Here is a 72089-nt window from a genome sequence, read left to right as displayed (position 1 = left end):
ACAGTTCACCTGCCCACTCCATCCCACATAAGATCTAGCAGAGAAATCAAACTTCAATCTTCTTCATAAGGTATATAAAAGCAGCTTTATTGACAAATATTTGTGCATAATCAACACAGATTCATCTTTGTGAAGAAAGGTAAGAAAAGAAAGAGTACTACTTGGTATCTGAAGAGCTACAGCATCTTCAACCAGAGAGGCTCTTTCCACACATTCTTCATGGAAGACAGGCAGGGAGGAAGAGAGAAAGGTGTGAGAGCAGATGAGATCCCAGAGAACAAAAGAAAACTATGTGATGCAGACCGAAAGTAGGTATGAACAAACACATAAACAAATAGGGAGTTAGCATCAACATACTGTGCCTAAACTCCTAGAAAATGACATGAAATCTAACTACTGGGAATATAAGCATGCAGAGGTTGTTAACTCTAACACTCCCCCCCCCCAGCTTCTTGCTCTCAGTGGTGCCCACTGCTATTTTCCCCATTTCTCAAACTTCTTTCCTTATGTCACCTTTCACTGTCAAAATGTGTATGGTCCTTACTTCTTCCACTCCTCCACTTGTTACACTCAGTCTCCTGTCTACATTATCCCTTCGTTCAACACAAATTGCTCCCTTGCTTCAGGTACTTCACCTCTCATAGGACTTTATCACACGGGGACCTATGTGTTTCTATCCCGAAAATGGTTAAAGTGTTGGCATCCCGGAAAAGCAAGCCAATTCACTAATGCTTATCACACACAGTGCACAACAAGGGGTTAAAAGCACATTACTTGGGAAAGAAACTGGGTCAACAGCGAATTTGGGTTTGAGATGGATGAGGACAAATCCCCATTGCTAGCTTAGAAATAATTTTTTTGTGCATGCTCCAAACTGTCATTTTCACAAGTGTATACACACACATGCTCCAGAGACGGAAGGGAAACGGGGAGGAAAATCCTCTTTGCCCCAGAAGCTGTTTCAGAGGAAGGAAGGCTGAGGGTTCTCTCTGCAAACTCCCCTAAAACCACACACAAACACACAGAGAGAGAGACTAGAGAGAAAGAGGAGGTGGCTGGTCCATAAACCTGCCTGATTCCAGCAATGGCTGAAACTCCCAGATGCCCTCCTTTTCCATGACATGGTCTTTATTTCTCCCTCCTGTACAGGAGGAATTCCAAAACGTCCTCTCTCTCTTCCTTCTCTCACCAGCTGTTCCCTGCTGCAGGAGGAAGAAGACCAGCCACATAAGGGAAAGAGGTGTGTGTGTGTTGTGTGTGTACCCCTTTGAGGACAAGGCTTTCTCACTTTCCTTGGCACAGCAAGGAACCCTAGGAAATGTGGAAACAGGGAGGATCGGGGACTTGGTTTTCTGACGGTTGCTATTACGTGAAGAAGTAAATTTGCAAAAGAAATAAAAATGCAAATATGGTAGTTTTGTGAAAATGCTTATTTCCTGTTTCACCTCACTTTCTGTTTGGAGTCCGACCAGTTTGTGCGCAGCGTCATCTCAAAAGCAACAGCAAAATTGTCCCTAATGCTCTGGATGACCCTGCATTGTGACCAGTTTAACCTTCCAATTTTTCCCGTGTGAAAAAGTCCATAATTTTTCTTCTACTTCCTACCTCGCCTGAGAATTCTAAATACCCCTCCTTAAAACTGCAAATCCCAGAATGCAACAGGAGGCAGCTAAGGCAGTTAAAGTGGAATAGTAACACTATAAGAGTATAGTGTGATAAACACCAGCGCTGATTCAACATTTCAATGTTTTTTAAAAACCTTGAGGTTTCAGAGCTCCGGAATTGCATGAAAACCTGAGGGGGAAAAATTAAAATGGCAAGGGGGAAAAAGTGGGAGGAGGGCACCATGTGACTGCCAATTGTGCAAATGCCCTGGGAATGGCTTTCTGCACCCAGGGCATCACACAATTGGCAGCTCATTCAGGGGTTTCCCCTGTGAATGAGAAGGAACGACTGGGAGATGGGACAGGGATGGGAAGGAAGTGGTGCCGGGTGATCACCGTCACAGATGCCGCTTTACTTCCAGTGAAATTGTGGTTTAAAAGCCACGTGTGATAAAACCCTATGACTCTTGAGCATGGTTTTTCAAACAATTATCGATCCACCTGACAGTATGCCCTTTATTCCACATATAATCAGTCTCATAATCAAAACATTATGGGGGATCCTATCAAATATTTCCTTCCTTGTCTGACCATGCACCATAACAGTGCACTCATCCATTGCTGCTACTACTCTTCTGCTCACATCATTCAGTCTCCTTTCTCTGCTGATTCTTCTCTCAACACGGGCCACTGCAGATCCCCCATCTTTTCTTACACTCTACCACCCACACTGATTGATCCCCATCTCTCATTTTTCTTCCCTCACCTCCTACTACCACAGAGCACCTGCCCTTTGCTTCTTGTACTCTGCTACTCTCTCTCACACATATACATACTTCCATCCTTACCCCCACTTGTACCTGCGCAGTATGACTATCCCTTGTTTTTTTTTCTTATGGCCTGTTGGCTGAAATAAAGATTATTATTATTGTTGTTGTTGTTGTTGTTGTTGTTGTTTTCAATTCTTAGCTCACACCATTCATCTCCCATCTCTCTGACAATTTCTCTCACTTTGCACCCTCACTGAGCTTTTTTGAAAATTCTCCTTATTTACTTCTTGCATGTTGTGATTCACACAACTCACTTTCAGGAGATTATCAGATAGGGAAAAAAAGCTGGGAATACCAGGCATACTGCATAATTACATGATTGCACTGAAGATTTTCAGACACATGGCGCTCATCCAGGACTTATCCCATGAAGTTCCAGGAATGCTCTTGCAACTAAACCATTCCCAGGACTTCCCTATGAATGGTTTGATGCTGAAGCATTCATGGATCTTCACAGGATAAGTCCTGGATGAACATGATGTTGTCTGAAAATCTTCAGAGTGATCATGCGATTATGCTGGAAGTATGCCTTTTACTCTCAGCTCCCCCCCCCCCCCCAAATCTGATCATCTCCTCAATCTAATTCCTCTCTGACCTTCACTCCACTTGCTCTCAGGGCTCCTCTGCTTCCTCTTTCCCATCACCATCGAAATGCAAAGGGACCTTGAAGAGCTGGAAGAAACCACAGGGGTCATCCAGTCCAACACCCTTCTGGCATGCAAGAAGTCACAATCAAAGCACTCCCAACAGATGGCCATCCAGACTCTGTTCAAAAACCTCCAAAGAATGAGACTCCACCACACTCCGAGGCAGCATATCCCACTGTCAAACAGCTCTTAGCTTTGGGAAGTTCTTCAAGACATTTCCAACTTGTTCAGAGGGAGTTTGCCAATGCTTTTCTCTAAGGCAGAGAGAGTGCAACTTGCCCAAGGTCACCCAGTGGGCTTCCAGGGCTGAGCAGAGATTCAATACCTGGTCTTTTGGAGCCCTAGCCCAGTACCCAAACCACTATACCATGTTGGCTTGCTAAATAAAAATTGGTATTTTCCAGGTATTTTCTAATCCTCTAGCAAACGGGAGAATTTTAGACCATAGCTGTCTATTTTGCTAGCATACTGGCACACTGAGGTTTTAAAAAGAACTCACCAGGTATATTCCATCAAGATCAAGATCAAGCAATTTCTTAATTATTTAATCAGGTGAAAACGGGTGTAAAAAAACCATCCATTCTCCAAGGTCTCCATATTTTCTGGAAGCACAGCTTTTACCACAGTTTAGCATTTCTGACTAGTTTCCTGTTTCTGCCTTATTTAAAGACACTTTTATTCTTGGTCTTAAAATTTTAGCAATGTGCTAAAAGGGATTTTATGTTCTCTTTTGTTTTCCTAATTTGGGCAAGACCTCTGTTTTTGAAATGAAGCCATCCTTTCCCTTTATTAGCTTCCCCAGCTACTTTTTAACTACACTGGCATCCTCTCTGGCTTGTTCATGCTGTTCCTAATCTATGATATATATTATCGGTAAGATTCCCTTACTGTGGCTTTAAATAATCTCCAGGTATCCTAACATTTTACCATCTTGATCTTTTTTCAATTTTTAATATCCTTTTAACAAACCCTCTCATTTCTATAAGGCTTCCTCTTTCTGAAATTTCGAGATATTTTTCCACTTACAAATACAAATACTCTACATACTGTTTTCAATTGGTTTGAGAAGAAACCAATCTGGCCTATGACTCTGGGGTCCTCCTCTGAACAAATCATGCCAAGAAAACCCAATGACAGGTTCATCTTAGGGTCGTCGTTGGAACTTTATCATACAGGAAAAATTGGGAGTTTTAACAGTGATTATCCGATGAAAATTGCATGTTCGTGACTAAGATTTTCACATGATGTCACGATTAAAGAGCCATTATCCCAGGAATAACCAGGCAATAAACAGCAACAAATCATTCATGGGATTTACTATGAATGATTTGTTGCTGTTTATTGCCTGCTTAGTCCCTGGTTATTCCCAGGATGATGACTCTTTAATCGCAATGTGTGTGAAAATATTAATTGTGATTGTGCAATTTTCACGGGATAATAACCGTTTAAACCCCTGATTTTCCCCTGAATTTCCCTGTGTAATAAAGTTCTAAGTCTGAATGACTTGAAGGTATGCAACAGCAACAAGCCATTATATGCTTTGTCTTGGGTGACAAGGCATTTGCTACTCCACTACAGGCAACAAAATTGCTTGGACTAGCCCTGATTCTTGCATATCAAAGTAACCCCTTCCTTATAGGAGACGAGGCACAGCATTAGTCTGCTACACTTACTGACTAAACCTTTTGTAAAATGTATTTAAATTAAAACGAGCTCTTCCTGTGCTTCTAATGGAAGTATTACATGCAGAAATTAAGTGAAGGAAGCTGTTTCTGGCATAAGGAAAAAAGTAATGGAAGAAAAACTTTGCCTGTTCATTTTCTGAACCGGTGCTGTTAAATGCCACAGGAACAAGTCTTACAAAACCGGCCAACCCTAATAAGGAAGGGACAGGTTTGTTTTCAAAACATATGCAAAAGCCCTAAGAGTGAGTGGCTGAAACAACATGGGATTGCTGACCTATGTAAACAAAGCCTGTTGATTCAGAATAAGGCTAAATCAACAGCTTCTGAAGCTTTCCTGTAGAGTTTCAGCCTTTGGATAAATATTCCATGGAGAAGATGTTGAGCACTTGGCATATTTTAAAATGTTTTGTTCAGCTACAGCCAAAATTAGCACCAAAGTTAAATCCTGTTGATTTCAATGGGAACTTTGAGCAAGACGATTTTTTCCCCGAATTGGCATGAACTGGACATTTCATTCAGGTGATGATACAGCTAGTTTGTTTAATGTACAAAATCTGATGGTGGACTCACCCAAGTTTCTGCTACTTTCATCCAGCAGAACAGGGAGGAGATGATCTGCAACCAGATGATCTCGGTGAAGGACCAGCCCAGGTTAGGTGGGCGGGGGGGTGTGTGGCCTTGATACATAGGAACACCTTGTCTTTCACTAGGAACCACATCCGACAGACTTCCTATATCGAGTGTATTTACCTACCCTTAAGGCTAGGGACAGTCTAGGGATTCTGTTAGTGTATCGGCCACCCCGTGCACTGGCGGACTCCCTTAACGAGCTGACACAGCTGGTCGCGGAGTTGATGTTGGAGACACCCAGGCTACTTGTCCTGGGCGACTTTAACATCTCCCTCACGGCCAGCTATGTTCCTTACGGTGCGGCTCGGGAATTCATGGATACCATGGCGGCCATGGGCCTGTCCCAGCTGATATTGGGTCCAACGCATTGCGCGGGTAATACGCTCGATTTGGTCTTTTGTTCGGATGCGGAAAATCCGTGGGCGGAAATAACTAGTATTTCCCCCCTGTCATGGACGGATCATTTCCTTGTGGAGGCAAAAATCAAGGTCTCTACCCAGATCCCCCCCGGGGGTGGTGGACCTATTAGAATGGTCCACCCTCGAAGGCTGATGGAACCCAAAAGGTTCCAGTAAGCCCTAGAGGGGTACATGGTTGGAAGTGACAGCGACTCTGTTGATGCCCTGACTGGTACCTGGAATACCGGTCTCTCTAGGGCTATACACAGTATCGCTCCCAAGCGCCCTCTCAGACCTGCTTCCAAACGTAAGCCTTGGTATACGGAAGATCTCTGGGCGAGGAAGCGGGTTCTGCGACGACTAGAGCATCGCTGGCGGAAACACCAGCGCTTATCCGACAAGACTCTCCTGGACCACCTTTTGGAGGACTACGGAGAGGCGATACGAGCAGCTAAGAACTCGTTCTATGGTGCTCGTGTCGCGTCCGCGGAGTCGCGTCCAGCAGAGTTGTTCAGGGTGGTCAGGGAGCTAACCCAGCTCCCTCCCGCCCCGAACCAGATCCTGGAACCTTCCAAGGCCTGCTGTGACCAATTTAACAACTTCTTCACGGATAAAACCTCTCGGATAAGCGAAGGTCTTAACGCCGGCCTTAGAGCAGAACCTAGGTTAGAGGCATCCAGAGCCTCCATGGACTCTATTAAACTGGATCAGTTTGAGTTGGTAAGTACCGATGATGTGGACAAGATCCTCGGAAGTGTTCGGAAAACAACCTGCTCTCTCGATCCCTGTCCCTCATGGCTAGCGGCCCAGGGGGGACCGGCGGTAACTTTATTGTTACGCCGGATTATTAACACATCTTTGAGGGAAGGGCAATTTCCAACTGATTTAAAATTGGCCATTGTAAAACCTTTATTAAAAAAGCCCTCCCTCGACCCCCTGGTACATAATAATTACCGGCCAGTCTCGCTGCTGCCATTTTTGGGGAAGGTGATCGAGAGGGCGGTTGCAATCCAGCTTCAGTCGGTCTTGGATGAAACGGATTATCTGGACCCATTTCAAACTGGCTTTCGGGCGGGTTACGGGGTTGAGACGGCCATGGTCACCTTGGTCGATGATCTCCGTCTGGGCATCGACAGGGGAAGCGTGTCCCTGTTGGTGCTCTTGGACATCTCAGCGGCTTTCGATACCATAGACCATGGTATCCTTCTGGAGCGCCTGGCAGAGGTGGGAATCGGGGGCACTGCGCTCCAGTGGTTCCGGTCCTACCTCTCTGGGAGGTTCCAGATGGTGCAGCTGGGAGACGTGTGCTCCGATAAGAGGGCCATCATAACTGGGGTCCCTCAAGGAGCCATTCTGTCTCCCATGCTATTTAACATTTACATGAAACCGCTGGGAGAGATCATCCGGAGACATGGGGCGCGGGGTTATCAGTACGCTGATGACACCCAAATAGTCTTCTCTATGTCTCCGACTGATGCAGTGACTGAGGATGGCGTCTCTCCTCTCGTGGCCTGTCTGGAGTCAGTAATGGGCTGGATGAGGGAAAACCGACTCAGACTGAATCTAGAGAAAACGGAGGTACTTGTGATAGGTTCCCCTGGTCCAGGAATGGCGGTGGTTCCACCTGTCCTGAACGGGATCACGCTTCCTGTGAGGGACTCCGTGCGCAGTCTGGGAGTGCTTCTTGACTCATCGCTTCACCTTACATCTCAGGTGAATGCGACGGTCAAGAGCACTTGTTATCAGCTTCGGCTTATTCGCCAGCTGCGCCCATACCTGGCCCAGAGGGATCTTGAAACAGTGGTACACGCTCTGGTAACCTCTAGATTGGATTTCTGCAATGCGCTCTACATGGGGCAATCCTTATACCATACTCGGAAGCTACAGCTGGTCCAGAATATGGCAGCCAGGTTGGTCACTGGTACTTCCAGGGCCAGCCACATTACACCTGTGCTTAAAAACTTGCACTGGCTTCCAAAATAGGTTTTTGGTGTTGTGAAGGGCTATTGGGGGTGGAAGAGAATGAGGAGATAGAAGGTTCCATTTCAGCTTATGGAAGCAAACAGAATCCAGTGGAGATATAACATTAATTCTAGCCTTGCATTCGTAGTGAACTGAAACATTCATCTGCAGCTGGATTCTGTAATGAGCAGCCATGTTACAGTTTCCATTTCAATACCAGATTTGGTTTCAAATGTTTATTTATTTAACGTATTTACATGCTGCTTTTCTTCAAAACTGGCCCCAAGGCAGCTCACAAAAATGCTTGAAAACAAAAGCAATACAGTACAGTTTTAAAATAACAATTAAAACACCATGTTAATATAACAAATATAAGTAAATAAACCTGTAAAATCTTATTTTTTAAATGCTAAGTTAAAAATAGAAAATCATTAAAATTAAAAATTAAAGAAATTAAAGTGTTTTCAGTTCATGAAGTCTATTAAAACTTTATAATTGGCTATTTGTTTTTAGGCTCATCTCCTCTTATTGTCCAAAAGATAAAAATACTAATTTATTATATTCATACTTTGCCTTTCTTCAGTAATGGATCTCAGGACAATATACTTCACATTCTCAGGCAGAGTCCCATCCAAGAATGAACTAAACCTATGCTTGTTTAGGTTACTTATCTTCAGCCCACACATACTAAATGACAACTTTCCTTTTATAATTAAAGTCTTTTAATGAAGATATTTTAACTTCCTTTCTTTAATTTGTTTTATTTATATACCGCTATTCCAAAGATCATAGCGGTGAACAGCAAGTAAGCTAATTAGCAAGTAAGCTAATTTGCCCCCAACAGTCTGGGTACTCATTTTAGCGACCTCGGAAGGATGCAAGCCTGAGTCGAGCTTGGGCCCTTTTGCTGGTCTTGAACTCGCAACCTTGTGGTTTTGAGTGAATGGCTGCAGTACAGGCATTTACCCACTGCGCCACCAGTGGCTTTCTTGTTGCTTTTAAAAATAAATAATAAATAATAAAATTTATTTCTGTCCTGCCCTTCTGTCCAAGAGAACCGTGGTGGCTTACAAGTTAAAACAGTACAATCCAAATCCCAATATCCCATTTCACCTTAAAATAATAATTAAACAATCACAATTTAAAACATACCTTTAAAAAAAACAGGTCATAATTATAGCAGATTCAAAGGGAATAAGTTCTAGTTTGGTGGCTGGTAAGCTATTTGGGAAAGAGAACCGTCTTAACAGCTTTTTTGAAGCTGTCTAAGCTGGTAATGTGACGGATCTCCTCCGGCAGGCTGTTCCATAATCTGGGAGCAATCATCGAAAAGGCCCTCTGGGTGGTTGCAGACAATCTAGTTTTTATAGGCTGCAGCAAATTCCTCCCAGAGGACCTTAGTGCGTGGGATGGATTATACGGAAGGAGGTGGTCCCGAAGATAGCTTTGACCCAAGCCATTAAGGGCTTTAAAGGTCATAACCAACACCTTGTACTGTGCCCAGAAGTTAATAGACAGCCAGTGAAGCAATTTTAAAACAGGTGTTATGTGATCACTTCTGGCAGTGCCAGAAACCAACCTGTCTGCCGTGTTATGTACTAATTGACGCTTCCGAACTAAGCACAAGGGTAGCCCCATGTAGAGTGCATTGCAGATATCAAGTTGTGAGGTTATCAGTGCATGTACCACAGTTTCTAGGTCCCTCACTTCCAGGAAAGGACGCAGCTGGCATATGAGCTGGAGCTGATAACAGGCACTCCTGACCGTCGCATTTACCTGATTTGTCATCTGGAGCGATGGGTCTAGGAGCACTGCCAGACTGCGAACACAGTCCTTTGAGGAGAGTGTGACCCCATCTAGGACTGGAGGTTGTATCACAATACCTGGGTTAGGGGCCTCTACTGTAAATACCTATGTTTTGTCTGGATTCAGTTTTAATCTGTTTTTCCTCATCCAGTCCATTACCGCTTTAAGACATTCATTGAGAGGCGAGACACTATCTGAAGTCAAAGCTGTAGACCAAGACACGGAGAAATATATCTGGGTGTCATCTGTGTATTGATAACACCCTTCCCTGTGTCTCTGAATGATCTCTCCCAGCAGCTTCACACACACACACACACACACACACACACACACACACACACACATTGAATAGTATCAGGGACTTTTAAACTGTTTTAACTCAGCACTTAGTTTTAATATGATCATTTATTTGTTTTAAATGGTTCTTAAATGTTATAACTAAACTTTTAAAACTATAGTCATGTTGTAAGCCACACTGGATCTTGCAGTTGGAGAAACACAAGAAGTACAATAAATAATAGAGGAGAACATAGAGCCTAAACCACACACAGGCAACTCACAGCGCATAAGCTGCATGCAATCAGTGGATGTTTTATATAACCCCACATGTGATAACCCTATTCTGCCCCCTAGTCATCTCAGGCTCTGAAAAATTTCCCCTCTGGACCAAAAAGAATGTACAGGTAGAACATTGTGAAACTGTTCCCCACAACCCTTAAAAGATGTGAGGGGACTTGCTGTGGTTGTGGGCCCTGTCACTGGTGTGGTTCTTAGTGGGCCCTGAATTTCTGGATGTTACCCGTCACTGCTCTAAAAGGTCATAACCTGGAGGTAGGCATACAGTCCGATACCTTCCATTTTCACAAATGACCACATGCAGTCCGATACCTTCCATTTTCACAGATGAAAATTGGGATCCATGTGGTCAGCATCAGAGTGTGGTCAAAATAGCAAATGTTATTAATGAAGAATTACATCCAAGTTAGGAGTGGCTGCAACAGTTTGTTTTTGCCTGATCTTACAAGATTCTGTCCCCTCCTCTACTCCTTTGCTGAGTTAATTGACTGCAAAGTACTTTTTTTCATTTTGAACTCAATTTGCAGCAATTAAAGGAAACTGAGGGCAAAGGGAGAAAGTGGGAAGAGGAAAGAGAAACTAGGACATTTTAAAAACAGCAGAAAAAGTGGGATGACAGAGGATTATCAGGACAATGGGAAGTTCTTCAGTCCTTGAATCAGTCCCAGTTTTGGGAGAAAAGTGGAATACATAATAAATAAATAAACATCCACACAGCATGCAGAGTCACAAATTAAGTACTACGGTAATCAAGGCAAAACATCACTTCCTCAAACCAGAGACAAAATTATGCAACTTGAGTTTTGGAAAAAAAACCTGACATTTCTGCCTACTTCGTGGAATGAGGTGTAGGAGAGAGAAATGACTGAGGTTTGTACAACAGAAGAGTACCAAATGACCATAAACTGCTCTAATAAAGGTCAACCAGACTCCTGAGCCACAGTCCTGTAGATATCTCTGTTCATTGAATGATACCTGTTGAAGGAAATAGTCCGAAATGGCTGTTTAATGGAAAACGTTGTTATTTAACCATGTACAAATTAACAGCATTTAGTAAATGAATACCCAAGAAACAGCCACATTATCTCCATGAACACAAAAATTATGGTTCCAAACTGTGAAACTGAGGAACATGAATAAATTCTGAAAAATATTTTGCAGTAACCACCATAGGGGCCCAAATCCATGCAAAACTATGGAAGTAAATGGTGCTGACTCAGGCAGAACTATTTAGCAACCGGGAGGTGAATTTTTATTGGGAAATGGGAGAAACAACGCAGATAGGAGGTTGGTAGGAATTAGCTACACACAATAGTTCTGATTTGGATTCTCACCACTACCATGACCAGTAACATAATTCTGTCCCACATACTGTACAATATAAATTTGCCTCAGGACTTGCTGCATATTTTGGAGCATATCCCCTAGAACTTACTAGGACATACTTCTGAGTCAGACTATTCACTTGCTGCCATTCAGCATTCCTTTCTCCTCTTGTTTTAGTAACTGATGCCCTGTACAGACCAGCCTAAAAGGTCGGCCTGGGGGCAGAGTTGGGGTGCAGTGTCCTGATGATGCACACCCAACTCCACCCCCCAGGGCACCCTGACGCTGTGTGCCACTCCAAATGTCACACAACATCATGACACGCCTCCGGCGCTGTGTCCAGATGACGCAGCACTGAAGGGGCACCATATAGCCATGCCATTGTGGCTATGGCGCCCTTTTGAGAGTGCAAAAAGGAGCCCCTTTTTGCGGCTCTTTTTTGTGCCCTCGGAAGGTCAGATCGGGGCCGCAGCATGAGGTTGCTGCAGCCCCAATCCAGCTGAAGAAGGGGCAGCTGGAGGCCGCCCCTTCAGGAATGTTTGTACAGCCCCTGGGTTTCTACACCTTGTGAATTTATATGTGCCTTCTTAAGCAAGGAATACTCAGAGACAGTTTGTTATTTCCTTCTTCTGAAATAGAGCCTATAGCGCCTGGTATTCCTTGGCAGTCTCCAACCCAAGCCTAGCTTTCAAGATCAGACAGGAACTGGTGCCTTCACAGTATTTAGGCCTTAATATCTCTACACATACACACACACACACACACATACACACAGGGAGGGTTGAGTAGCTCTTATCCAGAATTCCAAAATCCGAAGTATTACAAAATACAATTTTTTTGAGCTATAACACAAATAGCAAAGTGCATATCAATATTATATTTGTGTGGCTGAAAAGAGACACAAGGATCTATGAAATTGTGGAAATCCAAGCCTCCTGCTACTTTGCAGGTCCTCAGTTTCTCTCCAGCCTCATTATTTTCAATGGGATGTGAGCATATGCAATTTTCCCTTACGCAGGAAGGTCCAGAATGGATTCCCTGTGTAAGGGAAGGAAGGGCTGTACAGTGCGTCCTCGCCTTACGCGGGGGATCCGTTCCGGATCCCTCTGCGTAAGGCAAATTCCGCCTATGCTCGAGCCCCATTGGAAACAATGGGGCTCGTGCGCGGCGGCGCGGGCGGGCACGGGGCACAACGGGCGCACATGCCCATTCAATTGAATGGGACGTGCCGCCCCTTCCGCTCTGCACACGCGCCGCGGCTTGAGCGTGTACGCTCAAGTCCGCGTATGGCGCGCCCGCGTATGGCGCGGGCGCACTGTATATACAAATACAAACATTCCAAAATCCCCCCCCCCCCAAAAAAAAAAAAAGGAAATCTGAACTACAGAACACTTCTGGTCCTAATCATTTTGGATAAGGGATACTCAACTTTGATCAATTGATTGATCGATTGATCTATCTCTGTTCTGCCCAATTGAACAACTCAATGTCCCCATTTTCTACTCTTCTGACCAGTGTGTGACAAAGCACTGATGTGTCTGAAAATTAGGTCACAGTGACCAGAAATTAAGGTCACAGTAAAATTTTCTTACCATTGCTTCATTTCCATATCATGTGTTGACCAGAGAAGAAGTGAATAAGAATCCTATACTTCTCATCAATGTCAATTAAAGTAGGAGCTATTTCGCCACTCTCAACCCCTCAGATTGATCAGGCTGTATCTCTTAGGCCCTTAACAAATTAGGTTCTTTATTGAGTGTCAGTCTTAAGTGAGGTTTACACCACAGGCCATTGAGTTCCAGGACTGAGATAGAACTTACTAAGACTCCTTCCTTTGTGAACAAGGTCAAAACCAGCTAGTCCAAACTGCTCTGCTGACTGGAGAATTTTGGGAACTCTACCTGTCATAAATAAGTTTCCCCCCATTTGAGTCAAGGCTTTAATGAGTTACAGAGCTCTTTGCATTATTTAAAACCACACAACTGTGTGAGAATCCAGATAGCTTTGGCTCATTTGGTTTTTTTTGCCTGAGGAGATTTCATGTTGGTGTGTTCTGAGAAGTTCTGAGAAGTTCTGAGAAGTTCATTTATGTCTTATACATTCCTCATACTTTCCCTCTTCTACTTGGATGATAGCCCAGATCCTTGGATCAAAGATCTTTCCTCATGCTGCTCTAGCACCTACTTCAGGTTCTGAGGGCCTGAACTTTCCCACTTTTTTTTTAACCGAACCATCCATTTCCCTTGTAGAGAGATACATTTGCTTATACACCCAAAAGAGTTAGCTTCTGATAAAGCCACCAGTGGCTCATAGCAAAGTGGTAGGGGAATGCTTTGTCCTCTTGTTTCAGACTAAAGCATCCCGACCCTTTGTTTCCACTAGGGCTGCATCTATACTGCAGAATTAATGCAGTTTGACACTACTTTAACTGCCATGATTTAATGCTGTGGAATGCTGGGATTTGTAGTTTTGTGAGATATTTAGCCTTAACTTTTAGAAAACTGTAATGGCAAACTACAAACCCCAGGATTCTATAGGATGGAGCCATGACAGTGAAAAGCAGTGTCAAACTGCATTAATTCTGTAGAGTGGCAGCAGCCCAAGTACTGTCTTCGGTGCCAACCAACATGCACCATATACATATTGCCAGCTTCCGAAGCTCCACTGGCTTCTTCATCAAGCAAAGGTGTTTTAAAAATATACAGGAGGGAGAAAAAACAACTGAAGATGTTACCATATATACTCAACTATAAGAGGACCTCATGTATAAATCGAGGGCAAGTTTAGGGGCCAAAGTTACAGATTTTGGTATAATGTGTGGATAACTCAAGGGTAAAATGTAACGGCATGTAACAAAGGATCTAAGGGATGAAGCAAGGGAAAGAATGCCATCAAACTTACAAAATATCAGCAAGCATAACTGTTTGTGCTCGCCCTAAAGACTGGATGGAGGGGAGATGGAGAGGTGAAGTGTTAGTACTTCTAGGACAGATTACACTCTTGACTTTCACAGATAATGGTTCCTTTTTAAATAAGAGTTAAAATACAGTACTGTTTTTTGGAGTCAATTTTTTTGACCTAAACTTCTAGACTTATACATAAGCACGCACTTGAACACTTTCTGACCCCATCCTCATGGGGGTGCCCTACATTCATCTATTCCCCTCACTGCAGGCTAGTCCCATTGCAAAACTGGATCTGCCAGTTCATCTCCATGCACAAAGCCCAGTTTCCTATGTGTTTGGGCACTAACAATCATGGTTAAAATTGGACCTGCAACTTCATTTCCATAAAGGATTTATAATTTGTATTGACATCCTCACATACCAATGGCATATATACTGTGTTTCCCCAAAAATAAGACACTGTCTTATATTTATTTTTCCTCAAGAAGACACACTATGGCTTATTTTCAGGGCATGTCTTATTTTTATTAAGTATGGTACAACCACCTACATTTAATCACATATAGTTAAATCTACGTCTTCTTCTGGAACATCGTCATAACTCTCCAAACCCGTAATTCCATCCTGAATTTCTTGCGACTCCATTTCCTTTAGAACCATTGGCCCCAATCTTTTCGTTCCGCGCCAGACCTATCTCTATATGTCTTACTTTTGGGGTATGGCTTATGTTGCACAAATGCTTAGAAATCCTGCTATGGCTTATTATTTTATGGGTATGCTTTTTTTGGGGGGAAACAGGGCATGTCTGTCCCTGGCTTCCACTCCACCAAATGCATGTGAGGAAGGAGACGGAAGTCTATACGAAAGCCGATAGTGTCAACTTCTTTCTTTCAGTTATTCTCAAAGGTGCTACGAGATCTCTCTCTGTAAGTCATATAGGCCTGCAATTTGATTCCCTGCTCTGCCATGCCAAGCCCATTTTGGGTGACCTTGGGCAAGTCGCACTCTCTCAGCCTCAGCCTAGAAAAAAACCCTATGATAATAGGGTCGTCGTAAGTAAGTTGGAAACGACTTGAGGAGACTGACAGACAACACAAAGGCAGAGTTGTAGTAGTGGTGGTGGTGGTGGTGGTGAAGGAGGAGGAATTTTGCAAAAAGCAGAGGATGTAGGTGACCCAGGGGCTGCTTAAGCCAATTGACTGGGCAAGGCTGCCCCTCTGAAGGGACTTGGGCTCCCCCTCAGGTGAGCCCCTGGGGTTGGCAGCAGCCACCCTCCAGCCTCTCTGCTGTCGCTGCTGCTGCTGAGTCCAGACTCCAGCAGAAGCAGAAGCAGAAGCAGAAGGCGGGCTGGCAAGCAAGGCGAGAGAGGCTGTGCCCCAGTTTGTGTCCAATCAGAGAGGGACACTACTGTGTGCGCACCCAGCGCAGGGCAAAGCAATGCGTAAACAACCAGCCCTGGCTGGGAAAGGTCCTGCCTCCCTCCCTCCCTCCCTCCCTCTCTCTCTCTCTCTCTCTCGCCTGCCTGCCTGCCTTCCCGCTCGCTCGCCCTCCCTCCCTGCTGCGCAGCTCCCTCCGCGCCACGGCTCAGCCTTCTTCCTCTTCCTCCTCCTCTCCTTCCCTCACACAATCACTCTCTTCTTCCTCCTCCTCTTCCTTCCCTGACACTTTCTCTTCTTCTTCCTCTTCCTCCCCTGCACTCTCTTATTTCCTTCTTCCTCATTCCCTCACACACTCACCTTCTTTTCCTCCTCCTCCCCTTCCCTTACACTCTCTCTCTTCCTCTCCTTCCCTCACATTTTTCTCTTCTTCTTCCTCCTCCTCTTCCCTCACACTCTCCCTTCTCCTCCTCCTCTTCTTCTTCCTCCTCTTTTCCTTCCCTCACACTCTCTTCTTCTTCTTCTTCTTCTTCTTCTTCTTCTTCTTCTTCTTCTTCTTCTTCTTCTTCTTCCTTCCCTCACACTCTTTCTCCTTCTCCTCCTCTCTCACACTCACTGACTCTCCTCCTCCTCCTCTCCTTTCCTTACACACTCTCCTCTTCTCCTCACACACCCTTCTTCCTCCTCTTTTCCTTCCCTCGCACATTCTCTCTTTTTCTTCTTCCTCCTTCTTCTTCTCTCTCACTTCTTCCCCTCCTTCCTCTCTCTCACATTCCCTCTCTCTTCTTCCCCTCCTGTTTTCCTCCTCTCCTTCCCTCACTCTCTTCCTCTTCTTTCTCCCTTCACACTCATTCACTCTTCCTCCTCCTCCTCCTCCTCCTCTCCTTCCCTCACTCTCTTCCTTCTCCCCTCACACTCACTATCTTCCTCCTCCTCCCCTCACACATTCACTCTCTTCTTCCTCCTCTTGTTATTCCTTCGCAGGTTATCTCTTTCCTCCTCCTTTCCTCCCCTCACACACTCCCTCTCCTCCTCCTCTCACTCACTCACTCTCTTCTCCCCCTCCTTCTTCCTTCTCTCCTTCCCTAACTCCTCACTCTCTTCCTCCTCATTTCATACACTCGCGCTCTTCTTCCCCCTCCTTCCCTCTCCCCTTCCTCCTCCTCCTCCTCTCTCTCGCTCCCTCTCTCTTCTTCCCCTCCTTCTCTCTCCTTCCCTCCCTCCTCCTCTGACTGTCAGCTGAAGAGCAGCAGCTTGGAGCGCGCGGCGTCCTGGGGGCTCCTCGCGGAGCTCTGGGAGGGAAGGTAAGAGAAGGCAAGGGAAGGGGGACCCCTTCGGAAGAGAGTTAACTTTCTCCTCCCAGATGCTCCTTCTCCTTCTTTTCAAATCCTCCCTTCTCCTTCTCTTCCTTCCTTTCTTTGGGGCTGGAGGGAGGGGGCAGCTGGCGTAAGGGAACAACAACAACAACAACAGAAAAGGTGGATGGGGAAAAGGAAACCGAGGAGAGAGAGTCTGGGATCCTGGGGAGCCGAGGGAGCCAAGCCGGAGCTCCCCATCCCCTCTTGCCCTGGGCAGCTGCGTTGTTGTTGCTGTTGTTGCTGTTGTTGTTAAAGACATTCCGGATCTTTCTAGCACAAGACGCCCTGGCCAATGTGTCACCTGCTTTTCCAAAGAAGGGAGTGGAATGGGAAGAGAAAAGAGGAAGGGAGGGAGGGTTGTGTGTTGGTGTGTGTGTGTGTGTTTGTGTCCCCAGTTCCTGGTCCCAAAGGGCGGCTGGAGGCCCGGGGCTTCCGCTTTTGATTAGCCTGGATCCTTATTATGTAAGCTGTCACAAGAGGAGGAGGAGGAGGGAGGACGCAGAGCCTCTAGTTCTGTGGTCCCTCCTTGGCCTTTGCTGGCTCTGGGGTCAGGGTTTGGGGGGCCCAGAGGAGGAGCCCCCACCAGACACACACACACACACACACACACACCTGTCCGATCGCAGAAGTGGAACTGGCCCTGGGTTGCTGCGCCAGGAGAGGAGGGCCATTGGTGAGCCTGGGGTTTGCAGAGAGGTCCCCCTCTGGGCTCTGGACCACAGCCTCCTCCTCCTCCTCCTCTTTCTGCTGCCGCTGCTGCTGCTGCCCCCGCGCTTTCGTCATGGAAGAAACGTAGATCATAAATATTTGGGGAATTTGGGGCTGTGGGCAAAGAGGGAAGGAAGGAGGGAGGGAGGGAGTGGGGAAAGAGAGGTGGGCGCAGTTGCACCAACTCCAGTCTGGCTCCGACTCCGGCCCCGTTGAGGAGGAGGGGACTCTCTCTGGGGCAAAAGGGTCCCTGGATATTTGCAACCCACGTGTGTTTTGCCTCTGAGTCGGGGCCTGGAGAGGATGACTGAATGGATGAATCATCACTTCCACGGAATGGTGACTCACCTCCCTCCCTGGCCCTCTCTCTCTCTCTCTCTCTCTCTCTCTCTCTTTCCCTTGCGCGCCCACAGGCACTGGGAACATCAAAAGAAGAAAGTGGTGTGGATGGTAGTTTCCAGTCCAGAACTGAGCAGAAGAGCAAAAGTAGCCTCTGTCTGGAGGCTTCCACAGGGTAGTCCCCAAAGGAGCTTGTAGAACTCGATGGGAATGACTTCAGGGGAAATAGGCATTTAGAACTACTACGCTATGGAGAGGGGGGCCTTGCAGCACCTTTGAGGCTAACTGTGTGAAAATATGTACTGTAGCACCCTTGAGACATCTTTGAGTTCTACCACTGCATGAAAATAGTCAAAGACCTAGCCATGTTAGTCTGGAAAATACTGTGTCAGTCTGGGAAATCAGTATGGAAAGGGATCTTGTAGCTCCTTTGGGGACTACCCTGGAGAAAGGGGTCTTTTAGCACCTTTGAGATTGCCTAAGAAGTCAAAGACTTGTAAGGTCTTGTAACATCTTTGAGGACTATCCAAGGCAAAGGGGTCTTCTAGCACCTTTGATACTAACTGTGCCATAGATATAGCTGTGGACTTTTCCACACGTGGACCTATGTGCTTCCATCCCAAAAATGGTTAAAGTGCTGTCATCCCACAAAAGCAAGCCCATTTGCTAATGGTTATCACACACAAGAGAACAACAAGGGGTTAAAGGCACATTAAAGTGGGCCCAATGTGAATTTGGGTATGAAAAGGAGACAAATCCCCATTGCTAGCATAGAAATACCTTTTCTGTGCATGCTCTAACTGTCATTTCCAGAAGTGCACCCCTCCCACATGCTCCAGGGAGGGAAGGGGGGCAGTCTTGATGGTGCTTTATTATTATTATTATTATTATTATTGTTATTATTAGGTGTCATCCTCAAGACTTTTCAAATGGAATTGGAGTCTGTTTTAATAGGAGTGATTTCTGAGTAAAACATGCCTAGGATTACCCTATTAGTTCTGGTGGTTTTCTTTTTAAGCTTTTGTGTTATCCTCAAGACATTGCAAATGGAATTGGAGTCTGCTTTAATGCACCTATAGTTAGAACTGGATTGTTAAATTGCAATCCTGGAGGTGTTTAAATGTGAAGTATTTAGAGTTAGGATGCCACCCATGTGATTTGGAATGGGTAAATGCTTTCAGCTGAATCTAGCAATCTCCTGTTGCTTTTCCTGGTATAGAATGGGGGAAAGATTTCAAGACAGGCTAATTTGTGTCCTGTGAGCGACTAATATTCTTGAATTTCCTTTGTAGAGATTGACTTAGTGATATTAATGAGCTTTAAGAAACTGTAGAATTTGTGCTTGTGTACTAAAAACTATTTGATTTACATAACAAAAATAGCTAGGAATGTACTTCTTTTTTAGTCATATTTTCCTTCTCTTTACAGGGTGGTTGGCAGTAGCAATAACAACTACTGCTACTAGTAGTAGTAGTAGTATTGCATCTGCTAGATGGACAGCTTTTCATTTCAGGGCATTCCAGGCACTCTAAACATTTAAATAACAAAATCAACAATAATTTAAAGTTTTATAAAAAGTTGTAAATTTTCTAATGTCTTCATTTACATGATTAGAGTATTCCTCAAATGCAAACAAACATTTTTTTAAAGTATCATATCTTTATTACTTTCTTAGTTCCATTATGTTACCATTAGTCTCTAAATATTTGAAATAGATTTTATGGGTTATAGTTCTGAGACCTTCATTTGGCTGAAATTTCATTATAAAGCTTAATAGTAGCAGGGCTGTATGGATGACCCTAGGACAACTGAATTGAGACTGCTATTTTACATACACTCCCCTGGGAACAAATCCCATTGAACCCAATAGAGTTTATATCTGAATAGTCACATGTAGGATTGCAACTATCAGTCATATTTAAATCACATTGAAATCGAATGGGAACACAGTCAGAACTGACTAGCATTGCATGGAATGTTAAATAACATTAGCTGCAGTCCTAGGCACAGTACTTGTATGCCCTGTTGTATTTTGTGGGAGTTATTTCTGGGTAAAGGTGCTTGTTATTGCACTGTTTGTTGAGTGGACATTAAGGGTCCTAATACATGTTGATGCTAATGCTTAAGATTGATGCCCCAACAAAAAAATTAATTCACCCCCTGTGTCCAGAAAGCATGGCCTATGGACACTGGGAGTGAGTATATTGCAGAAGCTGAGCAGGGTGGGATGTGGTCAGTGGCTGGGTAAAAGAGTTTTATCTTCAATGATAAAAGGACAATGAGGTAAAGTTAATGTACTGTATATACTCGACTATAAGTCGAGGGCAGGTTTTGGGGCCAAAATTATAGATTTTGATATAACCCATGGACAAGTCGAGGGTAAAACCTAGGGGCATGTAGCAAAGGATCTGAAGTGGATGAAGCAAAGGAAAACAATGCCAAAGAACTTACAAAATTCCAGCAGGCATAACTATTTGTGCTCATACTAAAGGCTGGATGGATGAGAGACTAGAAGGGGGTCAATGCTTCCAGGGCAGATTAAACTCTTGCCTTTCACCATATATATAAAGTACTTATATTGACCTGTGGATAAGTTGACCCAGGTTTTTGGGGTCAATTTTTAACCTAAATTTCTAGACTTATACAGAAGTATATACAGTATATCTTGAGTAAAAGTCACTTGCCTCTGCATTGATTGCAGTTTCACACCAATATATCTTCACTGTTATTTGTTAAAGAGAGTTCTCTCTTTCCAATAGGAGGAGTAAGGCCATAGATTCTGCAGTATTTAATTTACTCCAGTGCATTACAAGGATACTCTGGATGAAGTATTTGTGGACTTCAAATCTTAGAAAAATGTATTGGGTTAAATCAAACTCCTTTTCCAAATGATCTTTTTCCAGGAGGTAACTCACAGTGGCAGCTGGTGGCTTTCACATAAGGGACATGGTAAATGCACCCTGGATTTTATTCAAGACTTAAAAGGAGTTGAGAACCTGTGTGGATGTAATGAAGTGGCTTGATTATTAAACTAGAACTCTGGGAGACCAAGGTTTGAATCCTCTCTCAGCCGTGGAAACCCACTGGGTGTCCCAGGAAAAGTCACATTCTTTCGGCCTGAAAGGAAGGCAATGGCAGCCCTCCTTTGAATAATTCTTGTCAAGAAAACTATGTGCCACAAATTGGAGGCACATAACAAGGCACATAACAACAAAATTAAAGAAGATCTGCAAAGTGATGAATCCTATCTCACAAATACTTTCATCACCTTGGATAAAAAGTCTGGAATAAAACTTCACCTTTGACTTTGAAGCCACCTACCACCACTCAATGGTGACAGATGTGTATTTAATATAGCTCTCCAACAGTGCAGTGGTTAAGAGTATGAGCAATTTGTGAACAAAATCTTAGTTGAAATCTTACGTCTACCATAGACTCTTAGGCCTCATTCATAATACTGCATTTTTAAAGATTTTTTTAAAAAAAGGATTTCAGTTTTATGAGACTTAGGAAGAAAGTGCAATATCTGTAGAGCAATAAGACCTGTAGTTGATGTTGGTGTCCTATTTATCTATTCTGAGCCTTCGTACAGATCGCCATGTTGCAAAGCTAGTGCTGTCACTATGCAAAACAGTACCTGTATTTTGCAAGTATATCCATTACTGGCTTCCTTTGCTTTGGGGTTAATACTCAGGAGACAGAGGAAGAGCATTATTATCCAATTAACTCCTTGTGTGGCTTGCAAACATTCCATCAGACAAACTTGTCTACAGGATTCAGTAACTTATCACTATATGTGTAAGTAGTATTCTTGTAACCCAAAATGAGGCTGTTACACTGGGAGGTTTACTGCTAATTGGCCCTAAGTGTTGAGTGTTTCATTTGACCTGCACTTGTGTATGATCTTATTTCGGCAATACAGACAGACATGTGGGCTTGTGAGCTACTAGAGGGGTTGCCTGAGTCAAGGAATTATCTCTGGCAACATCAGTTGCTTAGATAAGAACGTTTTTAAATAAGAGAAGCTAGGAAAAGATTTGGTGGAAGATTTTTGCATTCTCTTTCCCCTTCCTTAGATAGATAGGGAATTCCTGCATGTAAACTCTCCCCCATTCAAACTAACCATGTGACTTAGGCCACTCCCCCTTTGGAACTAACTGATATTCTCTCTCAAGATTTTCAACTGAGCTATTTTGTTTCCATCTTCCTGCTCTTCCAACTTTCTTTGAAAGATTGTGAGATAAATATACTTTTGTTTTAAAGTACAAACTACATGTTTGTTGTTTTTTTGGAGTCAGTCTCAGTTCTTAGGAAAGCATATGCCTGATACAGACAGGCTGTTTGTGGCATGGCAGCAGCGATTCTAGAGTTAGGGACTGTGTGGCAACCGCACGGTTCCTAACCGTAGTATGGAGTGGTGGCTTAACCATGGCGGCATCCTGTGTACACGGGCACCGCCATTGTGATGTAAGTGCTGTGTGGCATACACACAGTGCCACACGGCACTTACGTCAGGAGTGTACCATTGGTGCACTTGTGACATCCGCCCTGCGGGGCAAAAAGAACCTGGTTTTTCTGAGTTCTTTTTACTCCAAAGGGAAGCCGCACAGTCTGGCAGCTGTGGCTTCCCTCCAGAAGGAATTAGGCCACCGGCAGGCCCCCCCTTCGGAGCGATCTGTACTGCACCACAGGTTGACAAAAGCATATTGCTGCTACTCTGCTAGTTTAAAGCAAGATCCTAACAGGCTTGGCATTGACGTTTTTGATATTCAATATTTTTGTTTCCCTAGCAAAGGCTGAAGCCTTAGGAATCTTAAATTACCCCACAAGGTTAAATATGCAAGAGGTCAGTGTTGGACTGAGCACTTACTGAATATAAGGAAGCATGGAGCTAGAGATGTCAAGAGTTTTTGGAAGTATTGGAACATTGTTCAGAAGAGTTGTTTTTGGTTTTCAGCTTCCCAAATCTTTCTACCCACATTACTAATGGAGGATTCTGCAAGTTATAGTCCAAAACGGAATTTTCCAAGCTCTGAGATGGAGATAGGGAGTGAGAAAACCAGTGTGTTTGCAAACTGCACAGCTTGTAGACTCATGAAAATACAGAGAACATGTACCTAGCTATGCTCTAGCAAAAAGTAGACGGTGGGGAGATACAGGGAGGAAGGATGACTACAGCAGCCCACTAGGAATGCTGAAAGACAGAGTAAACACTCTCTCAAACTCTCTGAGACAAAGGCACAGTTGAGAACCATACATATTGGAGCTGTATAGAAATAAGGTGACTCACTACTACCAAGGTTTGCTTCAGTAAACTGTTCCTCTGTATCCAACTTTCAAAATGACTGTCTTTTTACAAGGAAAGGCAGGCTTTAAGTATAGGGGCTTGTGAGGCAGAATTGTGTCCTGCTACCCAGAAAAAAGACATGTGATAGGAATGCCCACTACATACCCCTAGAAGTCATTCTGGGGCATTTTGGAGCAAATAAACTGACTGCATTTTGCCCACCCCTGGCGTGGGTTAATACATGTCCTGTAGTGTAGCACTTTTTGAAGGACCCAAGAATGGCACCGGGGACCAGTGGTACACACAAGGCCTTCTGTATAGTACAGAACTGAGCAGACTGAGCATGGTGACTGTAAGACTGTAGCTGTCAAACTATGACAAATGCATACGTGGAAGCTTATATTTCTAATCTAGGGCAGTCCTATATTATTATAGGGCTGGATATGATAAACATGGTGGACTTGCCAATTTGTGCCCCAAAGGGTCCCACTGAAGTGATGTGTACTGTCACAGCTATGTGTGCTTCATCTGGATAAGGATCTCAATTCCATCAAAACACTTGCCCATTTGAAGAGGAAAAACAGTTGCCCATTTGAAGAGTAAAGGATGGCACTTGCCAATAATCAGGACCGGCAACATTTATCCCCTCCCTTTTTTGCTTCCCACCACTGAATTTGGAATTGAGTGGCCAAAATTTGGGTGCACAGTGATAGACTGTAGCACCTTGCTAGTTCAGGAAAGGCTAGTGCCCCCCAATGTCTTCCAAAAGCTATGTGCTTCTGATTCATAGCAATAAATGAATTCCAAATACCACATGGAACACAGAGCTAGTCATGCAATAATGCTTAAAAGTTTCTCTTAGCCTGAGCTGTCATCACTAGGTTAATCTCAGCACCCAAGAGACAAATCAGTTTAGCAGCTAATCTTTTTCACTTGAGAAAACATGGCTGCTAGCATGTGTCAATGGGCAGAAAATGTCAAAAGATTTTTATAAGTTGTATATATTCAGTGTTGCAGAGTAGTAACAGAAACCTATTGATATTGGTAGTCACAGGTACACCTCAGTTAATGGACTTTATCACACGAACAAAACAGACGGGAGCATAGCGAGATGTTCATGTCAGTATTGCACCGTAGCATGAAGTTTTTCACATGATGTTGCATGATATTGCAATTATTGCGTGAAAAGACAGGAATTCTAGTGCCACTTTTTATTCACGGATTTTCCAGTGAATAAAAAAGTGGTGCTAGAATTCTTCTTTATTCATGTGAGAATCAGTGGCTAACCATGATATCGTGCAACGTCATGTGAAAATCTTCATGCTATTACGCAATATTGATGGGAGCATCCCACCATGCGCCCATCTTTTTTGTCCATGTGATAAAGTCCAATGAAGCAGATATGTTCCTGGGCATTACTACTTTAGCAGAAACTTTGGTATCCTGGTGGCGCAGTGGTTAAATGTCTCTACTGCAACCACTCACTCATAAACCACAAGGTTGCAAGTTCAATACCAGCAAAGGGCTCAAGCTCAACTCAAGCATGCATCCTTCCGAGTTCGTTAAAATGAGTACCCAGATTGTTGGGGGCAATTAGCTTATACTCTGTAAAACCGCTTAAGGAGTGCTTAAGTGCACTGATAAGCGGTATAGAAATGTACTTGCTATTGCTACCAGAAACACAAATAGCATGGACATGGTAGGGATAGGTTCTTACACCACAAAAATAAGAGTGGCTTGAATGTGTTTCAGCACACTTCTTATTCAGAACTAAAGATATGCAAATGTGTAAGAGTCAGGTAAGCATTTCATAAGTAAACTAAAATATCTGGAGTCATCTAGAGACCACTTCAAAGCTTATTTCAAAGTGCACCCAGGGATGACTTTTTTTTTCATTCATCAGTCGCCACTTTTCTAATATTTTTTTCATTTTGGTGGCCAAACTTAATTGATCTGTGTTTTTTTTCACATGCTGGGGGGAGCTGATGAGGCTTATCTGCTCTCTCCCTTTCTTTCTGTTTTGCTCTTCATACATTCTCAATAAGGGATCCCAAAGGCAGCTGCTGTTTACTTTGCCTATTATAAGGTAGCACATATGGCTACAGTTGGAGCAGCTAGGTATGGTGGTGTCACTAGCTAGGGTGTCACCTGGGGTGGAGGGTTGCCAGCAGACACCACATTCCTCCCCTCCCTTCCCAGTCACTGTGTTGCCCAGACCAGGCAGGTGAACCAGCGGGAGGGGACAGAACAGATGTGTTCACTCCTTCTTGTGCTCCATCACTGGGCTTCCTCCTTAAGAAGAAAGCCTGGTGATGGAACCGTCAGGAAGGGTGTCCATTTGTACCTCTTCTCCTCTGCCAGTAGGTTTCCTCCCAAAAGAGAAAGCCCAGTGATAGAGCAGTCAGGAAGGGTATGTGTTAACCTCTCCTGCACCCTTCTCTAGGGTGCCACCCAGTGATTCTACTGGCTAGAGAAGAATCCTGTGCCTTCCCTGCTCAAGCTTTATTGCATTGTTTACTACAGATATGTTTCTGCAACCCAGCATTGTAAGTCCGCGTTTTCCCACTCCTTCTTCTCCATCCTCCCAATGCCAATGTTGCTTAAAAATGAAAAGAACAACAACAACTTCTAGCTAGACAGAGGACAAAAAGGAAAGGGGCTGGCCAAGCATGAAAAGAAACTTCTTTCTGACAGGCTTTCTCAATTGTGACTTGCCTGTACTGTGTTGGTCACAACAAAAAAACTGTCTTGTTAATTTTTAAGCACTTAAACATTTTAAATGTGTGAATTTAGTACAGTTGACCCTTTGCATCCGCGGTCTTCAGATCCATGAATTCAGTCATCTGTGGATTGTCACAGCCCATATTATTAATGATGGTGATATGAATGAGGACATGCTTAAGAGTGCGCCTTCACGTTGCAGCCATTTAATAATAATTAGGAAAACAAAATAAGTTTGATATGGATGTGCCAACAAGGACTTCCATGCATCACCAAAGCCTGCATATATAAATTGTCCTTTGGATCTGTGAGGATTTGGTTCTGGGGCTTCCTACGAATGTGAAAAACACAGATAACAGCACCCCATATTATTAAATAGCTGTAATGTGAAGGTGCGCCTTTAAGCATGCTTGCATTCATGGGAAGCCAATGGCAGAGTATAACAGCATCCTGCGTATGTTCCCTAAAAACTGGTGCACTGAGGTATATTTACTTTGGTACTATAGGGACAATGTATCCATCATTATGAGTCAGTGATAGCTTTATCTTTCATGAATGTGTCCACTTCTCTTTTAAAGCTGTCCAAATTTGGCAGTCTCAACTACTGTATTTTCCGGCGTATAAGACGACTTTTTGACCCTTGAAAATTGGGTCAAAAGTCGGGGGCCGTCTTATACGCTGGGTGCGCGCACTCGGCCGCCAACTTCTCAGGCCCCCGGAGGCCTGAGAAGCCTGCAGCCTCGCGCCGACTTCTGAGGGGCCTTCGGAGGCCCCTGAGAAGCCGACGCGCATGCTCTCGGGGCTGCTGGCCTCTCAGGCCCCCGGAGGCCTGAGAAGCCTGCAGCCCTACGCCGGCTTCTGAGGGGCCTCCGGAGGCCTGGGAAGGTGGCAGCCCCGTGCCGGCTTCTAAGGGGCCTTTGGAGGCCTGTTAGAAGCCAGCGCGCGCGCTCTGGGGCCGCCGGCCTCTCAGGCCTCCGGAGGCCCGCGCCAGCTTCGAAAGGGCCTTCGGAGGCCCCTTAGAAGCCAGCACGCGTGCTCTGGGGCTGCCGGCCTCTCAGGGCTCCGGAGACCTGAGAAGTCTGCAGCCCCGCACCGGCACGGAGGAGGGATAGCCTTATACGGTGAGTAAAGGCTAAAGCCTATAATTTTCTTTGAAAAGTTGGGGGTCGTCTTATACACCGGAAAATACGGTAGATCCTGTGTAGTAAATTCCACAGTTCAGTTGTGAGCTGTGTAAAGAACTACAATAGTTCCTTTCATCTATGCTAAATCTCCCTCTATTCAACTTCAGAGAATGACTTCTAGTTCTAGTACTAGGTGCTATCAACTTTTCCCACACCATGCATAATTTTATGCACCTCTTGTCATGTCTCTATTTACTTCATTCCTAAACTAAACATTCCTAAAAATTGTAACTGGGTTTTTGTTTTGTTTTGTTTGTTTGTTTGTTTGTTTTTATAGTAGGGGAGTTGCTCCAGACCTTTGATAATTTTGTTTGTCCTTTTCTGAACTTTTTCTAGTTCTACAATATTATTTTTTTAATGTGCAGTGACCAGAACCATCTATAGTATTCTTTATGTGGTTGTACTGTGAATGTTTATAAGGACAGTAAGGTAGTTTTATTTAAAGTTTGTTTTCAAATTATGTCCAATGTGAAATTACCTTTTTCTTCCCACTCCCCTTCTTTTCCTTTTTAAAACAAAAACTACACAGTAAGTCAGAATTTTTCTCAAACTGTCCACAGCAAATCCAAGATCTCTTTTTTGGTCAGCTGCTTTTAGCTCAGATCACATCAGTAATATATGTAAACTGAGATTTTGCCTCAGTATGGATTACCTTACACTTAAATTGAATTGCATTTGCCAATTACAATAAACAATTAATTCATATTTTAAAAAAATATTAAATGTTCAGTAAATAACAACAAGGGGGAACATAGTCTAACTAATAAGACAGAAAATCATCAATCAGTGCATTACTTAAAAACAGTTTACAGCAAACCTGGAGAAAAGAAGATTAAGAGGTGATATGATAGCCCTGTTTAAATATTTGAAGGGATGTCATATTGAGGAGGGAGCAAACTTGTTTTCTGCTGCTCAAGAGAACAGGACCCAGAGCAATGGATGCAAGCTCCAGGAAAAGAGATTCCACCTCAATATTAGGAGGAACTTCTTGACAGTGGAGTCTCCCTCCTTGGAGGTCTTCAAATGGAGGCTGGATGGCCATCTGTCGGGGATGCTTTGATCTGGATTTCCTGCATGGCAGGGGGTTGGACTGGGTGGCCCTTGTGGTCTCTTCCAACTCTATGATTCTATGATTCTATGAAACCTTACCCATTAACTATGATATCTAAATACCATAGAAAACATCATTCCATAAATCTTGATTCTGTGAAGGGAGTGAGAGCTTTTGTGAGTGGGCATTAACATATTCAGTCAGGGGAAGCCACATACCTGATTATAATCAGTCATTTTTTTCACATTGTCCTTAGGTTTTTCCATCAAACCAATATCCTATGGGAATAATTCATATTTGTATCAACAACAACAATAACATTTGCTAGTAGGTCTCAATCCAGCAAGACATAGAAGTTGAGAAGCTTCCTTATGTGTGGATTGGATTGGAATGTTTGTATCTGAATACTGATATTAATACTAACAGAAATACTAATGAAAATGGATGGAAAGTATGCCCCTACAATGAACATTGCAATCTGTGTGGTTCTTCACCATCCTACTTTTAACTTATAAATGTTGATTTTTTTTTGTTTTGTTTTCCTAAGCAAAATGACAAATACTGTTTATTCCAAAGGTAAGACAAGCTTAGATGACAAGGTGTATAGCTCATCTCTGAAATGTTGCATTGTTCCATATTTTTCTTTGGATGCCACATGCTAAAAAAATGTACTGAAATCTGTAGCCTTCAGAAAGTACTGGACTTTGAGGAATAGTAGGTTGCCAAATTGATGGGTGAGTTAAAGGCACAGAGGGAATGCCCCCCTCTGGGGGATCTGTGTTTGGGCAAAGAAGGCTTGAATTATAAAAGGGAGCAGTTTCCAAGGAAGAAAACAGAAATTTGATGTTAGATTGTTGTTTCTTTTGACTTGGGTATTGATAAATCAAATGTCACTTCTGTTGTAATACCCTTAGTGGCATCTTCACATAAACAAATTGCAAGAAAGAGAAAGAAAATGCTGAAAGAAATATTAGGCATCTGCATCTATTCTGCAGACTTCAAGCTACTGCTGACGCATACACATACGTACATACATATTCACATGCATACTCCAGCTGCTTAAAACAGAAAATGAAAACCAACCAAGCTCCCACTCTCATTATAAAATGTTCTTTTCATTAAAGATCCTTGCTGGCTCTATGGATTGAGTCAAATCAAAGTTTCACTTGCTTTTATAACTCCATCCAGATGCAAGTAAAGGGAGACCCTGAGGGAGTAATGCAAAGGCACAAAACTACAAGAAAAGGTCTAGATACCACCTTAAGGCACAAGCAAGGAATGAAAGTAGCACAGAAGGTACTGTATACATAGATGATTGGGGTAAACTGGGGTGAGGCATAGCCAGGGTAGGTGTACCAGCTGAAATGTAACTCTGGGGCGCTACAAATGTGGCTGCAACTCCCACCAATATAGGAATTGGTGACGGATTTGGTGTGTTGTAGACCAGCAAAATTGGAAGACTGCCTTGCCCAACCTTGCTCTAGAGGTTTTGTTTGTCAGCCAGCACCAGTGCAGTGCAAAGCTCCATGGGCAAATAACTATGTATCATGATCATGGGAATTTGATCATATCCTTATATATATTAACCCCTGATGTCATTACAGTTTAGGTTTAATTTCAGATGTGTTTAAATATTTAAAGAGTCCATAGAATAAGACCCTTTTTTATTGTGACTTGAAGAATGTTAACATTCCTGTTGAAAGATGAATACTGTGGTGGAAAATCCTGTAACAACTCCAGTGACTAGTTCTGTTTCCAGTACAGACCAACTGGGGAGATACATTGCACAATGTAAATCCTGTAGGCCAGCTATATATCAGAACATGTCTGAACTGTACAAAGTTTAATGCAAGTGTGGCCTGGAAAATCCAGCCTAGTCTGATAATCTTAAAATATACTAGCAAAAGTAATTGAGCACCCGTTCTATGGTAACAGAATCCTGGCTACCTGTTAAATGATAGCTGGTTCTTTTGATAGCAGTTTTCCCCCCTATATAAAGATAAAAGCTGCTATACCAAAGACTGTACAGTTTTTAGATTTTATTTGACTGGTATCTTATAATGGTGAACTCACAAATGATGAAACTTGTTTAGTTATTCATATGTGATCTGATATATAGTGTGTTCTCTTTATGAAAAAATGCCCAAGATCACTCTGGTAGGGGAATTTTTGAAGATCTGAATGATGCATGTTGTTTCTTTTATTAACTGAGAGAATGCTGCATGATCAATAATTTGTTTATCGTATTGTTGTCTTATTTAAATCAGGTGGAAATGGTTCAGCCTTCCAGATGTTGTTGGCCTGTGACTTCACTATTAGCTGTGCTGGCTAAGGCTTCTGGGACTTGCAGTCCAGCAACTTCTGAAGGTCCAGTGACTCCCACACATGATAGAAATAAATTGTGTCTCATACCCTTGGTTTTGTCCACATTAAATATGGCAACAGGCAAGAAAAAGTGATAAGAGTCCTTTACAACAGGATAGCAGTGGTCAAAAGGACATAGTTGTCTGCTGTTCCATTAATGAAAAGAGGCCTGTTTAAACCAAGCTGGTGCTGCTTATATACCTTGTTATGAAATGGCCACTGTAGAACCAGGGCAAGTATACTAACAACTGATAGTGTGTCATGTATTAGTGCTGCATCACATGGTTTGATGTTGACCCACTAGTAGAGGCACCATACTAATGCTGGAGGTCGCAGAAATGAATAGCTGATTATCAGGTTCAGGCTGATTATGTCATGTGCTAGTATAAATGTTTCCAAAACAATAATCTTGGTCAGACTCTGTTTTGGTTGCTCTTCAAATCATTGATTCTGTATCCTGTTGTGCCAGTGTATATGCCTATACTGAGGTTGAACATGGTGAACAAAGTCTTGACACATAAGCACACATTGACTCTGGTGCTTATGGATGGGAATTCCCCTCCTGGTCACAATTCAACAGCTGCTAGTATATTTGCCTATTGCATAGAAATAGATGAGAGGTAGTATAAACATATGTTTGGCTAGTATGGGTGGCATTTGATGTAGAGGGGCAGACAATCAAAATTCTGTCATGAAAGCAGTATGTAATCTAAGGACATATAATGGTGTGTTGGGACAGTTAAAGTACTAAATAAAGAAATTCATGAGAAGATCAAACAAATGCTGAAAACATCTCTAACATGACACTTTTCTACATTTCCAGCCAAGAAAGATTGTATATTCTTCCCTGGATGTTACTGCCTTATATTCATTGAAATAAAACTGTACATAAAATAGACCTTCATAGGCCAGAATCATAGACCATTATGTTCTATTCTTGTTCTCCAGAAATAAAGGGATAAGAAGAGGCAAGGTCATATTAGTTACAGATAATTTTATTCCTTTTAATCTTCCTAAAAATAGGAAGAAAACTGAGTCTTTCCAAAGGTCATATCATAATTCCATGTTGAGTTTTATACAGTACCTTGTAATAAAAACCTCTAATCAGTGCAAGCCTGAAGAAATTACTCAGACCACGTGAATTTCACTGACAGGTTTGAATGGAAGGAATAATGCTATATATTGTTGGCAAGTTTCTGTCTGATAGGAGTGGAAGTTTAGCAAAGGTCACCATGAGCAATACTTCCAGATATCTGTCTTAAGCCTACATTCAGAAAACATAAAGGAATATTCAACTGACTTGCTGGTTTCAAGTAGTTGTTCTTTCCAAAATATCTTGTGCCTTGTGAACTGGGGGAAAGCCTAATATAAATATGCAAGCAAAGATCAAAGGTTCAGACTCCATTCATCCTGTACATATGCTGACTACATGTAGCTGGAAATACCTCAAGGGAATTTTTTAAACAAAAATATTCATAAGTGGCAATGGCTACAGTTGCCACCCATTTTCTATATTAGAAGAAAGATATGTGCCTCTGGCAGAAGCATACTTTGTATTATAATTTGAAACAGGTCCTTCCTAAACTTTATGAAACATAAATGGATAGGATTGCAAATGCTTAAGAAAGCACAGAAATGTATATATGGGGGGGCGGGGACAAAAATGAGGGTCCCCCCCAATGAGAATGTCCTAAAATGAAATTTTCCTTCACTTTCTTCTTTTCTAGCATTGTAGAAATTGAGACATTAAAAATCATTCACACCTAGAGCTTTATGCTACATTTGTATTCCCTGGCCAAACTTCCATGCCCTTTTTTTTTTTTTTTTGGGGGGGGGGGGTGCCTAAACTGCATTTCTAGGTGCCTTCCTGAAATTTTAATCTACAGCAATGCTAGAAATTTGGGGACCGAATGAAAACTTCATGGGGGGGGGGGGGCAGAATTCTTATTTGGGGCAGTGCCCTCATTTCTCTCCCCCCCCCCCCCATAGTTGCATCCCTAAGAAAGCATGCATTATTTCATTCATTTATATTTATTATTATATACCATCTGTCAGAATACAAACCTTTGCAAGGTTACAAATAAGACAAAGATGCATTTATGAAATAAATGTAAAAATACAGCAATTCCCAGAGGACAGCTGGTGGTAATGGCTCCGCGGGGAAGACTGTCTACCTGGAGAAAGTTTTGAGGTATTTTCTGTGCCTGCTTTTCCCTCCTCTCTTCTCTAAGGCAAGAATGGGCACAGTATGGACCTGAGGCTGCATGTGGCCTAACACCTTTTGAGATTGCATGCACCATAGTTTAAAAGAAGAAAAGGTGAAGTACCTCTCCTGGGATCCTCCAAGAGATGTAACTAACTTTCTGAATAGCTTACTGGCCCTCCCTATGCTGTTTAACATTAAAATGCTAATTCACTTTTTTTTTTCTCATTTGGGGGCATTCTTCATATTCTGTGTGGCCCCTGAAGGGCTTCAGGATCAAAACTGGCCCCAACCATGATACATTTGTCCATTCCTGCTTCAAGGTAAGGGCAAAGAATTCAGAATTCTTTTCAGCCTGAGAGCCAAATTCAATTTCAGAGAAGTTGCCAGGGGAACATGCCAGTGGGGCCAAAGGCAAAGGGTGAGGTCAGAAATAGCACATTTTAGCTTAAAGATCACATCAATACAATTCTGTATAGTAAGTCAGCATAGCTCTTACTTCAGTTTTAGGAGAGGCAGTTCAACCTTTTAGTATGGAGTGAATGGAAGGCAATTGTCGAAAAGTTGTGAAACCATCAAAGAACTGTGTCATTGGGAAGGAAGACCCCAAAGGCCAGATTTAGTCCAAAGGCCTAAGGATCCACATTCCTGCTAGAAGGTCTGGAGAGAGCAATTGCCAACCTTTGCTCTGGATATAGGATGGGACCTTTAATGTCAGTTCTATACAGGAATCATGCCTGCATGGCATATGGGAATGGTTCATAGTGTACAGATAACCATTAGTGTCCATAATTAACAACAATATTTTGGTTTAACATAGTATGTTAAAGGCTTTCCAGGAGCACTCAAATTTGAAAATGCCATGGAACTGCAACTGTTAAAAGCTATGCCCTTGGTTGCCTTTTAGGTAGTTGTAGCATGAAATGATAGCTTCATTTTCATAATACTTTCATTTGCATAGGCTTTATGTATCAATTGCAGTGAACAGACAAATCTGGTGCATGGGTTTACAATTTTGCTACTGACAGCCGTGCAGCCACAAGTAGTGGGGAAGCTGAAACTAATCATACATAGGAAAGTGTACATTAACTGTATTGCTTAAAGGATGCATCTGTTCTTACATGTGGTTTGCATTTTACTAAGTTTGCATGTACTTAGGATGCAGTTTCAGTAACTTACACAATGCAAAAATTGAGTCCTTCTTGTGTCATTAACTTGAAAGTGTTTTTAAAAGAGACACTCTTCTCTCTGCCATTTTCCTCAACTCTTTCACTCATTTGGCACTATGGGGACCAACAGCATACTGTGCAGGGCTTTATTTCAGGATTATAAAACTTGAAATATTTGGAGGAGAAAAAGGAAGGATTATAAATATTGTAAAACGACTGAATTTGGTTAGACTAGGTTACTACAGTTAACAAATGTGGCATACTGATTTGAGAGTTGGCCTGCGACTCTGGAGAACAAGGTTTGATTCTCTGCTCAACCATGAAATCCACGGGGTGACCTTGGGAAGTCACATGCTCTCAGCCTCAGGGGAAGGCAATGGCAAACCTCATCTGAAAAAATCTTGCCAAGAAAACCAAATGATAGGTTCACCTTAGGGTCGTCCTAAGTTAGAAACCACCTGGTGGCACACAACAGCAACAGTGATGACAAACTAGCTTTCTCACGCTGTTGTGACAAACGGATCCTACCACCAGGTGAGTTCATTTTGTGTGTTTTTCCCATTGGGTTTATGGAGTTCAGGTTAGTGGGATCCTAGTGGGGTGAAATGATTTGCCAACAACACAACAATAGTAATGCCACCCACTTCACGTGTGAGGTCTCCATATGTGCTCCCTCTGTCTCTCCTTTGTAAACACCCTTCCTGTGGCTATCCTACATTGAGCAGTAAACTGAACACTTGAAGGCCTCTTCCAACTCTGTCATTCAGCTGGGATCGTATTGGTTGTCAGCTATGTAATTGTAGAATGGCAACTTTAGTATCCTGATTGCTTCAGTTGCAGAGGCTCTATGTGTCTATCAAGCAGATAGAATTGAGACTTGGATCTTCTGCTGCTAAGAACCACCCAGCCTCAGAGTACTAAGGCTGTTCAACTGCAAGAAGTCACTTGTAAATTCTATAAATAGCTATTACTTACCATTTCTACATTAGAATTGGGATGACACATTTTCAGGACTACCTCTACTATGTATGCTCCAGTTTCAGATCAATTTGTTGAGCTGATTTCTGAATACTACCTCTATCACCAATGGTTTTTTGGAAATTCTTGCAGAATGCAATTCGTCCAATGCATGTTTTCTTCAGCCCTATAACTCTAGTGCCCTGACAGTGACTGTTTTTAGCTCCCTTCCATAAATATACTGAAAGAGATTTGTGCATCTTGCTGTTTTAAAAGAAAAGATGGAATGTAAACAGTTGTGGGAGGGGAAAAACAAGAAACTTGTAGACAGCAAGAAAGATGTGATTGTGCCTAATTCCAGTAACAATTGGGAGTAGACTAAAGGAATAAGAATTAACTTTTTGAAAATGTTTATAGTTTAGAATGCAATTTATTTGATGTTTGCATAGTGGAAATAATATCAGGAAGATACCAAGGCCTGTTACAGACTGCCAAAATAAAGCTGCTTCGGGTCTCTTTGGAGGTATGCTATTTAAATGATGCATGGGTCCTAAGAGTCCGGAGGTCGCGCCAAAGCCACACTCCATTCCTAAGCACCGGAGTGCAGCTTTTGGTGCAGCTTCCGGATTCTTAGGATGCATGCATCATTTAAATTGCATACCTCCAAAGAGACCCGAAGCAGCTTTATTTTGGCAGTCTGTAACAGGCCCAAGTGTCTAGTATTAATCCAGTAGGTTCTCTGTGGAATACAACTGTGAATGGATTGTGTTTAATAGTTCACAAGAGCAAATACCTGCATGGGATGTGAGTGGGCACATGAGTAGCCCAGTATATTTGCTGTGTGTGTGTGTGTGTTTTAAGGAAGGAGATTACATTTGAAATATTCAGTTGTAACTGGATCAGCTTGTTTCAACTGAAGTAGCAAGTAACTTATAGCAATTATGAATTAATGAATGAGCTGCAGGTGTATTTCTTTTTTGCCAGCATAATAGACTGGTTTTAACAGCACAAATTCACTTCCCCTACTGTAGGAAAAATGACATTGAAAAATTCAAGTAATGCAGGTGGATGTCTTTAGATTTTTAGTGGCAATAAACTCTTCTTCCTCCTTTTTGTTGATTTTGAGATATCTCTCTCTCTCTCTCTCTCCCTCCCTCCCTTCCTTTTATCCATTCATTTTTTAAAAAATCACATTGCAGTTCAGAAAAATAAAGGTGCTGAATGGTTTAATTCACACATATATTTAAAAGAAAACCATAGTCCATTTACTAATGAGCTAAAACTAGTACGTATTATAAACTTGTCCTATGAGATACAAGGCAGAATTTTAATTGCAGTGCTTTACACCAGCTCCTCATTTGCAGATACAGTAGAAACATGTTGAAAGGGGATTTTACAAGTATAAACAGCATGAAACAAAGGTTTCAATATGATTCTGTAGTATCAGCAGTACTAAAGTTGAGATGTAATGTGGCAACATGCCAAGGGGGCTATAGTGTGGAATTTGTTACAACATATTTTGATCTAAAGACCAGTAGAACTGAACTGCAAATTCTGTTTAGCTTTGTGTTGATATATTTAGGTAGTACTGAAGAAGAGACATGTGGAGAACATCCATGGTGTACCTTATTTGACCATGTGATGCTGGTAAATTGTTACAGCTAGTAGATTGTTGCAGATTCATATCCGGTGCAGATAATCCAAGCAACCACTTTCTAGATAGTAGAGATACTGAGTAAATGGTACCCCAGAAAAATGGAATGCAAACTAATCAGGTAACGAAGCTTAAAAGCCTCTCATAATTTAGGTGCTAAAGAAGAAGGTAGGAAATGATAACAGTTGTCAAGATCACTTCCAGCTTTTTAAAGGAAAATTATTGGGAATGATAGACCTGTGATGCAAATGACTTATATCAGATGGCCTTCTAAAATCTAGTCCAGGGCTCACCTTACTTTTAGGGGGAGGAGGGAACCAAAGCTATGAGGTGGCAGTAGGGTTTTCAAAGATAGAGCTGAGTGTGAAATTGTTGGAAGATTTTTGCATTCTCTTTCCCCATCCTTAGATAGATAGGGAATTCCTGCATGCAAACTCTGGTCTCTCTCATTCAAACTAACCATATGACTTAGGTCACTCCCCTTTCGGGACTAACTGACATTCTCTCAAATGTTTTCAACTAAGCTGTTGTGTTTCCATTTTCCTGCTCCCTCAACTTTCTTTGGAATGATGGTGAGATAAATATTTGATTCACCTGAACTATTCACTAGAGTAGGATATAGCTTCTATGTAAATAAAGATTAAAGCCATTAGCAAACTATGGGGGGGTGGGTTGTCTCAATTCTTAGGAAGGCGTAGTTGAACAAGAGCACATTTCTGCTACTCTGCTGATTTAAAGCTAGACCGTAACAGGCTTGGTTTTGATGTTTTTGATATTCAGTATTTTTCTTACCTTAGCAAAGGTTGAAGCCTTAGGAAACCTAAATTACCCCACAGACATGACCTGCCTTAAGTCCTCAAAGCTAGCCTGCAGCTTTCAGGGCATTGTTTACAATGTCCAGGGTGACTAGACTTTCAGGACATGTTCTCCATTTCAACCTTCTGTCCAGGAGGAATTTCAAAATGCCCTGCATTTTAGCATGACTAAGGCCCTATACAGACTGGCCCAAAAGGCTGGCCTGTGGGTGGAGTCAGGGCGCAGCATCCTGATGATGCACACCCTGACTCTGCCCCAGGGCACCATGATGCCGCGCGCTGCTCCAGATAGCATGCAGCATCATGGTGCACCTCCAGTGCTGCATCCTGATGATATAGCACCAAAAGGGTGCCATACAGCCATGCTGCTGCAGTGATGGCAACCTTTGGAGGGTGCAAAAAGGAGTTGCTTTTTGCATCTCCTTTTTGTGCCCTCCAAAGGCCAGATCAAGGTTGCAGCATTAGGTTGTCGTGGCCCCGATCCCGGCTATTAGGTGTGGTTTGTACAGCCCCTCAGAAGCATGAATTGACATTTTTAGCTTTCATTTTGTCATGTACTACATTTTTGTTGGAATGCCCTACTTTTTGCAGTGCCTTGTCCTCCTCTATGGCTAGGACATCTGATCACCCTGACAATGTCCCATCAGCTGTGTTGAAAGAAGATTAATTTGCCAGTCTTGCTGACTTTTGGACATTCAACAGAAGAGGGCTCTAACTTGTTTTTGGGCTCTGGCGGTATAACATGGGCATGACCTGGTGTGCTCATCTTAACTTGGCTGACATAATTTCTTCTGTGTCTTGCATGGCTGGATTTCACTCACCCAGACATTTACTCATGCAACTTCACAAATGACTTTAAATTCTCCCTCTCTCTCTCTCCCCCCTAATTTAGTCATTTTTTTAAAAAGTCTGGCTATTATTACTATTTTCCAGTCCTCTTACTAGAACAATGACTGTTTAAATTTAAAATAAACTGTTTATTGGCAGTTGTATATTATTAAACCAGTACCCAGTGTCAGTTGCTTCTTTTTTAATGCATTTCTCTTTTAATTTATGTTATTTTACTGCTGTAATCCACTTGGATTCGCTGAGATGAAGCGGAATATAAATAATAATAATAATAATAATAATAATTAATATTAATATTATTAATACTTGATTTTATTGTGCAAGAAATGCCATTCAGAAACAAATGCTTCCATTAACGTAGGTTCAACCAAAACAACTTGCTTTAAAAGAGCACTTTTTAAAAGAACAATTATTATTTAAGCTAGTGGCTACTGTATATACTTGACTAGAAGTCGACCTCATGTATAAGTTGAAACCAAGTTTGGGGGCCAAAATTATGGATTTTGCTATGACTCAAGGATAAGTCAAGGATAAAATTTAGGGACATATAGCAAAGGGTCTAAAGGATGAAGCAAAGCAAAACAATGTCAAAGAACTTACAAAATTCCATCAGACATGACTCTTTGTGCTTACTTTTAAAACTGGATGGATGAGAGAGTAGAGGGGGTTGGTGCTTCATATAGTATACTCTTGCTTTTCACCAGGAGATGGTTCATTCTTTTAAATAAGAGTTAAGATACAGTACTTAAATTAACCCATGGATAAGTCGACTCAGGTTTTTTTGGGTCAATTTTTGACCTAGATTTCTAGACATATACATGAGTATATACAGTATTGTTTGTCTGAACTATACTTTGCTACTTAATTTTCTGATTTGGTATTGTCTTACATGTTAATACAAGGAAAAAAACTGGTTTTTTTTTTTGTTTTTTTTTAGGTTTAAACAAAAACAGAGATTTTGGTAGTTTTTAAAAATTGATTATTTTTTCCCCAGCCCTGGCACTGCTATCAGTGCCAGACTGATCCCACAGTAATATTTTGTTTCTTTTTATTTTTAAGACATTTAAATTTAAAGTATTTTATGGTGGCCTGATGAATGGTCTGGGACTGGGTGGTGGCAGTTAGAGATTTACTGACGTCCTAGAATCAAGAGTGGAAGGAGTATGTATCTATGTTTGTATATGCATGCATGTACACTGGGGTGGGGAAACTTGGCAATATTTCTCATCCTATAACAAGTCCACTAGCTGCTTCTGGCTGGTGAGGAGCTTGGGAAATGTAGTATTATGGCCCAATTTGGACATCAGTCCCCCAAATATGAGACATCACATAGAAAAGAATACATGGGAAACCTAGTGAGCAGCTACATTTCTAGCATTCTCCTTATTTTGCATTTTCTGTGGAAAGCAGCTCAAATGCTGAAGCAGCAGTGTGTTTAGTCTCTGATAGGGTAAAGTAAAGTTAATATTGCTAGACAGCACTGCTGCCAGTTTGGGACCAGTTTTCTCAAGGCTCCAGGGTTGTTGATGCATTCATCTTTATACTGTAAGACTGAAAATGTTTAACATAAAATGGACTAAACTAACAGAGAAGCCATGTATCTGTAGAGAGGGCATGTTTTGCTGTGCAATTTTGCAAGTTCTAAAAACTATAGTATAGTATCCTAAAGGCCAATTATTTGATGTGTTTATGTGCCTTCAATTTGACTGTCAACTTATGCTGACCCCTACAAGTCCTTGTAGATATGTAAGTGGACTTTACATTTCCTGGACTTTGAAAATCTCCCAATTGACATATAGCCAGAGGAGGAGGGACCAGCCTGCTAAAGATACCCTCCCTATACTATCTTAACTAAGGAGAGAAACAACTCAATGCAGGCATCTTAATAACACCTCTAATTTTTCTCCTGTTTGGTATGTGACATCTTACATGATGAAGTGGAGCTTTGAAAGCTTGCAACAAGTATATTGTGCATTTCAGTTGTCCAATAAAGGTATCACTGTTTGGTGAGTCTGAGGTGCAGTACAGACTGCTGAAAGATGGTGGTCTGCTGGCACCTGTTTTCCCCCCTCAGGGAAGCCACAGCCCCCAAACCGTGTGGCTTCCCTGTGGAGGAAAAAGAACTCGCAAAAAGCGGGTTCTTTCCCCCCTGCGCCAGTTGGTGCACTCGAGACATAACTGGCGAGGCACGACACACAGACGCTATGCATCCGTTATGTCATAATTATTGTGCCACCAGTACATGATAGGGTTAGGGACTAATGTGTGCATCTACACTGTAGAATTAAAGCAGTTTGATGCCCCTTTAACTGCCATGGTTTCATTCTACAGAATCCTGGGATTTGTAGTTGACCTTGGGCATGTCACACTCTCTCAGCCTCATGGGAAGGCAATGGTAAACTACCTCAGAGTATACCTTGCCATGAAAACCCTGTGATCGGGTCTCTGTAAGTTGGAAACAACTTGAAGGCACACAGCAACAACAAGGTATTCTGCCTGGTCTATTAAGAAAGCTCTAGTGCCTCACCAATCTACAAATCTCAGGATTCTGTAGTAGGGAGCCATGGCAGTTAAAATGGCATCAAACTGAGGGTGGATACATCCTCAGCCAAGGGATGTCTTGGCTGGTAAAATGAGGAACCTGTAAGACTTGGGCTGCATCTGCACTGAAGCAATAATGCAATTTGACACCACTTTAATTACCATGGCTCAGTGCTGTGGAATCCTGGGATTTGTATTTGTTCTGGTACCAGAGCTATTTATCAGTGACGGCTAAATGTCTCACAATCCCAGGATTCCATAGTATGGACCAGTGACAGTTAAAGCTGTGTCAAACTGCTTTACTTCTCTAGATGCAGCCACTGGCCTCAGTGGAAATGGGAAGGGGGAATTGTGTGCTACTATTGTAGCCAGGGGAAGAATTTTGCTGTTTCTCTTTCATTGGTAGAAACAACTGAAGGGGGTAGGAGGCTGATGAAGAATGCTTTTCAGCTCTGATCCCAGGTGGCCTCTCCTACTTTAATGAGGAAGAAGGAAACATAATTTCTTCCTCATGCCAGTTCATACACGTTTAGTTTTATTGTGGCATCCCCTCTTTGGTCAGACATTCCTTCTCTGAATTGTATTTTTTTAAAATTTATGTCCATGTCTGTGTGTGCATATGTTACAGGGCTCAAAGATGTCTAATCCTAAAAAGAAGCAGAGGTTAGGAATCATCACTCCATGAGAACCCTTGGATTTTGGTCAAATGCCTGGAGAGGGCCAGCTGCCTAGAGCAGGTCTCCACCACCATCATCTCCTGTGATTCTCTCGTCTTCGCCTTCCAGACACACACAGCCCGGGTCCAAAATATTTTATCATCACAGGCTGTGCCCCGAATGGCTACCCAGCGGAAGCATTTTGTGAAAGATTTCAATCCCTATATCACTTGTTGTATCTGTAAAGGATATCTTATCAAACCAACTACAGTAACTGAGTGCCTCCATACTTGTAAGTAGGGTTTTTTTGAGGAATATCTTCTATCTTCTATTTGTTTGCTCTCCTGATGCTATTAAGAGTTCTGGGATCAAGGTGGATGAATTGTTATGATAACGTGAAGTCGAAGGCTTTCATGGCCGGCATCCATAGTTTTTTGTTGGTTTTTCGGGCTATGTGGACATGTTCTAGCAGAGTTTCTTCCTGACATTTCACCAGGATCTGTGGCTGGCATCTTCAGAGAAAGTCACACAATATATATAGCCAAGTCCTTTCCAGGCAAACATTCTCCACATGGTCCACATCTAAAGCAGGCTGCTTACAGGAGCATATTTAATCTTCTCCTAAAAGGTCTGGCTCTTACTGCCTTAGGGCAGCCTTACAGTGGCTTCCAGCTGCTCTGGGGGTGTGCATCATCTAAACACCATACCCCCAAAGCAGCTAAAAGCTGCTTTATTTGGACCATGTATTTTGGGCTTTTCTTCTTATAAGCTGCCTGGGTGCATAGGAATCATGTTTAAACTTTTTAAAACTCTTTGGAGGAAGAGTTGAATGTACATGTAATAAATGTTAAAGAACAATGTATGGATATTAAAACTAACCAGCACAAACCTGGGAACTAAAACAAATAGCAGCTTTTCAGTATATTTTTTTCTGCAGATTTGCAAGTATTTAGAAAGAGATATCTCCCTTTTCACATTTAATGATATCCATTGCAACATACACATGAATTCAGATAGATATTCTTGTTATTGTCTTGATGCATTAACAAAGAAGCATGAGGTGTTTATATTGTTTATTTATTTTTTAAAAAATAGGTTATGTAGGTATAACTTCCCTATAAACTGTGTTTGACCTTAATACAGAAGTTACAATTTTATCTTTCATAAATCAATTTGATAATCTTCCGCATAGCTGTGAAACTGCAGTTGTACAGTGTTCTTGAGCACACCCATCAGTTGACATGAATCTGCTATTGTTTTATGTCTGTATCTAAACCAATAGAGAGAAACCAGATTTTTCAATGATTTTTTAGTGATGGAATGTTAGAAACTGGCAAAGTAAGATTTTCACTATCGCATGGGTTAGGAAAGGAACTTGGGATGTACATTTGAAAGACAGTTTCATTTGATATGCTCTTTTAAGTGACAGCATTTAGCAATCATTCTTCTGCTTTACATTTCTACCTAAAATTTCTTATCTGATTTTTCAGTTTGTAAAAGTTGTATTGTACAGCACTTTGAAGACAGCAATGACTGTCCCAGATGTGGCAATCAAGTCCATGAGACGAATCCATTAGAAATGCTACGGTAAGAGAATATTATATGCATGTTGTTTCAGTCAAAGACAGTCTTTCTTAGCTTGATGGGAAGCTGTAATAAGAAAATAGATTGGATATTAAAATTTAAAAGTAATCATTATTTGTACATTTTTACCTAGACAAGACTACTGGAATTTTATATATAACTAACATCCACACAATTAAAATATAGTGGTTTGAGTTTTGGACTAGGACTCTGGAAGACCAGGGTTCAAATCCTCACTTAGCCTTGGAATTTCACTGGGTGATCATGGGCCAGTCACAGTCTCTCAGCCTAAGAGGAAGGCAATGGCAAACCTCTTCTGAATAAATCTTGCAAAGAAAACTGTATAATAGGTCACCATAAGTCAAAGTCGACTTGAACATAATAACAAACTGGAGAACCTTTGTCTGCTTCAGTCCAAGTATATTAACAGAATTCAAAGTTGTTATTTCTTTAGGTTTTAAATGTGCCCAAACATATCTCTCTTTCAATGAATATTGGAGAAAATATTGCTCCATCTATCTACCCCAATGTTATCCGATAGTGCCTTGCAACTATTTGATGTTGTTAACTGCCTGACTACCTGGATGCTATTCCGCAATATGATGTGTATGCTTTATTATCTACTTGCCCATGCCTCTACTCTTAACTTTGTAAAATAATTGTCTATCTCAAGAAAGATTTCCTTACATAAACGTGTCCACGTTTTTCTTCTGATTGTACAACTGTTTATGAAAACACACATAAACAGTGAAAAAAACAAAAATCTTAATTGTGCTAAGGGACTGAAAAAAGGTGCCTTTCATTGAGAAACTCACCACTCCACTTTAAGAAGGTACTGTTGAACCCTTTCCTATTCCATAGATTTCACATGATTCTTCCTCCTACTATTTCATTGTGTCCAGAGAGGACAGTGGCCATCTTCCAATTTTGGTCCTTTGGGACATCTGTTTATTTATTCAACCCAAATAGTTCAGGATGGTCTTGGTCTGTTCCATCCTCCCCCTATTGCAAGGAGACTGGTTTGCGATGTTGGATTTAAAAGATACATATTTTAATACTGCAATCTGACCATCGCACAGACAGTTCCTTTATTTTGCTGTGGGGAGAAGGGCCTGTTGGATTCACATCCTCCCTTTTGGGCTGTCCACTGCCCCTCATATATTCACAAAATATATGATGGTGGTGGTAGCTCAGTTGTTTTCCCTTACATTGATGACTGGCTCTTTGTTGCAAATTCATGGGACAAGCTCCTCAGTGTCATCAATTACATACTCCACCTTCTAGATTCATTGGGTCTCACTTTCAGCTTCAAAAAAAATACCTCATCTCAGGCCATTTCAGTGAACTTTATCAGGAACATTCTAGATTCTTGAGTATCTGCAGCCTACCTACCAGATTAACGGTACTGAGCCCTCTTGAGGGTTGCTTTGAAGTGTCAAGGGTATCACAAAGTTTGCAAAGGCCATTCAGGTGCTTCTTGTGTTTATGGTTTCCACATTGTCAGTAACACTGCTAGTAATGCTTGGTTCCTGTCTTGCTGCAACCCTCCCTCCCTCCCTCCCTCCCTCCCTGACTTGCTTGACTCTTCCTGCCTTCACATCACCATACCAAGGAGTGTTTATTGGTCTCTAGCTTGGTAGCTTGATCTCAACAAAGTCCAGGATGATATACCTTTCCTTCCTCTGGAGCCCACAATAACTCAACTGATGCTTCTTTGAATGGATGGGGAGCCATAGAGAAGGACTTTCAGTGAAAGGTTGATTGTCCTGAGGAAAGTGCATTCCACATCAGTGCCCTGAGTATGCTGGCTGTGGAGAAAACATTTTAGTCCATCAAGACTTTCTTCCATGGCAAGGTAGTTCAGATGCTATCCAACAATGCTACAGTAATGTATTACCTGAACAAACAAAATGGAACAAAACCCAGTACTCTACTTCACCTCACATTCTGTCTTTGGAGCTGGTGTTTAGCAAAAGGTATCTCCATCTTGGTGATCCATCTTCCAGGAGAGGACAACGTCTTGGTGGATGCTCATTACCAAGGTGATATCTAAAATCTGGAGAGACAAAGTGAGGTGCATCCTGATCACACAATCCAAGCAGCTGTGGTTCACTCCTCTCCTCACCTGTCTTGAAGCAACTATCTCAACCAGACCTCCTCACCATATACAATGGACAGGAGAGGCACTCAGACCTGGGCACACTCAGGCTAATTGCCTGAAAAGTGTTCCCTTATATTTGTAGCCATTCTACCCAGGCAGTGGGTGCATCATCAGCCTTTCTGAGGAGTGTGCCTTTGGAGGATATGTGCAGAGCAGCTAACATGATCAGAGCCATTCATCTTCATCTCTCCTTACAGCCTAGATACAAGGTCCAGAGCTGATGCCACCTTTGGAACAACAGTCTTGTTTTCCTGTTCAACTAGACATTTGGCAGACCAGTATTTTCTGGTTCTCTGGTATGATCTGTGAATTCACACAACACTGCCCATCCTCCTCTCATTGTATCCTACCCTTCCTTAGCTCTTTCACTGCTATTGCTGCAATGTCCCTGGGCCTGAGAGTTTAGGTGCAAACCCAGTGGTGCCCAGTGGGTGGGTGGAGTTAATGCCAAAAAATTTATGTAATATAGCATCAAAGGTTCCAAACAATGCACTGCACAGGTGCAGATAACCCCAATTTTGTGAGTTCATAGGTGACCACTTGAAGAACTACATTTAGAGGTAGGCTACCTGTCCTTTAGCTGAAAGACTTGCTCACAAAGAGAAACAATGGAGTCTGCAATCCTGCATTCATTTAAATAAAAATAATAATTAAATCAGTGACCAGTATTGTAATGTAGTTTAAGTACAGGATTATCTAGGAAGAATTGACAAAACTAGTGAGCAATGAGGACATTTTATGATTAGACATAATACTGTTTTATATATCTCCTGCAGCTTCCACCCACGTCACCATTTTCTTTTGTTTTACAAAATATAACTATCAGATCTCTCTCTGAAGAACTGTTGCATGAATGAAGGATGAAAATATGAAATTCTTTCTTTTCCTTTGTGTCTTCTCCATAAAAAATCACCATAGCCAAATGGGTTTTTCCCCTTTTGGGGAAAAACATATAGATATATCTGATAAAACAAATGCAATTTTTACCCCCGAACAAGGAAAAAAAAGTTGTATTGAGGGGAGGGGTGGTATAGCATTAAAAAGTGCAGAAGGGAAAGATTTAATTCCATTTTCTCTCATGTGACTCTTTAGAGACAGAATGCAACCTTCTGGATTGTACTGTGTAAAACCAACAACTGTGAGGAAATTACATGTGACTTCATGTCACATATAGTTTGATGCTAATAAAATGGGTTTTACATAAAGTAGCATGCCTATGTATGCTCCGTGATAAAGAATAAAAAGCTGAATTCTTCAGCTCCCATAATGAAGTGAATTAAGCACATGTGAATAATTTCCCTTGTTTTATACAATTCAGTCTGTCAGTTTTACTATTTCTGAAACTCTTAGGAAGCATGGGTTTTGCAACCAATTGCACATTCTCTGCTTCTGTTGTGGCCTGAACAGCTTAATGTTGTAAATATTCACTTAACATGTTAGCTTCACTCAATTTGCATTGATCAGGAAACAAATGACAGAATTAATAAAATTAATATTTACGGTCATGATCCATGCTGCTGTAGGAACATTGCCATCAGGTGCAAAAAGCCCTATTTCACCCCTTGTTTCTGCTTCTTTGGCCCCCAATCATACAGATAGCCTACCATACAGAATTAGGAGGTCTCTGTATATTTTTTAGATCACCGTTTTGTTCTTTTTTGCTACAGTCAAGAGCTTACATCAGCTGCAGGTGATCTGTACTTTCAGAAGACACTTCATTAGCTATGATCATATGTTAGACCAAGGGTGAGCTAATTGCAGTCCATGGGCCACTCTTGTGACCCATGGTCTTCAATCTCCCTTTTTTGAAAAACCTTTTCAGCATGATTTTTGGCAAGATACCAGGCTCCTGAACTATACACCAATAGCTCTGTCACACCCCTTACGAGCTTCCCATTATCTCAGTTTTTTGCTACAATCCACCTCAAAAAAGTCACTTCCTGTTGCCATTTTGCGGACTTTCAGGGAAAAATATTGAGGCTTACTGTGGTGGAGGAGGGGAGTCTGGGTGGGAAATTGGTTCCTGGCCCCTATACCTGACCCTCATGGCAGACAGAAGGGAAGAAGCATCCAAACTGAGCGTTTTAATTGTATACAGGACAAGATAAAGTCTTCACAAGCACAGCTTGAAACAGGTAAATTCTTTCTAGGATCGTCGTGACAAAGCCAGAGCAGACAGGGGAGAAAGAATCGCCTGAGTCCACTCTGGCCAGAAGCAGGACTGAACTCCACTGACTACATGGTCCACTCCCAAAGCCAGCCATGCATGTAGGAGTCAAATTATCTGAGCTTTTTACTCCGGTTCAGAGGACCAGAGCATGGCTTTAGCATGGCTTTCAGCCTCTTTGGAGGTGTGTGTCATCTAATCAGTACACCTCCAAAACGGCCAGAAGCTACTTTATTCTGCCTGTCTGTTTTATCCCACAGTGTTTATTATAAAAGTTCAAAGATATCATCACCTTGAATAAAAACAACCATATTGAATCATAGAATGGACATAATCTAGGAAGCCCCATTTCCATATGCACAGTCTGCATGAAAAGATGCAGCTGTAGCATCCTTGAGATACTTGTATACATTCTGCTTTAATATTTCCAGCAAAGCAGAGGCAATCTATCTCAGGACTCTTCCACAAAAGCCCCATTCGTAGCAGTCAAATTAGTATAAATAAAATGGAAACATACTGCTTTCAAGGCAGCCCTCACTGCACCCCACTCAATCATGCAATCAGGGCAGCTCCTCCCATCATGTTCCTGATGTCTCTCTTAACCCTGCCTCCCTACCTTATGCCCTACCCAGCTTACCTTTAGGGCAGTGAATCTCAGGCTTTGGTCCTCCAAGTGTTTTGGACTTCAGCTCCCAGAAGCTCCAGCCAATTTGGCCAGCAGGCAGAAATTCTGAGAGCTGAAGTCCAAAATATCTGGAAGACCAAAATTTGGGAATCACTGCTTTAGGGGGTTTTCTTTGTTATTGTTTTTCCACTTTGTTGCACAATTCCAGAGCTCTGCTGCTACAGTTGAAGTCTTTAAAAGTAAAAGAAAAAAGGGGAAAAAATAAAGGCAACTTTGGAATAGTGAGAGGGAGACGGGAGAAGAGGGTACACTCATACTACTTGACTAGCAATTGCACAACTGACCCAGGAACAACATTTCGCACCTGGGGACTTGCACAATTGCTGGGTTATTCACGGTTTCCCCCATCAATAAAGGTTAATAATAATAATAATAATAATCAATGAAAAGTGATGGGTCGGGGACAGGGCAGCTATGGGTTGGAGGCATTGTCATGCGATAAGTACAGTGAGTGTAACCAAACTTGGAATGGGGGAGAAATGGAAAAGTGTCTTCTGCTTCCCAGTTTTTTAACCCCAGTTTCATAAATATTAGTCATACTCTTTCTTAACAGAACTTGGTTTACAAATTTTACTATTCACATCATTCTTCTCTGAACATGCTCGTTTGTCAGTACCCTCCTTAAAATAAGGCACACAGAACACAAGGTGCAACCTGGCCTGCAGAAAGTGAAGCAGGACTATTAATTCCCAACATGTTGATACTGTTCTTCTGTTAATGCTACATGAGGTTGTTTTTCTGGTTTAGCAGCCACATCACACTGCTGGCTCATGCTCAGCTCATGATCCATTAAGACAGTAGATCCAATCACAATAACTACAAACATTGTAGTGTGTGTGTTTTTAAAATGTGTGTGGTTTTTTTAATTCTTTATTTTCAGATTTAGATTACTTTCAACATTTTCAAATACTTTTACAAATATCAATAAGGCCTCCTTATTGAAATAATACAATCAGCTAAAATAAAGAATTAATACAGTCAACTAACATTGTCTTAGCTTAGATACTGTTGTTGTTCTCTTTCTATGTATCGTGGGCCCTTGGTATCTGCTGGGTTTTGGTTCCAGGATACCCCATGAATACCAAAACCTATGGATGTTCAAGTCCCATTAAATGCAACAGATAATAAAATGATGTCCCTTACATAAAATGGCAAAATCAAGGTTTGCTTTCAGAATATATATAATGTTCTCAAGCCTTGGATGCTTGAATCCATGGATAAAGAAACTGTAGATATGGAGGACCGGCTGTATTTGGGAAAAAAATAATAAAATTTATGATTGGGAGGAAAAACATTTTTGAGCTGTAAATATAATTTTCATGGAGTCGTTCTTGGAGACCTGAAAATTATTTCACCGGTTTCTCCATGGTAAAAAGGTTCAGAAAGGCTGCGCTACATACTTATTTGGGAGGAAGTGCCAGTCATCTTTCCTGGACATGATTGCCTGAAAACATGGGACAATTCAGCTGTAGAAACATGTATATTTGTGCAGATTTGAGTTGTGTGCATACCTCAAAAAGCACTGCCCCATCACTTTCTTACATACCCAAAGTCCTCTGTGTTTCATCCCACATACACACATAAATACCAACACAGGTACAGTATATACATACATACACAGACACCCCTTACATACCTCCCCAATTATTCAAATTCACACACAGCCATTCCTAGAACCATCCACATGTTTTGACAATCCCAGGCAGTTTTTCTGACTTTTTCTCCTCTCTTTTTCCTCTCTTCTCTCTTTACATAATGCCGCCCCTCTCTGTGTTGTGCAAGTGGCTGTTGTTGTTTTTACTGTTGTGTGCCTTCAGGTTGTTTGCAACTTATGGTAACCCTAAAGCTAATCACGGGGTTTTCTTGGCAAAAATTTTTACCCTCACATTATTATTCACCTCTCGAGCTTCTGGCTATGAACACAGAGTTCTCATGTCAGCTCTTTAGGTTCTTAGGATATGTCAGCCTCATATTATCTACATATGATCATGGTGGGATTCAAATATAAGCATAAACTAAATAGCTTGAGTTCGAGGCTCTATGATTTTTGATACTAGGAAATGGTCACATGTCAAATACAAGGAGTATTTTTTAGAAAAATAGTTCCTATTATGCAATTATCTCTTAATATCAGTCAATTTATTTTGCTTAAATAACTGCTATTTGGTGTCTCTGACTGGATGTGCAATACTTGTTTCACTCTTTCTCTTGTAAGTTTTATTATGTTGTACAGTGAGCCCTTGGTATCCACTGGGCTTTGGTTCCAGACCCCCCCCCCCCCATGGATACCAAAATCCATGGATGCTCAAGTCACATTTAATGCAATAGGGTACTAAGATGGTGGCCATTATATAAAATGGCAAAATCAAGGTTTGCTTTTTGGAATTTTTATTTTTTTGGCATAGTTTCAAGCTTTGGATGGTTGAATTTGTGGATAATGAATCTGTGGATATGGAGGGCCGACTGCATGTCAATAATGCTTGTTAAAAACTAGCTTAAAATAAATGCATAAAGTTAGCCCTGTGACTAAACAAAGATTAAACATTAAATTATCTTTTCTCTCCAAGGCTGGATAACACATTAGAGGAAATTATATTTAAGTTGGTTCCAGGACTTCGAGAACGTAAGTTTTTTTTTCTTTTGTAACTAACTAGATTACTGCTTTTTTTTCTAAAATCATGTTTCCAGCATTAATGATCCAAAATCCCACACTGCTTTTTCTTGTTGTTGCTAACCAGAGGAACTGCACCGTGAGGCTGAATTTTGGAAGAAAAACAAACCTCTAGAAAATGGAGAAGGTAATTATGCTCTTGTGATACTATAACAACATTTTCTAACGTCTAGTGATTTTGTTAAAAATTATCACAAAATGGCATCTGAAATTTTCACATTTCCAGTTTTCATTTCCATCGGCTAGTAATAATAATAATAATAAATAATAATAAATTTTATTTATACCCCGCCCTTCCATAGAAATGATCAGGGTGGCTTACAAAATTTATAAAAACATTACAATACAGGATTAAAAATTCAGTATAACAATTAAAACCATTACTACAAAAAACAGGAACAGGAAACAGTAAAATAGGAAAATACATATATCAGGGGCAGAAGAAAAATGCAAAAAAGTTCCATCGGTCCAGGGTCAGAAGGGAAAAAAGGGGGCAGGAAGAATAGACAAACAAATTAAGGTGGGAAGGCCAGCCGGAATAGATATGTTTTCAGCTGTTTTTTAAAAACAGCTAATGAGGCGGCGGAGCGAAGCTCTGCAGGGAGCTTATTCCAAAGTAAAGGGGCAGCAGTAGTAAAAGCCCTCTGTGAGGTCCGGGTAAGGTTAGCCCTAGGGACCTCCAACAATTTAGTCGGATGTTCTGAGTGTTCTGTAGTAAATGTTGAAGTTCTCCCTTGGAACAGTTGTTGTACATATCTTGTATATACCTAGCTATTTGTATCAAGCATACAGTAATGTAAAACTTGTAGAGTTAGAGGATGTACAGACTGGCCATTAAGGCCAGCCTGAGGGTGGAGTGGGGGGCGTGACACCTGCACAGCGCGCGTCCCAACTCCGGCTCCCAGGCTGGCATGGTACTACGCACTGCACTACATGATGGACAGCGTCATGGCTCTCTTCTGGTGCTGTGTCCAGATGACGCAGCGCCAAAGGAGCCCAGAAAAGCCACGGTGCCGGCAGCTATGGCGCCCTTTCCCTTTTTGCAGCTCCTTTTTGCACCATGGAAAGGCCAGATTGGGGCTGCGGCATGCGGTTGTTGCTGCCCTGATCTGGCGCTAAAAGGGGTGGTCTGTACAGCCCCTAAATTGTTTAATCCAGAGGTTTCACACATGCTTAACCAACATCATGAGATTAGCTAGTTATATTTATATCCCATGAGGTAGGTCAGGCTGATTGGGAGTGACTGGTTAACTTGCCCAGTAAGTTTCATGACTCAGGGACTTACCCAAGTTCGAGACCTATACTATAAGGGTGAAGTCATGCTGGTTCTCTTTGTGCATTATATAACTATTTATTTATTTAATTTACATCCTGGCTTTCACCCAATATGGGACCCAAGACATGTTACAGTTTAAGAGTAAAACAAAATACAATTAAAGCAATATATGGTTAAAAGGTTTTTTTGTTTGTTTGTTTTTAAAGTAAAATAAAACAGACAAACATATTAAAATGCTTAAAACAGGTAAAAAATCATAAAATATAAGATCAGAGTACAGAATACCTCATTAAAAAACTGTTCTGCCAAAGACCAAAGACCTATTTAAATTTTTAAAAGAGAATTTGCTTCCTATTGAAAAGAGATCACTAGCCTAGCCTCTCATGGGAGTGTTTCCACAATGTGGGAGCAGCCACCATGAAAACTCTTTTCTCTGTCTTCACCCTGTGGTGGTGGTGGTGGTGGTGGACAAACAGATAGTGATCCTCTGAGGATCTTAAGGTTTGGGCAGGCTTGTATAGGGAGATATAGTGTTACAGACTGTCTGGATCCAAACCATCTAGAACTTTATAGATCATGACCAGCACTTTGAATTGTGTCCAGAAATGGACTGGTAACCATTGAAGCTGTTTCAACACCATTATGGACCCTCTGAAGTTTCTGAACAGTTTCCAAAGACAGCCACCTACAAAGTATGTTCCAAGGGCAACCACAAATAGAGTGTGTGGTATCTCAAGGCATGTGTTATTGTGGTCAGATCTGACATCTTAGTCTAGTTTTAACTGAATGTATTTCTGGCTACCACTGAGACCTGGCTTTCAAGGCACAGGATTGAATCCAGAAGTACACCCAAGATATGTATTTGGGATTTCAGAGGAAACATAATCCCATTCATCTGAATCTCTAGTCTCTGATCTACTTTAGGACTGAACAGGGGCACCTCTCTTTTGTCTGGTTTGAACGTCAGTTTGTACATCCTCATCCAGTCCATTACTGACAGCAGACACTGGTGAAGCACTGAAACAACTTCCTTAGAGTTAGTTGGAAAGGAGAAATAGTTTAATGTGTATGTTGACGAATGGGGGTACTAATAGACTAAGTTTAGAATTTGCAAGTTTTGAATATGGTACGTTTGTAAATGGTACTTTTTTTTCCAGAAAAAAATCAAAAATCTGAAAATCCCAAAGATAATGAAGATGAAAATCAAGAGGATAAAGATTATCACAGGAGCGACCCACAGATTGCCATTTGTCTGGATTGTTTACGTAATAATGGACAGAATGGGGATAATGTAGTAAAGGTGAGTTTTGAAAGCATTTCTGTTTTCTTTAAATCATTAAAATAGAGTCAATATTTTAGTTCCTCTTCAGTAAAATAGTATACCATAGATAGCTGCTTCTCATTGTAATTTTCTATAACCATTTACTCTTCCAAAATTAAAAGGAAATCTGAGCTCATCCATACTTTCCTTCTAATTTTCTTGTCCAGTCTATTTTTCCTTCCACCAGAACTCATTTTTGGTCTCTGGGTCTGATTTTTTCTTAAAGTGTGGTTAATGGGGAAGGGCTTCAGGTTGCCACTCCTGTACTCCAGCTCATTGTAACACTTACAAACATTCTGGCATGGCTTCTAGAAAATTCAGGTATGACCCAGTCTTTTAAAACATCTTCTATTTTCCATCCTATTCTGTTTGGTTAGATTTTTTTTTTAAAAGATGACATATGTAAACATTTTAAAAACGTAAGTAAAAGTAGTTGGCAATCCAGTGTTTATTAGTGCTGTAAAGCCATGTTGGGGTAGGAAAAGCCAGCTTTTTGCTGGCACAAAAAAGACTGGCAATTTGCCGCTTCTTTTTGCACCAGCAAAAAGGCGGATTGGGGCCTCAGCATGCGGTTACCTTGGCCCCAATCCACCTTTCTTGGGGCGGCTTCAAGCCACCTCTTTGGGGTGGTCTGTTTTGCCACTAAGAGAGAATTAAATATCCAAATTTCCTGGTTTTATCTCCTTTCTTTTAGGGACTGATGAAAAAATTTATCCGGTGTTCTACCCGTGTGACTGTAGGAACTATAAAGAAGTTTCTAAGTTTAAAATTAAAGCTTCCAAGTTCTTATGAGGTATGAATGACAACAAGCAAAGATTATAGACATTCCCTAGGTAAAGATTAAGTGGATTTAAAATGTCAGAACTTCAGCTGTATGTTTATTTTAATGCCAGACATGGAATTGGATAGATTTATAATGTGATCTTTTGCATTTTTATCTACAACTCAGTTGTTCTATGTTCAGTGAAACTTATTACAATGTAAGCATGTGCATAAGTCGACAGATGACTTGATGGCACATTCGCACACATATGCATAACATTTCAATTCAATTATTATAACCCAGTGTACGGTATCTATTTGTGCTTAAGACTCCTGTTTAATGAGAATAGACTTGATCTCAGTGAAAAACAGCACTATTTGCACAAACATTTCCACTGTAAAATTGAGAGTGTTTGAAAATTCTTGCTCCTAATTGTTGGTGTTATGTAGAGAGGGCATAGTATTGGAATAGGAAATATTTTCTGAAGGTCAACAAAGCATTAAAGAAATACTTTCTGAAAGTCAACAAAGCATCTTGACTGACCCCAATAGGCTTACGAATATAGCAGATGTAAGATATTAAGAAAAGTTAAAACAGGCTGTTTACTACTGATTTGATCCCACCTTCATGCTTTGCTCTATAGTCATAAATATAGACAAGCTGAAAGGTTATTCGGAGAGGTGCAGTGAATAGCAGGACCATCATTACCTTGTGAGGTAATTACTGCAAGTGATGGAATGACAAATTTGCCACTGCCCACCCAGAATGGAGTGCCATTGGAAATTTACTTCTGAGCCATACAGTTCTGCAGGGCCAGGATTGTTTGACTCACAGCCTCTCCCTCTCCTGCAAGAATTAGGAGGAGATGGTGAAAATGTCTGGAGGCCCTCTATGACACTAGCAACAGCCAGCTCTGTTAAGTCACAACTTCTTGAATGTCTAGTCTTCAGAGCCAGAGTGTGTGGAAGGGGCAAAGCTGACTAGAAAAGCCTGTGTTGGGGCAAGGGAGACTTCCCATAGAGCCTGATTTCAAAGAACCAGAGCCAGGTGTTCTGGAAGCTGCTAGCTCACAGAGCCAGTCACTGGTGGAGATGGGGTGGCTTCACCTGTCACTTCCACGTTCATCTTTTTCACTTGGGGGAAGCTCTGTTGCACTTCCCAGCTGATGCTGTTTCATCCACATCCTTCTGCTGGGATGAATGGGCATTGGGCAGATGAGCAAGAGAGCACAGATAGGTAGCCAGCAGCCATTGCAGCTCTCTTGCATCTGGAGTGGGAGGTAACTGGCAGTGCACAGGGGGAAGCATTTCACTCCTGCTTCAGGCAACAAAGGTGCTTTGATGGTCTCTGGTAGGTAGATCACTCAGATTGCAAGCAGAAGGTTCTAAATTCAGTCCCAGTCTAGATATCTCTGGTTTAAAAAACAAATCCATCGTCTGGAGATGTGAAAGACGACTGCACCCTAGAGAACTGTAGGAGCCCTGGTGGTGCAATGGTTAAATGCCTGTACTGCAGCCACTCACTCAAAACCATAAGGTTGCGAGTTCAAGACCAGCAAAAGGGCTCAAGCTTGACTCAGGCTTGCATACTTCTGAGGAGGTCACTAAAATGAGTACCCAGATTGTTGGGGGCAATTAGCTTACAGTTGTAAACCACTTAGACACTGTTAGTTCAGAATGAAGCGGTATATAAATGAAGCTGTTTAAATGAAGCTGTTTGTAGATATTAAGGAAATAGGACAATAGCAACCTCCTAAATCAGCCTACAGTTTTGTTTTGCCATTCACAAGGTCATAAATTTCCATATCTGTTAAAAAAAAAGTCCTTTCTTAATTTGCTATTGGGGCCAAATGGACCACAGGTATATTGTGGCTATAGAATGAGTGAGATGCTATTGACATTTTACATATGTCATATTTTAAGGTGCTTTTATAAATGTCTTTAGTTTTAAGCTGGAACACTTGAGAAAGTAAAAATATTATGAGTATATAAAAGGAGCTCAATTTTTACATGGATAATGTGTTTATGTTTCTTTATTCCTTTATATTTAGGAATAAAATAATAATTTACTTCTAGGAATCATTCATTGCAAGAGTTTCAAAAATGATTTTATTTTTATAACTCTTAAGGTTACGTTATGATTTATGGTATTTCCCATTTTCTTTTTTTAAGCTGGATGTACTATGCAATGGGGAAATCATGGGGAAGGATCACACTATGGAATTTATCTACATGACAAGATGGAGACTACGAGGAGAAAATGTAAATAAAATCCAACTTCTATTGTTTTCAGTTTACTGGTTTTGTGCATTTATAACAGGAGTTATATCATGTGGCTCTCTAGAACTGCAGCTCCCGTAATCCCATAACCATTGGTTATGCTGGTTATGGCTCATGGGATTTGTAAACCAAAAATCTCTGCCCACCTGTGATTTATAGTTTTTTTGTTTATTTATAATTAGGGACTTTAATAAGCTTCTTGTCATTTTTTGGTTTCTGCATTGCAACAGATACATCATTTGAATTCATGACAATACCTTGATTTTTAGCAGATATATGAAGAGTGTATATTATGCTCTCTGTATGTGTTGGATGCTTTGCTCCAATCAAGCAGTCTCTCAGTGCTCCTGATTCCTTTCATTGTTAGAGCAATGAGAGTTCCAGGGCTTCTTGCAATGCTCTAATCATATTTCATACTGTGTTTCAAGCTTTCCTCCTGATCCACTACAGAAGGTAATGCATGGACATTGAAGATCAATGTAACTAGGCAACCACCCCTTGTAACTCCAGCAACTCCCAGGTGTCTGTAGTTACACACAGACTCCTACTCCTCATTTCCTTCTCTCTCCCGCTCTCTCTTCTTTTTTTTATGAAGATGACGATAGGTCACAATGCCATATACTGTAGTTCCTCTACCTGAAATTTTCTCTTATTTAGTGAGATGTAAAAAAAACCTGGAGAAGGTCATAGCTACTGTATGCCAAAAGTGCAGAAAGAAAAGACCTGGGAAGATCAAAGAAGAAATTGTTAAACAACAATGTTTTTCATTTAAAAGTCTCTATACCTTAAAAATGTACGATTTTAAAAACAGGAGCAGGGGATTGGGTTACAGTGGTACTTTAACATTGGTGCCATTGGTATTTGTTGTGGGGAATTATTCAGACATGCTAAGTAACAATTAATTAGCAGAATTAACAGGAAGGGATTGAATCAGATTATTGAAAGTTATCAGTCTGGATCTATTCTCACTCATATATAGGATTAAATCCAGCATTAGTCCCAGCTAGTTTACATCCGCTAAAAGGGAATTAAGTGAGTGATTGATTTCAGCAGCCTACTCAAGTTAGGAGTAACGCTGGATTTAGGCTATATATGGCCACTTTGAAACACTTAACATATTTAACATAAATCATCAGCAATCAAGTAGGAGAGTATTCATGGTGCCAATTTTAAAATAATTTTGTAATAAAATAACTGCCTTGAATCCTGTGCTGGGAAAAGGGTAGATAATTAATTAATTAATTAAAGTAACTTTAACTACAGGGCAGATAAAAATTTCTAAACCAGGTAAGTGTTTTCCTTTTTCTTTTATTAGGACTGAGGCAGAACTAAACATTACATATGTTGTACAGTATATTAAAAAAACCCTTTGAACACATTTTGCAGAGAAAACTCTTAGGGCTGCCACAAGTCAGAAATGACTTGAAGGCACAGAACAGGAACAACAAAAATTTACTAATTTCTGCCATGTTTCTTGACAGCTTAAAAAAATTAAGAAAATTGCACAGTCATTACACTTGAACTGAAAAGACATGATCCACCCAAAGGAAAACACTTATTTTTTGCCCTGGTTGTGTTAATACAAAAGATACGTACGCGCACATCCACATCTTCAACTGAAATAATTGATAACTGGAAGGGCCTAACTTTTCTGGGTCTCCAAAGGGACCCAGAATCTCTGTAACCTCTGATTACAAAGTTTTAGTAGCATCAAATTTTACTAAAGGCATTTTTTTTAAATGTTAAGATCTCTGATCTGTTTTTAGCATAGTTTGTAATATAACTAGAAATAGACCATTAGACTATTAATGCTTTTTATATGGCACAGGGAGACTCAAGATTAACTGTTAACAAGGTCTGTATGGAGTTAACACTTAGTAGAGTTAATCACAATGTTTTGCTTCAGTTGAATGTAAAATAAAAATATTAAATAAGCTTATATATTTTCTGTTCTTTGCCCTCTCGACATGATTTGCAAGTTTTATAGTTAGCCCTGCTTTCTCTGGTTAGCTGTGGTCTCTCCAGCTGGCACCAAAAATACTATTAATAACATCAGCTTTGTGGTTTATTGTGGCAGTTTTATATATTTCTATATATTTCTGTTTCTGCTCTTAAAGTCCCTAAGAAAATGTATAACAGTTGTACTCATGGGATGAGGGAAGAGTCTCTAATCTCTCCCTCCATTCCCCCCCTTCACCCACTTCCAGACCCCATAAACATATTCTGATTAGAATTAGCAATCCTTCAAAAGTACTCCCAATTCTTTGCAGGCAGTTCTCAGTGGATGCATACATTGTAGTTGTGTGGGGGTGGAATTGGCATAAATGTTAAAAACATATCTTCAAGCAGAGGTGTTTTTTATCTTTATATGTGGGAGCTTGGGACCCAACTCTGTAAGTCTAAATATCCTGCTACTTTTCCAGCTCTATTTTTTTTTAAGATATTGTCTATAACAGATCTCAGTCCAACAGAAGATGTAAATTTTCCTGTTTATTTTTCATAGCAATACAATACCTGTCTTGATGTAAACTAATTAAATTCTTAAATGTGAAACAAAAAAATTGAATGACTGATAATCATTGTCCAGTTGTGGATGCCTCTTATCTGATCAGAAAATCATCTCCTTCGCAGTTTCGGTGTCAGAACTGCTCATCTTCACAAGTCTGCTCACAGGATGGCTCTTTTTATCAGGTAAGAGGCACTCCCGACTGTACACATTATAGTCATTAAGATGTCATCAGAATATCCATTGTAATTCAGAGCTGATGGGAGGTGGGTGTCACTTGTAATCCCATAACAGAAAGTTCTTCCTACTCTAAAATTAGACTTGAGGGTCAATAGCATCAGTTTTTATGTGTAATACACAGTGTTTATAAACATATGGGAATTGTTTATTTATTTGTGCATTCGTTCATTCATTCAAATTCTTTCTTAAATATATTTCATACCTTTTCATTAGTTAATGATTTAAAATTCATAAAACAGTTGCACCAAATCAATGTAAAATTAAAAAATACAAATTTGATGATAAGGTGTAACAATTAAGGGCTTCCTACTTCCTCTACTGTTGTAAGTACATATTAAGTGGTAACCACAGAGACATCAAACGGGGGGTAGTTTGGCTGCTCCTTCTCTTATGTTAGTTGGCGATCTGGCAGGAACTTTTGGTCACTCCCTATGCTACTTATTAATTGTACAGTTATCATTTAAATGCAACAAATTGCTAGGATACTGGGGCCAAAGTGAGCTTAGTGGTTCACAGCTTTGTTTCTTTGAGATAATGAATAAATAATTAACTATACTGTACATGTTAGTCAATAGTTCGTTATATAAAGTAGTAAATGAAAATGGTACACCAAAAGGTAGCAGTGTGACTTGCCATCTTATGGCTTTGACTCCAATCACTGTTTATGTGATTGAAGAGATAACTGTCATTGATTCATTCTATAATCATGAGATAATCATTGAAATTGTTTAGTATGTCCAGTATGATGGCATATGAAATTACAGTACATTGGCAAGGAAACACCTATTTATTCAAGTCCAACTGAAAATCAGACTCAAAACACTCCAGAGCTTATAAGCACTCCAGTCACTAGACAGTATTTTCCAGTTTGACTTCTGACAATTGATACATCATCTAAAGTTCCTTTCCACCACTGCTAATAGAAAGATCACCATGCTTTTCTTTACTCCTACTCTCTGTGTCACAAATAAATATTCATTTATGTCTAGGCTGTTAAGTTAGATTACAGAACATGGTAGCCAGACAAAGGAATTTTGCATGAAATTCTGGCCTTTTGTTGCTTCATGTGTCTTCTCTTTATTTTAAGGAACATTAATATTTGACTTCACAATTACACATTTCATTGGAGTGAAGCCTAAAATTTGAAGGCAGTTTTTGGGAAATTAATGACTGAGTGTCAAAATGTTAAACTTTATGCACTAATTTTAATTTTAGAAAATGCAGGAGGCTCAAATCTTGTTGGACAAGAGGCAGGATAAAAATGAACTACTGTATATACTCATGTATAAGTCTAGAAATTTCATTCAAAAAATTGACCCCAAAATATATGTCAACATATCCACAGGTCAATGTAAGTACTGTACTTTGACACCCCCCCCCCCTCCACTCTCTTATCTATCCAGCCTTTACTGTGAGCCCAAACAGTTATGCCTGCTGGAATTTTGTAAATTCTTTGGCATTGTTTTCCTTTGCTTCATCCTTTATATTCTTTGTTAACATGCCCCTAAGTTTTACCCTCAACTTACATACGAATCATATCAAAATCCATAATTTTGGCCCCAAAACATGCTCTCAACTAATAATAATAATAATAATAATAATAATAATAATATGCTCCCAACTAATTATTATTATTATTATTACTATTATTTATATCCTGCTTCTCCAAACAAATCGAACATATCGAAGCGCCTAACAGTAAAAGCATCGGTAAAATACAATAACAACTTGTCATTGACTTATACATGAGGTTGACTTATAGTTGAGAATATAGGGTATATAAATAATGTGGCTGGTATCCTGTTCAGTAATTACAAGTTCATAAGCTTGGACATTTGATCTTGTAACTATTGGAATACAGTGTTTATGGCCATTAACAACTGAGCATAATCCCAAAAACCCATCTTTTCAGCCTGGCATTTCCCCAAATGAAGGGTTTCTGAGGCACTGCAGATCAGGGCACTGGGAAATAATGTTTGCAGTGTGAATCTGATCACGGGAATCATTAAAACAAGCAGTTGAAGCAGGACCCCAAGGGGTCTCTCTAGCTGCCTGTTGTCATTGTACTCAGTGACTGGGAGAATGCTGCAGATGTCATTTCTCAGTGCCCCAATTTTCAGTGCATCAGAAACCCTTTGGCTGGGGCGCTTTGTTGTTGGTGGTGCTGTGTGCTTTCAGGTCATTTCCAACCTAAGGTGAACCTATTGGGTTTTCTTGGCAAGTTTCTTCACAGGGGGTTTGCCATTGCTGTCCTCTGAAAAGGTAGGTTTTTGGCAGGGGCATGGTCAGTTGTAACTATAACAGAGAAGCTCCTCCCTTATCTGTCAATGTAGGATCATGGTTGTGTTTATTTCATTTTTATCCCTCCCTTCTTCCAACAAGATTGGTGTACCATAAACACTGAACCCCCACTCTATTTTATCTTTATAACAACATGTATATACCAAGTTACACATTTTTTGTAGTCCTCACTCACCCCACTTCTCTATGCTCAGTAGAATCATGTTGCTAAATTTTGGAGCCATCGCTTCCAGCTGTGTGGAAGTACATGCACACAAATATGCACACATAAACACATGCAATCTTCCTTCTAGAAGGAAAGAGGACACTCTCCCTTGCCAATTTGTAGAGCTCTATGATGCTGAAGGGTTCTTTTTCATCCTTTTGCACCTTAGAGAACCATTTTAATTGTAACTGAATTTCATCAGCAACTGCATAGATGAGTCAGTGGTGGCAGCAGTGTATCTTCTGATGGATTGAGGGTAGACTCCCATGCAGCCAGCCCACTGAAAGTGAGAAGTTGACCACCCCCAGTCTGCCATATTTCTAAGCCAGTTCCTTTTAATCTGTGTAGGTTGATAAATAAGTGATAACTAAATGTATTTTTAATAATCATATTGCTCATGTACTTGTGTCTACGTGCTGTCATTATTTCTATTTGTTCTGTTTTCATTGTGGTTTTAGTCTTATCCCATGGTACTCCAGTATCGACCCAGAATTGACTTCGGTTAAACCAAAGGGCCAGATTCCACTGAGATTAATCCTGCACTATGTTTACCCATCGACAGATTGCACAATGAATGGATGTGCCTGGATTTGGGGGGGTAGAGGGACATAACCCGAATTTCAGCATGCAAATATGGACTTTTTCTTCAGCTGATCAACTATCTTTTCTCCCCCTATTAGAGTAAGCCAAGTGCCATTCTGCTACTGAAACACTCATAATTGTGGCATCAAAGACTGAAAATTGTAGCCAAATTGTTAAATGTATAATCAAGAGTCTCAGTCTCTGAATATTTTCTTTGCCTGTTAGAAACATTCACTGGTCCATAACATTAGTTATGTTAGCAGAGATAACCATCGGCTCTTTCACATGTGGTGTTGCAATTGTTGTTTTTCACTTGTATTGTTTTACTGAAAAAAATATTGTTTAAAAGAAGTACTGTATAAAAGGTTATAACTACACCTTAAAATATTTTGTATATAATACATGTTTTAGAAATATGGTTATTGTGCCACAACCTTTATCTTGTTCAGTTTTTCATAGCTCCAGGCATAGCTCACTCATTAGTATGCAGCAGTGTTTTTGAGCATCTGAAAAATTTAGATTTTGTGTCAGCAAAGTTAAATACAATCCATTTACATTGAACAGAAAGGTTATAATGTCTCATAGCCTCTATTCAATTGTGCATATGACTTTGCCTAGAGTTTTGATTTGGAGAAGTACCAAATGAACAGGTAAGGTTATTTTGTCTTTTAAAAAAAGTTTGCTACAAGTGCAAGGAAAAGCAGGAATCATCATGAACGATTTACTATAAACAGTGTTTCTTTCCAACCGTTGTCTGCACAGCCTTCCCTATTTGAAAATCTTCATTCTGTCTTTGGAAAATACTGGCAACAATGCAAGAGAGAGTTAAGCTGAAACTGGTGGTCTTTTGGTCAATTAAGGCCACTGGGCATAAGTATGCTTCTCTTATACCATACTAAGTAATACACAAAAACATACTGTAAAATGCAGCAATTTAATGGCATTGACAACTACATACTATGGTTATTTGAACTCTAGCACTATTGTAGGTCTTGTTGTCACATCTGAAACTATAGTGTATTTAGTATGGTTGATGAAACTACCTGACCAAAACTACTGACATTTCAGTGTTTTCTTTTTCACAGAAATTAGTAGTGTTACAAAAATGTTGATGGTTGCCTTAGTATTGCATGTGTATTCCTTCTTGTTTGAAAAATGTTGGTTTTTGGATATCATTACAGAGATCACAATATACAGTTTATCCTCTCCTGTCTTCCAATATTTTTGCATATTTAAAAACCAAAATAACAATATAGTTCAATAATCTGTACAGTGTCTAATAAACACACTTATTTGTGTAATAAATTACACACCCTAAGTAAATTAATTCACTTTAGGAAGCTATGGTATAATTAAAGCCATTTGAGAAACTATGACAGAATAACTACTGCAAATCCAACTAGTAAAAGAAGGGACTAGACTGGAAAGATTATAGGCTGTTGTATCTGGAGAAATACTGTGCAGTTCTTGCAAGACCAAATGCTTCCTTGAGAACATATATGACAGACATGAATTCCAATCTAGGGCAACCAAAATAAGAGCAGACTACTCTGTTTTCATTGCAATATTTTTGTAGTTTCTTCTTCCTGAACAGCATGCTCAAAGCTGCCAGATGTAGCAGATCAGAAGGGCTGCCTGGGTGGAAGGCAGTGCCTGCTTCCTCAATACTGGTCACCTGTATGAGCATATTGTAAGGGTACCCTTCCTGTGGTAGAGAGCCTGTAGCTGTCCGGTGGCTGAGGTTAATGGGAGATGTTATAGTACAGATTCTGTCAGCCCTGACTATTGAGTATGCTGCCTAGCTGATAGGATTTGGAATCAAACCACACAATCCCTATTCCTGGTTTCATCTTGCTGAAAAGATTTGTGCCTACACAGTAAAATCTCATTATTTTTCCTTTGGACACCGCCATATCTACAACTGCTTCTACAATTCTCTTCCATTTCCAAATACTTGTTTGTTATATTATATGTGAGACTACTGCTTATAAACACCTAGTAAGTATACAGTTCCTTTGGGCTTATAAAACTCAACATTTGGATCTTAGTCATATGTTTACACATGCACAGACACACACACACACACACCAACTGGCAGCAGATTTGACTATATTACGGAAATTGCTTCTACGTGCATATTAGCAATTATGGGATGAGGAGAATTCCGATTAGTATCATGTTTAATAAGGATAATTTTGGACTTTACCTGGAAGCCTTGTTAAAGGCTTATCTAGTCAAAGGATATGTGAGTGACTTCCATAATTCTGGACAACATCCAAAGCACCAGTTTCTATTTCTTCTTCAGGAAGAAGTATTTGCTGAATTCAAGTTCTGAACTTATGAATCTTGTCATGATGAATATATATGAGTTATCACTTGGGATGTTACCCCAGAGCTTGAAAAACAGATACAATCAGCATGCTGTACAGGACTCCTAAGTAATAGTGAAAGCTTCTCCAATGCCTGTATTGAAGTTTCCCTTCATTTATGGGTTTTCCATTAGTGTTGGGGCTATTTTTCAATATTGATGCCGTGGGGGAAAATTCTGTTGACTAGTAGCAAGTATCGGTTCTAGTCAGTCCTCTGCCAAGTTGAGCATTGTTCAACATTTCTACATACATAGAAAAATAGTACAACATTCTTATTTTCAAACTGAGGTATGTACAACTTATATCTGAACTATTTTCAGATTTCCTGTGTAAAATTAAAGCTTTTGTTTGACTCATGAGAGGAAATGTAACATTTCAAAGCTTCATTCCAGCTCATTTGAAAACATTCTCAAACTAATGTATTTCTTTTTATACTAAGTTTAATTTAACGTATTTTGTTCAGGTCATCAAAAGTCCAATAATAAACCATGTACAATCTCATACATCAGTAATTTTCCTTTTCACTGTACAGAAAGGACTATGTGAAGCCATGCACCTGTGGTCAAAATACAAAGACATTCAATATCAGTTTTAGTGTAAAACCCAATGCATATTTAATTTTCATATTATTTTGTTACCTTGATTAATGAGAACAGACTTTTTTCCCATTTGAAAAATAATAATTCCAAGACAGTTTTGTCAACTGTGAGACTAGGAGCCTTAAAAAGTTTCTTGCACATGTAAACTCCTTGTGGCCTACAGGTTTTTGTTTCTGATAGTTGTACAGTGCCTCTAATCAGTCTTAGTATACCAATGAACAATTCTACCCATTTTCATTTTTCAACATCCTAAAAAAAAATTTATGTCTCAAGAAATACCTGAAGATGAGAGATTAATAGAACATAATCACAAGCTGTTGTGCCAGAGAACAATTACAAGTGAAGACATTAATAGTCTACCAAAATTGCATTAGAGATTTGCATTGCAAAGTGTAAAACAACTGAAGGTACAGGGGTTTAATAAGCTCGGTGATGGTATTGCTATCTTCATATGATCGTAGGATGTCCTGAAGGCTTAGCATTCTAAATCATTTCTATCACTCAGTTATGAGATAGGATCATAACTCAGTGGTGAACCACAGCCATTGCACACAGAAGTCTCCTCAGTCAATTGCTGGCATCTTTAACTATAGGATGTTAGTTACCAGGTGATGGAAAATGGCAATACTGGAGCACTGCTGAATTTGTAAACAATACTGGCCTTAGTGGAGAAAGAGTGTGAGCTGGTATAAGGCATTTTTTGGCATTTAAAATATCACTCTATTTGCATAGAGTTGTTTCCCTTATAGCAAGGTGGGTATTTTCATCTCATAGAAGGAAACTGAAAGTTTTTAATTTGAAGATCCTGTTTTGCATATCCTGTTCAAAAGTTGTTGTACCACTGTGTCTATAGGGAAACTGACAATAAGGGATTCCAATAAGTCATAGGCTGCATAGACCACATTTGCTGAATTAAAGTAATGACGTTTAATTTAAAGGCTACAAGTTTAGATTTATCTGATAGACTGTGCCTGGTTTTACTTCCCGGAAACAGAATTTCAGCTTGGTGGTACTATATTCAGTATCTTTCTTGTGCCAACTGATTTGCTTTCTTTTCTCTTCCCTCCTCTCCCCCACCTTTTTTAGATGACATCCACTTTCATATGCCTAAATAATGCAATTCTGTTAAATTAGCAAAAATTATGAAATATTAAACATCCAATTTTCCATGTTCAAAAAGCCTGTCATTTCCAACCCTTTATTTAAGTCTTGGCTAGAAAAAGTGCTTTGAAGAATGTATAGCAAAGATCATCTTCTGAATCTTGGGGTGCAAATGGGCAGCTGCTGGTTAGTAATAGCCTCTTTGAGTCCCACTGAGGAGAAAAGCAGGATGTAAATCAATTAAATAAATAAGAAATAATAAGAGAAATAAAAATAGATGCCCATGGATGTTCTTGTCTCTTGCTGAAGAAAAAAGCATTAGACAGAATGTGCAGTTTTATACTGTGCTTTGTCAGGTGGCATATTTTATATGTATATATGATCTAGATGTACAGCCATAGTGCATGATGAGAATAATTCTCGACAGGCAAGAAAATGAGAGCATATGTAGTTTATACATATATTTTCTTATAGGAACAGAGAGAAATAGATAAGAGGCCACAGTCCTACTGGGCAGTTACAAATGTGTAACCACCATAGTTATGGAGCTATGCAGTGCCTTCTGGCAGAACTCCCATATCCCCACTTACTGGGAAACAGCCGTTGTGATGAACAGGGCTCCATTCCCCTGTCACTTGGGAAGCAGCTGACTGATGTTCCCACCCCCTTCTGTGAGCGATCTCCATTGTGATAGGCAGAAGTGGGGTCCCTGTGGCGAATGCCCCTTACCCCCGAGATAGCTCATGTGAGAAAGATGGAAACAGCTGCTTCCTGAGTGAATAGACTCTTGACAATCACAGTGGCTTCCTATTGGTAAGTGGAGACGGGGACTTTCACTTTGGGACTAAACTAGGGCAGAGTTGCTACTTCTTCCAGAAAACATGGAAAATGAAGGATTGAGGGGACTAAAAACCCAGCTGGGCCAATTGAAGCAGTAGATCCAGGATTTCCCCTTCATCACAGAAAGATGGGTAGGTTAAAATGTAGTAGTGGTGATGCAGCAAGAAACCATGCAAGAAGACTGGCACTGGTGGAAGCTTAATCCCATCTCCAGTTGCTGTTGCAAAAGTGTAGCGTTGTCGCCTTATTCTTTGATTCCCTTTCCCTGACAGGCCCAGAAAGTGAGAAAGGAAAGGAGACAGTCAGAGTTGGCCTTGTATTGTGTGGTGATTGTGTTGGTGGCTTGAGCCTAAGGTTAGGCAACATGGTGGAACTTCCCTTCTAAACAGGCTTAGAGAGTGAAGGGGCGCCTTGGAAGCCGCTCCCTATTCACATCAGCTAGAGGGGAAAAGGAGAGGAAAAGAGCTCTTAGCTTGGTATTATATTCAGGGTTGACCATTTAGCAAAGTACAATAACATCCAAAAGCCACAAAAAGTGATACGTACCTTTATTTGGAAAGCCAAAATGCACAAAATACATACTGAGGATGAAACATAATGGTAGAATCGCTTCTCAGACTTTTGGCTGGGAAAGCATTATCTACTAGAAACATAATAGTAGAAAAGTGCAATGATTAATGTTGAATTTGCATAATCAGAATGTAAATTATTAATATGCATAATTATAATAATATGCATAATTTGAAAATTAGATGCTTGTATAGGAGGGACTGGAATATGGCAACCCTAAAGTAGGGACTACATAAGGATTGTGACTATCGCACAGTTCTGAATGCATAACTCCAGGTTATGCATTTGTAACTCCCCAACAGGATTCTGGCCATGATTAGTAAGTAATTTGAGAGACAAAACGGGATGCCATTTTCCAGACTGAGGTTCAAACTGAAAAGTGTCTGTGTGTTTTTAAGATGACACTTTAAGATGGAATTCATCTATATAGAATCAGATTTTTGTTACTGTTTTTGATCTCATTTAAACATTATTTTACATGTTGGATTATGCCTGAATTATTTAGATTTAGAAGTGACCCTGCAACTTTTTTTTAAGGTATGTATTTTACAGAAATCACTTTTTCTTCTTTTTCATTTATTTATGTGGATGCCCTATTGGTTGCCTCTTATCTAAGGGTGTTCTCTGACACCAGAGGACAGCCAGCCAGAGAATATGGTGAAATACAAAGCAGCAAAGAAGTTCTGAATAAAGATCACTTTAAATAGGTAAATAAATGAAATGTTTTTCTTTTTAGGACTGACAAGTCTCCTATACCCAGCCAAGGAACCAAAAATTCAGTGTACTATAAATTGTAAATGTACAAAGCACAAAATAGTGACCAAACTAACTTCAGACTTTTAAAAATAGCTATAAATTTTAACTTAATTATTATTTCAAAATACATGACCAGGTATTAACATTATAGATACTTGTAGTGTTTGGTTTGGTTTGGTTTGGTTTGGTGTTTTTTATGCACTACTTTCAACAGTGTCTGCTCCTTAGATTAACAAATGAGGCAATAGCATGTTATCCATTATATATAAACCAGTTCATTTGTTAGTATTTTCCATACTAGTGACTAACTTTAAAAAAAACTTTAAAACTACTGAATTTTAAAACTTGCCTCTCAAATGAACAGTAGATCTGATTGTTAGCTTTCTAGAAAACAACAACAGCAACAACAAAGAATAATTCGATTCTCCCACAGTACACCATTGAAATACACACACTTCGGGGAAGCTGGAGTAGAGGTATTCATATGCATACTTAACTAAGAAGTACCACTGCACTTGGTGGGATAGACTTCTGAGTAAGCATACATAGAATGGACTTAAGTGGCCTTATACAATGTAATCCAAGTAGTAACAAGAAGAGAATAATGTTGATAGGATTTCTGTATTTCCTTGTATCTGGTTGATGATTATCAGTTTGTACAGCAACAGATCTTGCAGTTGGTGTAATTCTTATTGTGTTATACCCCATTGCTAATTTTCTTTTAAAATATAAAATATTTTAAGCTTTTGGTCAAAAGTGGTAACATCTTATAAGAAACCTTTTTGTGGTTGTACAATTTAGCTTATAAATCATTCAAATTGAAGTGAAAAAAATACCAAGTCATTATTAATGACATAGTCTATCCTACTTATTAAAAATATATGTATTTTTGTAAAGGAAATGCACTTGTAAATATTTAATTTGTCTGTTATCTATGTTTTGTTTTTGGGGAAATGCTGCTGTTTAGGGGAATCACCTTAATATTTTTAGTTTTGTGCTTAAATGTGAGTTTTTTTGTTCCTTTGCATTTGTGACATGTTCATTCTGTACAGCTGAATAGTTACAACTGGGCTAAATGCATTTTGTACCTGGGCATAGCCAAGTATGTCTTGATTATGATGAATCTCTCATTAAATCCTACCTGAAGGCAGAATATACATTGGTGCTGTTTTCATCTTTAATATTAGTTTTCTTCTATACAACATGCATACTTTTGCCACCCGGTTATAACAAAGCTTTAATTTCATTATGAAGCCAACGTTCCAGAGTAATGTGTCAATGGGCATTTAAATTTCCACTTGCAGTTTATAACAGGGTCATCAGCTTTTCATAGCAAAAATGTTGGACTGTTTTGCAGGGGTGAGAGGCACAGCTAGGGCAGGCAGAGCCAAACCCAAGTCTGGTGAATTGGTATAAAATGTTGAGAAATCTGGCAAGGCAGGAAAAAAACCATATAAAATATTAAGAGAGAAGACCAATGGGTCATCATACTTTGGCAGCTGGCAGACTCAGGGGGAACTGGCTTTTTGGTCTCCCATGTGGATGACTTTGCAAGACTTATAGATTGGCCAGCTAAAATACTGGCTGCTTGGCAACCTGGGCTCCAAACAGACAGACCAAAATAAAGCTACTTCAGGTCACTTTGGAGCTGTGCTATTTAAATTAAATCTTAAGATGTGTGTTTTATTTAAACAGCATATCTCCAAAGTGACCCGAAGCAGCTTTATTTTGGCCTGTCTGTTCGGGCCCTTGGTCTACAAATATGTTCTCATGTTCATAGCGTGATAGATAAGTAGACAGCTATTCATATTCCAGATGTAAGCAAGAGTGTAGGTTTTTATACCTCCATATTTTGAAAACCTGTTCCCTAGGAAACTTTTCTTGGAACACACAAGGTTCCAGCTGTAATTTGTGTGTGGCTTTATACAAAGTGGGGTTTCTTCCAGCCATTCTCTTAAAAGAAGGGAAGAAGCAAATTCAGCTAAAAAAATAAGACTGGAACTATATATTGGAAAATTATATAGTAGGTAACTTTCCTTCTTAACCTTTCTTTCTTGAGCCAGCTGTTGACAACTAAATACTCTAATGTGGAAAGACCATAGAAACGTATCTGGAATTGAATCTGCTGGTTAAAAGATGATTTCCGGTAACTTGTGATTCTGAGATCTTACTTGATCTGGATCCTTTTAGGCTCACAATATAGCATATAAACACATTGGCATATTATAATGGAGATGGAGCCATGTGGCTGACTTAAAGTTCCCATTTTCATTCTAAGCACTGTCTCTTTTATATTTTAATACTGTTTGTTAATCTTAATTTCCTTTGAAGTCTAATTTGTATGTGAAGGTAGATACCATTAAACTGCCTGGTAGCATGTCCTGTTCTCTCACGTTTGCTGAAGCATGTTATTATAACCAGTCTTCAAAAGAAGTCCATAAAAGGTAGCATCCAAAGCTAGGTTTGCTGGGTGAAAAACTGGATAGGGATATTGCATCTTTAATAGCTGTATAGAAGTAGGGAATTTCAGCAGGTATAGCTTGCCTGGCAAACAAAACATGTTGAAAATCACCACCTTGAGTCCCTATATTGGGAGGAAGGCAGGATATAAGTAAATAAAATAAATAATATTAATGAAAATCCCTCTTCTGTACAGCTACTGAAGATGTAGAAGTGTTGTCTTATTTATCATGTGGCAGCCCTAACCCACATTCATGTATTGGTCCTCTTGTCCAAAACAACCTATGTTAATAATTTTTGGAAGCATGTAACTGACATAATTACATGCTGCTTCTTAGACATGGGACTTTATCACACAGGGAAAATTGCATGAAAATCATTTCTCCATTAATGATTTGTTGCTGTTTATTGCCTGTTTAATCCTGGGATAATGGCTCATTATTTGCCATGTGTGTGAAGAATGTTAATGATTGCATGGTTTTCATGCAATTTTTGCTGTTTAAACCCCTGATTTTCCCCAAGTGATACAGTGCATAGTGACTGTTTTAGCAAACATTGCATTCAGTGCTAATACCAATGGTGTCCACAGCATCACTGTAACCTGCTGACAGAAACCACATCCTGTACAAGCTGAATGCTGCAGTATGCTTCTAGCCCAGTTGGAGAAAAACCTTTAAAAATCAAGTTGAGCAAGTTGTATAACTAATTTGCTTGTTAGCACTGAATTGCTATTTTCTGAAAGCAATAAATATATTCATGTTGTAACCTGTTTGTGCAACCTATGCGGAGAGGCATTTTGTTGCACTTTCGTTTTCTATATAATTTATTTTGTGCTATAAAAAGAATGATTTTGTTCATCTGGAAATTTGTCTCATTTCTAATGAATATGTTTTCTGGGATCAGATTATATAACATGAGTATCTAAACAGTTTCTTGTTAATGATGTAAACTTTAACACAGAGTTCATCCGACTGGAAATCCAGATAATTGAGAAGCTGTGTCCACACTTAACACTAGCCATTTTTAAATTGCAGTTCAAATCATCTTTGCA

At 40.5% G+C, this 72089-nt stretch overlaps 1 protein-coding gene across 3 annotated transcripts; it reads left to right on the top strand.

The window, feature by feature from the left end:
- The first annotated feature begins 15887 nt into the window (after positions 1-15887).
- On the top strand, positions 15888-62910 carry LOC149318694 (polycomb group RING finger protein 5). Of its 3 annotated transcripts, XM_089510292.1 has the most exons (11): positions 15890-17050; positions 32893-32949; positions 41575-41894; positions 43093-43189; positions 50767-50822; positions 50938-50997; positions 53304-53446; positions 54162-54260; positions 56402-56491; positions 59141-59200; positions 62220-62910. In XM_089510292.1, the coding sequence occupies exons 3-11, from the start codon at positions 41783-41785 to the stop codon at positions 62265-62267; spliced, it is 765 nt and encodes a 254-aa protein (XP_089366418.1). In that variant the 5' UTR covers positions 15890-17050; positions 32893-32949; positions 41575-41782; the 3' UTR covers positions 62268-62910. The 3 variants fall into 3 exon arrangements, with proteins under 3 accessions (XP_089366419.1, XP_089366418.1, XP_089366417.1); XM_089510291.1 differs by lacking the exon at positions 32893-32949; XM_089510293.1 differs by lacking the exons at positions 32893-32949; positions 59141-59200 and having other exon boundaries at positions 15888-17050.
- The last annotated feature ends 9179 nt before the right edge of the window (positions 62911-72089 follow it).

The sequence above is a fragment of the Sceloporus occidentalis genome, unplaced genomic scaffold (assembly GCF_023333645.1).
Source record: "Sceloporus occidentalis isolate IW3139 unplaced genomic scaffold, rSceOcc1.0.p SCAF_2, whole genome shotgun sequence".
NCBI classification, from domain to species: domain Eukaryota; kingdom Metazoa; phylum Chordata; class Lepidosauria; order Squamata; family Phrynosomatidae; genus Sceloporus; species Sceloporus occidentalis.
Note: the sequence above shows the minus strand (reverse complement) of the source record. Positions and strands in the feature narration are given on the sequence as shown.

What these genes read in the sequence shown, in the direction of transcription:
- LOC149318694 (XM_089510291.1), top strand. Translation starts at nt 41,783, where the DNA reads ATGGCTACCCAGCGGAAGCATTTTGTGAAAGATTTCAATCCCTATATC. An exon ending in ATGGGGATAATGTAGTAAAG is followed by an intron (nt 53,447 to 54,161) that starts GTGAGTTTTGAA and finishes CCTTTCTTTTAG; the next exon opens with GGACTGATGAAAAAATTTAT. An exon ending in AGGATGGCTCTTTTTATCAG is followed by an intron (nt 59,201 to 62,219) that starts GTAAGAGGCACT and finishes TTGTGGTTTTAG; the next exon opens with TCTTATCCCATGGTACTCCA.